The following is a 70,134-nucleotide window of genomic DNA, read 5'->3' as shown; positions in this document are numbered from 1 at the left end:
GAGACAATAATACATATTATAATATGGTTGTTGTCAATGATGACGATGAAACTGAGCTTGGCTGTTACCAGATATCACAAGTCACAGATGACCAAGGTTTGCAAACTTCAGAATGTCATTCGAGTATTGAGCACAAGTTTTATTTGCTAATAAATGCTCACTCAGGCTACCAAGAGGGATACAACTTCAATATAGAGGAAACAGGTTTCAAGGTCAAAGACCATTAACCTAAAATTTCTTTCTATCTGAGTTTTACCCTGGCATGTATCGCCCATCCTTAACTTTTATTTTTCCTCAACAGGTATTCCAAACTAGATTAGCAAAAATTGGGGTTGGTAAGATTTTTTTTCCAAGGTCAAAAATTTGTTGCGCCAATTTTTTCATCTTTTAAATGGAAGCTAAATATGATTCCACCTTATTTTTCAGGAATTTGTTGGTATCAGTGGTATCCAGAAGCAGCTCGAGTAGGGATGACAATGAGTCGTGTTTGGGTATGATTTCATACCTCCGTCCTTATCCCCATTTTATTATATATACCCCATACATATCTTCATCCCCTTCGATTTTCAACTTTCATCTCATCCCCATGCCTATCGTAGGATGAATACTCATACCCTACCCATATTATCACATACAATTGGATTTTTTTTTTCAAATTTGATCGTTTATATAAACTAGGGGTAAGCAAAAATTCGGTTAAACCGAAACAATCATATCAAACTGATACAATTCAAAATTTTGGTTTGATTAATTCAAACTTTTGGTTTTTATTTTTAAAAATTTGTCTAAACTAGTTTATTCGGTTTGTTCCATAAAAAATTGATTAAACTGAATAAACCGATTTTGAATTTTAAATAAAAATCAATTTGTTATAAGGGCCAATGAATTTAGTTGTTGGGATTTATCTTGTTTAAGCTATTTCTTTCCACACGTCGTCTTTGTTTTTCCTAATTTTTCGGTCATTTCAGTTTCACCATCTCCTTTTGCCACTCTTGTTTGATTCAATGTGTTAGCGATTTTAGTCAATTTGTATAAATGCAATATTGTTTTTTCTTATCTCTTTTGAATATTGAGTGAAAGATGAGAGTTTTTTGTACTTTGGATTAATTATATTTCCCAATTTATGAAGAAAGCAACAACAGTAAATTCCATTTCTAGTGATGTGTGTTATAAGAATTGGAAACACGGACTTAAAATTTGTAACACTGATTAATAAGCATTAAAGAAAATTTTTAGCATTGAGGATGAACTGCTCACAAATAGTGGTGTCAGTCTGGACCGCCTATCCTTAAAATATTTATTTTCTCAATAGGTATTCCAAACTAGATTTGAAAAAATTTGGGTTGGTAAGATTTTTTTTCCCAAGTCAAAAAACTTTTTTGCGCCTATTTTTCATCTTTCAACTGGAAGCTAAAGATGATTCCTCCTTCTTCGTCAAGAATTTGTTGGTATCAGTGGTTTCCAGAGGCAGCTTGAGTAGAGATGACAATGGGTAGGGTTCGGGTAGGATTTCATATCTCCGTACACATCCCCATTAATTATAACTACATCATACCCAACTCCATTCCCCGAGTTTCAACTCCCATCCCCATACCCATCATAGGATGAATACTCATACCTTATCCAAATATCTTATTATCACATAGAATTCGATTTTTTTTTTCAAATTTGATTGTTTAGATAAAACTATGTTTATTCACCATGGATTTAGCGTAAAAGAGAGGGGCGTGGAGGAGTTAATGTGAATATGCAAGGTGATGAGAGAAGGTGAATTGGTGTTTGATGGGTGAATTTTTGGGCCCAATTTTCGTTTAAAAAAAAAAGAAATAAAAAATAATGTGGCGCCAAATGGGCCGATACCCATTGTTTCCCATCACCCTGGTATGGGGTAACATTTCTATATATCTTAATCCTTGATTTTAGCTCGTAATAGAATTGTACTTATTATCGAAAAGAAAATGTTTAATTTGTGAAGAGAGAGACAGGAAAAAAATATTTAATAATATCTATAATAAAAAAATAATGAATAGCGTTATTTTCTATTAAAAAAAACCAAATAAGGAAAAGTGTAATTCTAAAAAATCCAAATAACAAAAAGGGTAATTTAGAAACGGTTTATTTGATTGACTTTTTTTTAAGAATAAAAGCACTTTAATAGCGTTCAAAACAGAGTAACTTGAAGACAAAGAAAGATGTTGGAGCAATGAAGAAGAGTCGTAGTCTTAGCATTACAGTTCGCTTGCACTGATGATAATTTGTCAATGCCAATGCTTCTAATGGTACAAAACGATAGAAACATTGTTTTATGTTTTTTTTAATAAAAAGAGAGAAAATGAGGTCACTCAATTTGTTTTTCGGTGCAAATTGGCCAGAGAAGCTCAGCAGAATGGTGCAAATATAATCCTTTGTCAGGTCATGTATCATCTCTAATGGACACACTCGAAAGTAATGAATAACCTTTTCTTATTTATGTTTTGATCTTTGATTTATGGGTTTAACATCAAATTTTTATTTTTAGTGTTTTTCTTGTCAAAGTTGTCATTATGGGGAAGGATTTAAGTTGAAGTTTTTTGGTCACAAATGTTAGCGTGCCTCTGATACTTTTCTTCTTGGATCGTTCATTTACCTTCTTTTCTAAATACTATTTATTTTACGATTCTACAGTTACGATTTAAAAAAGATGGTACATCGAAATTATTTTTATAAATATTATAAATCTAATCTTAATAATATAGATCCAATCTCTTAGATATCAACGTATTAGATACATTTGTCAAGCACCAAGAGAAAGTTTCTCTATGCCTTGTAAGTCTTATGGGCCGCACCCCACATTACATAGCTAAGAATGATGTACTTCAAGTTTCTGGTGTCGTGTATTAACTTTTTCATGAATATTATGCTCCCTCGAGAGATCTAGAGTTTATGTGTAGGCTTCATAATTTGGTTGAAGAACTAGGAGTCCTGATACTAGTTGGCCTCTTTGAGGAGACAAATAATATATTTTATAATATGATTGTTGTCATTGATGCCGATGGAACTGAGCTTGCTGTTACCAGAACTTGTAAGTCACAAATGACCCAGGTTTTCAAACTTCAGAATGCCAACCGATTATTTAGCACAAGTTTTATTTGCTAAGAATATGCTCACTCAGGCTACCGAGAGGGATACTACTTCAATCTAGAGGGCACCGGTTTCAAGGTTAATGACAATGAATCTAAAGTTTCTTTCTCTCCGAGTTTTACCAATGCCTTGATCGCCTATCCTTAACTTTTGATTTTCCTCAACAGATATTCCAAACTAGATTTGTAAAATTTGGAGTTGGTAATATTTTTTTTCCAAGATCAAAAATTTGTTACGCCTCTTTTTTCATCTTTCAACTGGAATATAAAGATGATTCCTCTTTATTCTTCAAGAATTTGTTGGTATCAATGGATTTCGGAGGTAGTTTGAGTAGGAACGGCAATGGTTCGGGTTCGGTTAGGATTTCATACCTCTGTCCACATCCCCATCCCCCTAAGGTATTCAACTTTCATCCTATACTCAAACCCATCGGAAGATGGATACCTATACCCTATCTAAATATCCTATTATCACATAAAATTGAATTTTCTCAAATATGATTGTTTAGATAATAATATGCTTATTCACCATGGGTTGTAGCATAAAATAGAGGGAGTAGGAGAATTAGGAGTTAATGTGAACGTGCATATGTGATGATGGAACGTGAATGAGTGATGATTGGAGAATTTTTGGGCGCAATTTTTGTTTAAAAAAAAAAAAAAAATGAGGTCAGTTGGTGCCCATTATTCCCTCGCACTTGGGGGTACGATGTAGCATTTCTATATATCTTAAACCCTGATTTTAGCTCGTAATAGGATTGCACTTACTATCAAAAAGGAAAATGTTTAATTTGTAAAAACAAAGAAAAAATGTTTAATTATAATAATGACCAAATAATGAAAGCTTTTTTTTTATTAAAAAAATAATGAAAATAGTCATTCTAAAACTTCCAAATAACAAAAATCGTGATTTAGAAACGGTTTATTTGATTGATTTTTTTTAAGAAGAGCAATTTAGTAGCGTTAAAACCCAAAGTAACTTGAAGACAAAGCAAGATGGAGCAAAGAAGAACAGTCGCAGTCTCAGCAGTTCAGTTTGCTTGCACTAAAGATAATTTCACCAATGTCAATGCTGCTGAAAGGTGCAAATAGATAGAAACATTGTTTTATCTTTTAAAAAAATAAAGTGAAGTAACTCGATTGTTTTCGGTGCAGATTGGTCAGAGAAGCTCGGCAGAAGAGGGCAAATGTAATCTTTTTTTAGGTCATGTATCATCTCTAATGGGTACTATAGAAAGCATTTAGTAACTTTTTTTTTTAATTTCTTGTTCTTTGATATATTGGTTTAACATCAAATTTTTTGTAGTGTTATTTTTCTTAGTTATCATTATGGGGAATGAGTTAGTATTAGTTTTCCTATCACAAATGTTAGCACACCTCTCATATTTTTTCTTCGCGGATCGTTCATTTACTTTCTTTTATATCTGCTATTTATTTTAAGATTATGCAGTTATGATTTAAAAAGGATGGTACGTAGAAATTTTTTCTACAAATATGATAGATCTAATCTTATTAATATAGATCCAATCTCTTAGATATCAACTTATTGGACACATTTTCCAAGCACGAAGAGAAGGTTTCTGTGGGGACCTTGGGTTGCTAATCTCGTTTTAGGGCAACTAATGATTAATTAAACAATTAATCAAACAATTAAAGAATAATACATCAAGAGTAGAAAAAAAAAATTTTAAAATCCAGAGCCTCGCTCGATCGGTTAAAATCATCCGATCGAGCGAGCATCAAAACAAAAGTCTCGGGTCTGTACATATATTGGCCTCGCTCGATCGGTCAAAAGCAGCCGATCGAGCGAGCAAGAAAAATCATCTATTTTGCCCAACAAAGCAAGCCTCGCTCGATCGGTGATAATCACCCGATCGAGCGAGCTATCTTCTTCAGAAAATTGCAGAATTCTGTTTGCTGATCTATTGCTGTCAAAACTTTAATACAAGGTATATATCATCATCCAAATCAATTCTAAGCATGTTATAAAATCTGAGAACATGCCTACATTCATATACCCAGTTCCTATTATCAACTCATACAATTTAATACATCCAATGAATAGCATAAAATACATAAATCAACAAGCTACACTAACTCTCAATAGTGAGCTTCTAAACAAGATTTCAATGTCAAGTTCAATGCTATTTACTACCATTCTTCAACTTAACCCGAGTCCACACTTGCTACATCTCTCTCCCGAGCTATCAATGTTCTCTCAACCAAGCTCCTGCCCCACCTGTTGCAATGCACACATACAAAACAAAGCAACAGCCGGATAAACTCCGGTGAGAAATCATTCTCAGTACAATCGACATATAAATGCATTAAATAAATTCATATCAACTCTAAACATATCAACTCAAGAATAGAGTAAAAATAACGCATAAATCGACTCAACTTCAAATCAAAATTTAAATTTATATAGCACACTTATCTCAAGAATTGATTCTTATCACTTCATTGCCATCAAGATTCGTAAACGATCTTGACATGGATATCCATCTAACGAGTTCATAAACGACTCGCAAATAAGGTTAACCGCAACCTTGGCATAGAATCAACTCAATATACAATCATATCAAAAGCAATAAAGATCCACTACCTGTGATGGATCAACAATAACATAAGTTCTACCTCAAGAACAAGTACTTAAACAAGTATGTGATTTGTTCGGGATAACTCAAGAATAGTCGTTCTTGAGTTTCACAGTCCCTGACTCGCGATGTCGTCATTATACCTTTCATTCTCGAGTTGAAGATGTTCCACATCTGAATAGGAAGTACAACAACAACGCCTACAAGAATCTGATCATTCAAACATCAATCATCTTCACTCACATTCGCTTCCATCTTGATCACTTCTTCTTCGGTTTCAAGTTGAGGTTCTTGAGTCAATAGTCTCCTATTAAACTCTGAAACATATCATCAAAAACATGCAAATCAAACCTCATTCTATTCAATCATTTCAGAATTGAATCAAACTCATCAATATAGATTCAATCAACATCATTTCAAACTTCAACTTTTTCTTATTCGATATAACTTGGAGTCTTGCATCGTTCATCTTTCAAACGTGACTGAAACTGAGAAATAAAAATGCTATATCATCGCTAACATTTCACTCACATCTCAATTCAATCTTTGGTTATCAAAACTGATCCTAAAACATCAACCGGTATTGTAGCGATTGAAAATCGGGAACCGACTCGGTACCAAATTCATTTCTAATCAATTCAATCATTCGTATCACTTATATTAGCTGAATTCATCATTCAATTCATCATATCAGCAGCTAAATATATCAAATGTAAGCTGGACATCATAACAAGTTCATTCCTTAGTTCATTTTCAATCCAGCTTCGATATATAACGGCATACGAATTCAAGAACACAAACATCAAGTCATACGAATTCAAGAACCAAACCATCACTCTCGTCTCCCTCGCGCAGCTGCAGTATTTGTGAAATGCCTACTACTAATAAATGCGGAAAACTTTTTTTTTTTTATAAATATACATTTACGCCCATACATATATGTATAAACATTAAATACTGCTAATAAATAAAATTCTTAAAATAAAAGCTTAAGTAAATAATAGCATTAAGCCACTGAAAATCTCACGTCGTGCTGAATAAAATGATAATAATAATATCTAAGTAAAAATACACAAATCTCGAATGCGAAAACTGAAAATAAGAAACATGTTTTAAAAATTCTTGAAAGTATTCAAACATGCAAAAACTCAATGCGACGGTCACGGGGCCACTGTCATGCTCACTCATACGTCCTCGCCACCAGTAGGAGCAACATAAGAATCATCGTACTCACCTGCACCATATAAGTGTAGTGAGTCTAGGGGCTCAACATGTCTAAACCTTTGTAACAAGGGTTAAAATAATGCATCACATAATCATACTAGTACATATAATCATCATGAGTATGCATGCATGCTCGTAAAATAATGCACCATGAATTCTTGCTAGCCCTAACTATGATCATCATACATACATCATAACTAATCATACATAACACAATTGAGCATGTCATAATCATAAAAACTGAGTATGGTCATATCCATGAATGTGACTACTAACTGTGCCGACTGATCAGTCTAGGAACCATCGTACGTGGCGGTGATTAATCACCTCTATGCTGGTAGTAAACTATCTCTGTGCCAGTGGTAAAACCACTTCTATGCCGGTAGTAAAACTACCTCTGTGTCGGTGGTAAACCACCTCTGTGCTGTCACACCACTTCAATTTCCATAAAAATATTTTTCATGCCCAATTCTTAATCATTAATTCATCATAAAGTATTTCATGTATGCATGCACTAAAAAATATGTCCGTAATATATATTTAATTAATTTTCATAATAAATATACTTATACTTAAAATAAAATTCATGCATAAAAATAATTAAATATATATTTCGGACTTAATTAATTTTCATGGGTTGGTGCAGACTGCTGATCACTCACTCTAAGCCCATTAAACTTAAATAAAAGCCCAATAGCAAATAAATTCTTAATTAAAAGCCATTAATCATAAATGGGCCTAAATAAAAATATTTAAGCCCATTAACTTAAGCTAAGCCCAAAAATCATATTTTAGCCCAAATAACTTAATTAAACTTAACTGGGCCTAAATAAAAATATTTAAGCCCCTTAACTTAATTAAACTCAATAAATCTCTGGACTGGCCCAAAAATTTTCATGGGCTCCCAAGCCCATAAAAATCATTGGGCTAACTTAAATAAATTATTTAAGACCCAAATAAAATTATTTGGGGGCCCAAATAATTTTCTAAACATTAAATTGGCCCAAAAATCACTTAAACTCTTAATTACTTAAAAATTAAAATACCTGAGCCCGGCCCACCGAACCCAAACCCAAACCCTAATGGCCCGACCCATGATACCCCAGACCCGACCCGGACCACCCAGCCCTGGCCCAGCCCATCCCCCAGCTCAAAACCCGAACCCCCTTCCCTTACCTCTTCTTGGCCGCGAGCAGCAGCCATTCCATGGCTGCTGCCACCCTGCTCCGGCCGCCCCTGGCCGGAGCAACACCGCCCAAACGTTTCCCACGTCTAGGCGGTTCTAACCTGCCATGGTTCAGACCCAGCCATGACCCCTAGCCCCTGACCGATCCATCCTTCCAAAGAACCCTAAACTGTGCACCATCGAGTCCCTTGCTGCACCAGCCCTGAATCCGATCGAGCCAGCCTCAAACCGGCCAACCCACTAGCCTCTTAGGACCCTCACACACCCATGAAGCTTGAACCAGCAGCCATGCACAACCCATGTTGAAGAAAACGTGAGACAATGACATACAACATGGAAAACGTGAGGTTACTCTTCAATAAAAATCCAACAATCTCTTATGAAATCACAAAGATCAGTGCAAAACATAACGAAACTGACAGAAAAAGTGTACATAGCTTATATGGTGTTGAAAGGAAGAATTAAACATGCCTTGTTAATTATAACGAAGATTTATGCGTATACGGGGCTCCGGGAGGACGAACGGGCCAAGAACTTGAATAATCCTTGAAGAACTCGGCTATGGAGGCTGCTATCTGCTGAAAAATGTGAGGGAGGAGGTGGAGGAGATGGGGTTGGCAACTGATGGGGTTTGAGCGTAGGGTAGGGAGAGATTTTGGGTGTATTTTTGGGTAGATTAGGATAATAACTAATATAATTTATTTAGGAAGATAATATACCATAAACTTAAAATTTTAAACTCTTAAAATACCTACCAATCTGATAAATAGACCAAAATCCCGAAATAAATAAATAGGCAAATTTTAAAAATTAATAAAAATCATTAAAATGACTTATTTTGGCTAAAAAAATCAACCCTTAAATAACTATATAATTAAATACTAAAATTTTCTTGACAAAATAACATAAAATATTATTTTTAAGTCTCATAAAATCTCATAAAATATTTTTGGCTCAAAAGTTGGTATCTCGTCCGTCCACGGTTCCGTCTACGCGATAAAATAAATCATTTACTCAAAAATTCCTAAATTCAAATATTATGGGTTAAATACTAAAATAACTTTAAATTATGCACATAATACACATAATAACACAAAAATAATATTTAACCCATATTTCTAAAATTCAAATAATTAAAATTCCTAATTATGCATGCAAATTTACGTATCAAAAATACCGGGTTCTACAATTTGGGCTCATATCTCTTTCATCCGCGGTCGAAACTTCGATCCTATTTTCTTCCTTACATCCGTAGATTCGATTTGAGCCATGGATCGGTGGTTTTGATGGTTTTTTCTGCCCAAATCGCGTTCTGTTCGCGGCGAGATCTGATTCTTCGAGTTGTTGAGATGTAATCAATTAATTCGAGGTATTTTAGATTGGATTCGAGTTAAGGAACTAGACTGAACCAGTACCTGCGTTTCAGCTATGTTTGGAGCTTCTCCGCCATGCCACCGCTGCGATATAGTTTCTGTTTGGTTCCATATCATCTAAACTTCAAGTATTGAATCTTTTAAACTCGTTTTCAGGCTTACTTTCGATTATCTTGCACCGTTATTTATATATTATGGATTTAAATTTTAGGTCTCTCCTTCCGTTGTCACTGGATTTGAAGCCCTGGATTTAAGCTTCAATTTGACACCATTTGCAAGGGGTAAGCCTCGTGTTCGAGCTTTTTTGATCCTGAATTTTTACTGGTCTATCTATAAATCTTTAGAATACACTTACATTTTGCTGTAACATTTTTTTGTGTTCATATCTTCTTGGTTTTACAGCTTCAAGAGTAATCATTTCGTTTTGAATGAAATATTAATATGTTATAAATTTTGGTGTCTTGTTTATTTTTCTTTACCCTTTTCACACTCGAGCTGCATTTAGGCATGGACCCGCTTCTCTTCACCTGGATTAATAAATATTTTGGAAGAAATGGTAAAGAGTAAATTTCGATATTCATCAAAATGACAAGTTCTTTTAAGGGGTACATTTATTCTAAGATAGTAAAAATATATCATTAAACCAATGATCTAAGTGAGGATAATAAATGATTACACAAAACAACATATGAACAAACTGGATGCTAAAAAAACATCAATTACTTTCTTAAATTTTTATGTCCGATTATTGCTAGTGATGAATGATTTGAATCAAATATGAGTAATATTTTATTGATGTGGGATGATCACATTTTGAGAGGACATTGAATGCACGAAACCTTAGCCTTAGTTTGATTGTTATTAGCCTCAAATCAGAATAGATTATTTGTTTATTGGATGTTTATTCACAATCTCTTTATTTAATGTGAGCGGTCTAAACTTCGATCCTTATTTAATGTTGAACTTAAATTGAATTGAGAAACCCTTAATTTTTTTTTGTATGGACTTTGCTTTTGCAATTCTTTTTCTAATGACTTTTCTAACTTTACATTGTCTCTGATCTCTGGACTTATTAAGAAGTTGAAGTATTAGGATTGATTGATTTCGAGAGTGAAATTATTGTCATGAAGAAAGCAACAACTGCAAATTTAAGAATTTGAAGTATTAGGATTGATTGGAGAGCAACAACTGAAAATTTAATTATAGTTATGTTTGTTTTCAGAAATGGAAACACAAGTTTAATGTTGTAAGTTCTGTCACATTCTCGTTCTTCCTTCGATTCTTGTGTGTGTATTTGCAATATTGATTTTGCCAGCATGAAAGGAATTTTTCAGCAGTTAGAATGAACTGCTCACAAATTGAGGTGCGGTATATCTTAGATTAAATAATAATATTAATAAATGTATGAAATTGCAATTGTTTTGAGAAATGATGGTTTACTATTTGATTGGATTGAGGAAGATGATGCGTTGTACGCATCTTTCTCTTGTTAGAAACGGTTTTACTTTTTGATTGGATTGAGGAAGTTAGAAACAGTTTACTTGATTAGTTGATTTTACCTTTTTGAATTTTACCTTTTTTGAAGGAGAAAAGTCTAGTACCTTTCTAATTCCAAGTAAACTGAAGTAAAGCAAAGATGATGGAGAATAGAAGAACAATCGCAGTCTCAGCAGTTCAGTTCGCTTGCACTGATAATAATTTCATCAATGTCAATGCTGCCAAAAGGTGCAAATCCATAGACACATTCTTTTATCTATAAAAAAAATAGAAAGTGAATTCACTCCATTATTTTCGGTACAGATTTTTCAGAGACGCTCAGCAGAAGGGGGTAGATATAATCCTTTTCCAGGTCATGTATCATCTCTAATATTTGGATGCCTTTTTTTATATAAGTTTAACATCAGTTTTCTTGTTAGTGCTTTTATTTTCTGATATTTATTTTATTATTCAGCTGAAAAATCTGATGTATCTAATCTTATTAATATAGATCCAATCTCTTAGATGTACTAGACACATTTCTAAAGCACGAAGGGAAGGAGAAAGTTTCCCTATGCCTTATACGCCTTATAGGCCGCACCCCACATTACTGAGGTGAGAATGATATACTTTCAGTTTCAGATTTCGTGTTAACTTCATGAATATTGAGCTTTTGAGTGATCTAGAGTTTATGTGTAGTAGGGATGGAAATTTTTCTCGCGGGTTCGAATACCCGCGGGGAAAACCCGAAACGGGGAGGGTTTGGGGGAGTATTTTCGGATATGGGTTCAGGTTCGGGGATTTTTTTAAAATCCCCGAAACATATTGGGGCGGGTATGGGGATGTTATCCCCATCCCCGAACCCGCCCCGATAATAATAATAATAATAATAATAATAATAATAATAATAATAATAATAATAATAATAATAATAATAATAATAATAATAATAATAATAATAATAATAATAATAATAATATTTCAATTATCAAATTTTATTAAATCTAAAATATTATTAAAAAATAAAAATTAAAAGTATTATTATTATTTCGTTTATATATATTTATACATTATATAATACATCCGTTTATGATAGCGTAGTTTTTTAGATATTTTATTATAAAATTGAATAATAATTTTTATATTCTTATATAATAAAATTTACTAATTTATATATATTATAATAAAATTTATTTATAATATAGATAAATATATATATATATATATATATATATATATATATATATATATATATTCGGGTATGTGTGTGGGAATGGGGACTTGATCCCCGCAGGGATGGGTATGGGGAATCCTCGATAAGAATTAATGGGGATCGGGGCGGGTATGCGGATCAGATTTGAATTCGGGGACGGGGATGGGGAAGAGATCCCCGTCCCCGACCCTCCCCATTGCCATCCCTATGTGTAGGATGCAGAATTTGGCGAAAGAACTGGGAGTTGTGATACTAGTCGGCATCTTTGACGAGACAAATAATACATATTATAATATGATTGTTGTCATTGATGCCGATGGAACTGAGCTAGGCTGTTACCATAAATTTCAAACCCCAAACGACCCAGGTTTGTAAACTTGAGAATTTCAATATGATTATATAGCACAAGTTTTATTTGCTAACAATACGCTCACTCAAACTACCAAGAGGGATACTATTCCAATCTATAAGACATCGGTTTCAAGGTTAATGACCATGAATTTAAACTTTCTTTATCTCTGAGTTTCACCTTGCATATCCTTAACTTTTGATTTTCCTCAACAAGTCTTCCAAACTAGATATGCAAAAATTGGAGTTGGTAAGATTTCTTTTTTTTTTTCAGATCAAAAACTTGATGTGCCTATTTTTTAATGAATGAATCCTTCCTCGTCAGGAATTTTCTGGGATCATTGGTTTCCAGAGGCAGCTCAAGATATGGTGCTTCATGGTGCAGAAATATTGTTCTATCCCACAGTTATTGGTCCTGAATCTGAAGATGTGGGCCTGTATTCTCAAGATCACTGGAAGCGGGTAATGCGTGGTCATTCTTGGGTTAATGGGGTAAGTTTCAAACACAAATTTAAGAATGTAGTTAGACGAATCGATCGTGTTTCCTATTTAATATATTCTACCTCAAAACGGGGTAAATCGAGATGAGATAGAAGCAAGAGATGCACTTGTTTATTGAAGGACTGATCTTTCTGAACCTTGAATTAGTATTCTCATTTTTATGTCACATGGTTTTAATAAAAATCTAACATTATAAGAATTACACCTATATTTACTCTAGTTCAGTAGTTAAATCTTTGCTTTAGTAATTTACTCATGATTTTGAAAATTCCATTTATTCGGGTACCTTTAGTAGGAACTCGTATTGGGAAGGAGATTATCCATTCTGAATATGAAATGAGCGAAAATTCTTTAACAGTTGTGTCTGTTTTGCTTGGTATTTTCAGTTTCTCGTTCTTTTGCTATATGTATAATGTTGCACTGTTAAAATAGATATTTCTCTGTTAAATAGTACACACTGGAGAAATAGTTGAGAGTGCTGATGATGAGAAGGAAGCTATTCTTATTGCACAATTCGATCTAGATGAACTTAAATCCAGGGGAGATTGTTGGGGCGCTTTTCGGTATCAATGACTAGAACATAAGGTGTTTTCGACATTAGATGATAGTAATGTTTCAAATGATTATCTTGTTTGTTTTTTAGAAATTATTTTTATTCTTTCCAAAGTTGTCTATGGTTCCATTGTTGGGTTCGATATCGTGTGGTTAACTTTTTTCTCAATTGGGACATTGCATTTCTAGACTTGATTATCGATAATCATTCACCTAGTATCATATTTTGCTGTAAATAATAAATTCTCTAGATTTTTAGGTGTATTCTATTAAAATTCCACCATCTGCGTGCGAGATCCTCACCATTTTTTTTAATAAATAATCGTTGAGAACGATCATAGAATTCAACTTTTTTTAATTTTTTTTAAAGAAACAATTGGTGGACTTCACTGCAATGAAAGTCTCTGCACGACCTACCACAATCTGCGTGCGAGATCCTCGCCACTTTCTGGCCCTTGGACATGCTCTAAATCTTCAACACTTGTTTTAACATCCTATAATTACTAATATAGCACTTTATTAATTGACTAAAGCATAAAATCTAGAGAACAAAACAAGGATGCTACAATTTACACCCCTGTTTCGAGCCGAAACAAGTACTTTACACTCTTCTTAATACAAGGAATCAAATAGCTTGTGCAAACCTCGAAAAACTTAAATCTATTGAGAAAACACAACAAAGCCTACATTTGATGATGGATTGGACTTGGACTCAAACAAATTAAAGAGAATTCATGATCATACTATGTTTATGGTTGAAAAGACTAATGAGTTGGTTGCCGATACCAATGGCAAACTCGAATCAAGAAAACTTGGTCCACGATGCTTATATTGTTGTTACTGAAGAAACTTCTGATCGGGTACTTACCAATGAACACGTTGAAGGTGGCCAAGGATTAAACTGCGCCGAAGCTAGTGTTGCAGTGGTTCAAGAAAATGCTCGAACTCTGCTAGTCCAGCAAAATATGTCTGCCCACCTGATTTCAGAGACTTGGAAGGATTGAAATCAAATGAAATTTTTTTGAAATTCTATGGTGCTAATATTTGCTTAAGTACTAAAATGAAAATCATCACATGCCCCTTTCTTCTTCCGCTCTTTGATTGATTCGAGGTCCTTCGTTAGCAGCCTTGTTGAGATAGACATAGCCATGAGTTCTTGAATTAGAAGCTTACAAGCATAAGGAACGTATACCTGTCAGTAAACAAAACTTCAGTCAGGAGTTGAAGAACATGAAGTAAAATATGGACTCTTGAAAAATGAAACCAACCTGAACTATATCATTTTTGTTCTTGCAGCTCTTACACTCGAAACAGAGTTTCTTTAAATTGGAAATGGCTATCAATCCACACCTCTCGCATACGTGAACTCTATATGCATCACTCCGATCAAACAAATGCTCCTTCAAGAAGTACGTTGCACCGTGTGCTATCATGCAATCACATTTATGACAAGCCTTGCTGATGTTATCCACCTGATCAGGAAACATGGATCATCTTGTAGAAGTATTGGAAATCAGGAGCAAAATGAACAGAAAAACATATTATTGCAATTGATCTGGAAAGTTGAGTTATACATCGAAAGATGGAAGTATTTATATTCAGATAGCTTAACTAAGCTTACTAATCTAACTTGCTGACTAAGTTAACTTTACTGACTAAGTTTGACTTATACATATACACGTGAGCACCAATTATAAGACTCCCACTCAAGAGGCGAGTGGATATTATGCACTCCCATCTTGTCCAAAAGAACCCTGAAGCGAGACGGCAACAAGGACTTCGTGAAAAGATCAGCAAGTTGTAAATCAGAAGAGACATGCATTAGTTTGATAACTCCAGCTTGTACTTGTTCTCTCACAATATGACAATCAATGTCTATATGTTTAGTTCGTTCATGAAAGACAGGATTAGACCCAATGTGAATAGCAGCTTGACTATCACAAAACAACACTGCTGGTGTATCACTTTGCACACCCAAATACTTAAGTAAAGATCAAATCCACATGACCTCACAAGTAGCCGCAGTCATGGATCTATACTCTTCTTCAGCATAAGATCGAGAAACAGTTGGTTGTTTCTTTGATCGCCAAGAAACCATTGGTTCACCAAGAAAAACACAAAAACCAGTAACGGATCGTCGTGTATCCAGACACTCCCCCAATCTGCATCAGAAAAGAATTGAAGTTTAAGATCAGATGTATGCTTATATAACAAGCCCTGACCAATTGTACTCTTGAGGTATCGGAGAACATTCAAAGTTGCCTCCATGTGAGTAGACCGAGGATGTGAAACAAATTGACTTAATGAGTTTACGACATAAGTAATATCTGGGCAAGTGATGGTGAGATATAGCAAACGACCTATCAATCTTCGGTAGACAAAAGGATCAGGAAGTAAGTCTCATACATCATGAGTAAGTTTTGTGTTGGCATCCATTTGAGTAGATCGAGGTTTACATCCCAATAACCCAACATCAGTAAGCAACTTCAAAGCATAATTCCTTTGGCATATATAGATGCCAGTTGCTGATCTTACAACTTCAATGCCCAAGAAGTACTTTAACTTTCCCAAATCTTTCAAACAAAACTTGTTATTAAGAAACAACTTTAAATCATTTGCTTCAGCTTCATTGTTGGTGGCAATCACTATGTCATCAACATAGACTAAAAGAGCAACAAAAACAGAACCCCGTGTTCGTAGAAACAAGGAGTGATCAGCAGGGGACTGAGAAAAACCAATGCTCAACAGGGTATTAGAGAATTTGGCAAACCATTGTCGAGACGCTTGCTTCAAACCATAAATGGATTTATGTAGCTTACATACAACATTTGATGGTAAAATTTCCCCTGTCGACAGTATCCGGGAGGTAGAGACATATATACTTCCTCCGATAAGTCCCCATGAAGAAAAGCATTGTTAACATCAAGTTGTATAAAAACCAACCCTTAGCAGCAGCCATATCAAGTAAGATTTTAACAGTAACTAGCTTAGCCACTGGAGAAAAGGTTTCAAGATAATCAATACCCTATTGTTGAGTGTAACCTTTCGCAACTAAACGAGCTTTATAGCGTTGTAAAGAACCATCAGCATAAAATTTTTCTTTATAGACCCAACGACATCCAACCACAGATTTTCCAGAGGGCATTGAGACAACAAACCAGGTACCATTTAGTTCTAAAGCTCTAATTTCCTTAGTCATAGCTTCTATCCATTCCGGATGCACAACAGCTTGAGAATAGTGCTCCGGTTCAATGATAGAGGAAATATTGTGCACATAAGCACGATAAGGAGAAGACAATTTAGAGGAAGGGAGATGAGAGCTTAAGGGATGCACAGTAGACGAAGGAAAAGGAGAAGTAGCTAAATAACAATGATATTCTTGGAAATGAGCAGGTGGAATAACAGGACGTTGAGAACGAGTATATAATTGTGGTGTTTTGGAGGTAGATGGCAGTAAGGTATCAGGAAAGAAGTCCAGAGATGAAGAAGAAATACCCTGGAAAGGAAATGAGTCTTCATGAAAGATCACATCCCTGGAAATAAAGATTTCATTTGTCTCGAAATTCAAAAATTTAAAACCTTTATAGCCAGGAGGATAGCCGATGAAGATAAATTTAATGGCTCGAGGGGAAAACTTGTCTCGAGAAGATGGAAAAGTGGAGGCATAACATAAACAACCAAAGACCCTGAGGTGAGAATAGGAAGGACACCGTTTATATAGCAACTCAAAAGGTGATTTTTGTTTAAGTAGAAGTGAAGGGGTGCGATTGATCAAGTAAACAGCAGTAAGAGCACAATCTCCCCAATAAACAAGAGGTAAATGTGATTGAAGGAGAAGTGCTCATGAAACATTGAGAATGTGTTGATGTTTTCTTTGAACTACTGAGTTTTGTTGAGGTCTTTCAACACAAGAATAAAAATGTAGAATACCCTTCTGTTGAAAAAAACTCAGTAAAGGTAAGCTCAGGTGCATTATCACTTCGGACACCCTTAATGCGAGTGCTAAATTGTGTATGCACCATTTGATAAAAGGTAGGAAAAATTTGCTGCACATCAAATTTTGCCTTCATCAGATAAATCCAGGTATAACGATTATGATCATCAACAATGGTAAGAAAATATTTATAGCCTTCAACTGTAATAGTATGGGAAGGGCCCCAAATATCAATATGGATAAGCTCAAAAGGGGTTTGGCAAACATTATTATTTGATGTAAAAGGTAAACATTTCTGCTTGGACAAATGACAAATGGAACAATGTGTATCAAAATCTTTATGAGTAAAATGAAAATTGTTATCAACAACAAAAAGTTTAACATAAATGGGATGTCCCATACGAAAATGCCACAAATTTTTCGCAGGGCTGACCGTTGTACAAGTTATTTGAGAAGTTTCCTTTGGTGTGTTGAGTATATAAAGATTTCCAACTCTCTTACCCATCCCAATCTTATTGGTCTTCTGGATGTCCTAAATTTGACAAAAATCAGAGACAAAGAAGACTGAGCAAGGAAGAAGTTTAGTAAGACAGGTGATGGAAAGAAGATTAAATTGAAATTGGGGAACATACAAAACATCATGAAGAATAAGGTCGTTGGACAAATGAATAATACCAATGTGTGTAACATGGATAGAAAAATTATTAGGAAGAACTAATTTGGATGCAAAAGGTCGGGATGAAGTGAATAGAGACATAGAACAACATATATGACGAGTAGCTCCAGTATCAATCACCCAATCCGATCGCTTAATGGCAGAAAAACAATGAGACAAGGAATAGATACCATTGAAACAGGACAATGTTGGCTCTTGCAGTTGCTGGTTCATGATGGGGCCATTCTTGACAGGGAACTTGGAACTCAGAAATTCAATAATCTATTGACAAAAATTATCAATGGATGTGTTCGAATAAGTGGTAGTGACATCAGAGGCTTGACAAGCCTTAGCATTTGATGGCCAGGAGGAAAACCATGAAGTTTGTAACATCTATCAACTGTGTGATTTGTAAATCAACAATGAGAACAAATAAGTCCACCAATCCTTCCTTTTGGATTCTGAAATTTTCTCACACTACGAACTGCATTAGACGTATCTGAAGTAACTAAGGAATCTACCAATTTAGTAGCAGTAGGATGTATTGAACCCTGTCGTTCCTCTTGTATAACCAGATAAAACACCTTTGAGATGACTGGAAGTGGATCAATCATCAATATTTGTGCACGTATAGGAGCATAGGAATCATTCAACCCCATTAAAAATTGCATTACGCATTCTTGATTATGATAATTGTTCCAGTCTTTCATAGAACCACACTGACAATTCGAGGTCGGTTGATAATCTTTCAATTCATCCCAAAGTGTTCTCAACTTCGTATAATACACACTAATATTCATAGATCCTTGATGCAAATTGCTTAATAGCTTTTTAATCTGATAGATCTGTGGTGCATTGCTCTGATGAAACCTATCAAACAAATCAATCCAAACTTCCCGACAAGTAGGCATATACAAAAGACTGTCTGCAATTTCTCGGGCTACTGAATTGAGAATCCAGGAAGTAACCATGCTATTACATCTCGTCCATGCTCCATACATCATATCATCAGGCATTGTACGAGGAATCGTATTATCAATAAATCCTAGCTTATTTTTGGATGTCAAAGCCATAACCATAGCTCGATTCCAAGCATTATAATTTGATCATGATCCAACAAGTTTATGAGGAACAAGAATAAGACCTGGATTATCTCTATTGTGCAAGAAAAAAGGACTACTCGAATCTTCTGCACATATGCAATTCATCTGAACGGGATTTTTGTTGTTATTCGCAATCGAACCTCCCCTCGTGTCATAATCAAAGAACTCAGATGATCTAGATGAAATCGATTGAAGACGATAAAAAATAAATCTCGATCGAATGATTCAGAAGAATTCAACCGAGAACATAAAAGTGCGGAAGTTTTTGCTTTGATACCATATTGGAAATCAAGAGCAAAATGAACAGAAAAACATATTATTGCAATTGATCTGAAAAGTTGAGTTATACATCGAAAGAGGGAAGTATTTATATTCAGATAGCTTGACTAAGCTTACTAATCTAACTTGCTGACTAAGCTAACTTTACTGACTAAGTTTGAATTATACATATACACGTGAGCACCAATTCTAAGAGAAATCATCCTCAACCGAATATCCTGCCTATCTGAAGCCTTCAACGGCAGGATAACCTTATCCCAACTCGTTACAACAACTGCATCAATTTTGAATTATTTAGCAAATCATTTTTCCTTGTATATAGTATTATTTCTACATTTGTAGTTATCTGTAAATTTTTATTTTAAATTTCTCCCAAAATTTTAATTTTCTCACCTATCAGAATAGAAGGTAACCCTTAATTTCAACAAATTCCTAAAATTTCCTTGGATTTCAAAATATATCAAAAAATTTCAAATAACACAAATTTGCATAATTTTGCATGTATATTATTGTATGTTCGTCCATAAGTAGGGACGTAAATGAACCGAACTGTTCGCGAGCTATTCGGAGCTTGGCTCGTGAAAAAACTCGTTTGGGCTCGTTCGTTAAGCTTATTGAGCCGAGCTCAAGATTAATTTTGAGCTCAAAAATTTTAACGAGCCGAGCCCGAGCTTAAGGATGTTCGGCTCGTTAGCTCGCGAACATGTTCGTTAATAGGCTCGGAAGCTCGAGCTCGAGCTCGGCTCGTTTAGGTGGCTCGTTAGCTCGGGCTTGGGCTCGGCTCGTTTAATGGCTCGTTAGCTCGGCTCGTTTAATGGCTTGTTAGCTCGGCTCGTTTAGTGGCTCGTTAGATCGGGCTCGAGCTCGGCTCGTTTAGTGGCTTGCGAGCTTGGGCTTGGGATTGGATCGTTTAGTGGCTCGTCAGCTTGAGCTCAGGTTCTGGATCGGGCTCGACTCATTTTTTTGGCTTGTGAAAATATATTAATTTATATAGTTTCTCGAACTCGGCTGGTTTATTTATATGCTCATTGAGTAAATTTAAATCTATAATATTTTAAAAATTAAATTAAATATTCCTAAAAAAAACTTGTTTTTTTTAAATAATAAAATTTTGATTTGTATTTGAAATTTATATCAAAGTATTGATATGATATAATAAATTTATTTGTTTTTAAAATATTATTGTAAAAATTATTAATATTATTTTTACATATATATGCACACGAAACATTTGTTTGAAATTATAAAATTGTGATAACATCATATCAAATTTTTAATTTTAAAACAAAAATTAGTATATTGTAATAAATAGAAAATTGCTGATAAGTGATAGCATCTAATCAAATATAAAATAAAATTTTTATATTAGCATATATTTCATTTATATAAATGTTCACGATATGGAGACACAAAATTAACTGAAATAAAAAATTAGTTATAATATTCGATCAAATTTCAAATTGTGAAACCAAATTCATAATTTTATTACAGATAGAATTTATGGATATTTTCACATATATATGGATACAAAAAAGTTAAGTGTAATTAAAAAATAATGATAACATTTAATCAAATTTAAAAATTTTATAGAAAAAATAGATACATTATTATGCATCTATATCGTTTGTGAATATTTTTGCACACAAAAACTAGTTAAAATAAAAAATAGTGAAAATATTATATCAAATTTTGAACCAAAAAACATATATTTGATTATGTTTATTTCTTTTATTGGTAATTACGTTTTAGTAATAATTATATATATATATATATATATATATATATATATATATATATTTTTATATATAAATTTGGTATCGTATGGACAACAATCTTAAGCACTTACATGGACAACAACTGACGTAACACTTTGTACATTCAATCAGTTATTGTTACATGAGTTGTTAACCAACTAGGTGTCTATGATTGTCAAGTAAAATTTAAGGTAGAACACAAAATATCTTAAATTTTAATATTAAATAATATTTTTTTATTTTAGATTATAATTTTATGACATACTTCGGGTTATATTAACAAAATAATACAACCCTAATCAAATGGAATGTATATAGGTTTATAATTTATATTGTATTTAGTAATTTTGTTTACAAAAATACATGCATGTATATAGCCATGAAAATACAAGAACACTTTTTTCATTCATTTTATACATTTTCTTTTAATGATATTATTATCTATATGAAGAAAAAATTAGGTATATATAATTGAGATGAAAAGATTATGATATAAATCATATCACACATTGGTATAATTAAATCATTATATATAATTAAAAGAATTTGTGGAATAATAATATCATTTCATTGGTATAGGTAATAAAAATAAGCTTATCAATTATCAAACAAATTATAAAACCAAATTTTATTATGATTAAAACTTAAAAGTTAAAACTATGAATTCACTCTTGTTAAATAATATGATGTTTATATGTGATCATTAGAATTATTATGTAGAATGATGTTTTAAAACTATGTCACCATATAGGTGTCTATAAATTTGTGATAGGCTGAAGTTTTTGTTAAAATATTTTCAAAACTTAATTTAATATTTTCAAAAATTTAGTTGCAGACAACGACTTAATACATCATTTGCGAATGGAATAACTCTTCAAAAATAACAACTTATTTTCAGAAATTGTTTTTCATAATTATAATAATTACCGATACGTTAGATACATACAAAATTATAAATGTGTCGTAATTTAAAATTACCGATAATTATAACAACTAATTAAAATTACCGATATTTATAACAACTAATTAAAATTACAAACGTATTTTAAAAAATGGTCGTCGCATTCAATTTTCTGCTTGCTTATATTACTTTGTGATACTAACTTTATTTTTTATATTGCATGATGACTTTTAATTTTTATTAGAGATGATGTTGCGAAGAATGTTGGTTGCAGGATGTATTTAATTTTTATTAGAGATGCAGTTTGCACTTTTCTAATGGTTTTTCTAATTTGGGTTTTTTATGTACAATGTAATGATGTTATATTGTTATTGTGTATGTTGTAGTGGACTGTTGCATATGATATACATTTGATAATTAATTTTATAGTTTTATTTATGTTTGTCATTTTTATTTTTTTAAGAAAAATTTAATTTTAGTTTATATAGAGATTTATATTTTGTATTTAAGCTTCACGAGCTCGAAAACGAGCTCGAGCCCGAGCCCAAGCCCACTTAACGAGCCAAAATACGAGCTTGCTCAACGAGCCGGTTAAACGAGCCAACGAGCTTGAAAACGAGCTCGTTTAACGAGCCAAACTCGAACCATAATACGAGCTTGCTTAACGAGCCAACGAGCTCGTTTAACGAGCCAAACTCGAGCCAGGCTCGTTTCATATGATAAATGAGCTGAGCCCGAGCCGAGCCCGAGCTTACAAATTCAATAAACGAGCCGAGCCGAGCTTTATTACAAAAGCTCGGCTGGAGCTCGAGCCGAGCCCGAGCCTCCACATATACCAAACGAGCCGAGCCCGAGCCTGATACTGTTCGGCTCAGCTCGGCTCGTTTACATCCATATCCATAAGAAATCGACAAGATAGTTCATTATTTGAAATTTCAATAATTTACGCATGTTTAAATGTTCCAAATTTGTAGTGAAAAATAAACATAAAAAAGTAATATATTTTCTTGAGTCAAGTCGAGCTCATTATAAAACGGTCTTGAAACTTTATTTTTCATGTTGGCTTTTAAATTAAAATTTACTTTCGAGAAATTTTTCCAACATCCAAAATAAAATAATTCCACCATGACAGTCTGAAAGCATGGACATTGTGTCCTCGTTTCAAGATACAATCACAGCAGGTAGCCACATATGAACGAAGATTGTGATTTCTTAATCATAACTGGATCGACCCAAAAAGAAGTTTTAAAAAATAAAACTCAACATGCTAGCATTTCCCACATCGTCTTCTTGAACCAGAAAGAATCGAAACTAAGCAAAAATTAACATTCTTGAACAAAGAAATATTTAAGCAATGAACCGGCGCCAAATTCCACCTGATTAATTGGAAAGCATGTACTGATATATCGAAAGGGATTGTGATTTGTGCCTTGATCTTCAAATATAGTAATGGTTATTATCACGCCGGGGAGAGGGTCGTTGAAAATTGTCCAAATCAAAACATCCCCACAGTTTTGGCACTTTTTTTGCAATTATTTTGGAGTTCTCTTCATCTCGTCGACTATGGCTTTCACCAGCTCATCTGGGCTATACTCAACCCCGAAGGACCTCACAACTAGCATGTCCGGGTTCACCAAATACCTGTTTTGTATAAGTTATACGATGATCAGAACATTTGTTTCAATCGGGTAAAACTCCATTGCTGGGGAGAGGGAAACGTCGTAACAAAGGGATGTAGGGAGATAGAAATGGTGAGTTACATACATGTTATGAGAAGACTCGACAAGGTAATCATCTCCTTCTTCGTCAACTTTTCTAAAGAATACTCTGTATTCTTGTGCCATCTGCCTTATTGAAGCTACTGGTCCGGTTAATCCCACTATTCTCGAGTCAAATTCTGTCGTTTACAAAAGCAAAGCAGTGGTGTTAGAGTTTTACTTTAAGACAATGAAATCTTACATCAACATGTTGATTGAGGTTAACATTAGATTTCTCAACTTGCCATTGCAGAAAACACCTTCCTACTGTTGATAGATACGCTTCCAACATAAACAGGGGCAAAAACCAAATACAAAAGACATATACAGATCAATCTGTTAGGACTTAGGAAGATTTTGGAATGACATGCTACAAGTATTAAGACATGTGCTTGTTTGTGCGTGTATCTTGAACTTCTAGCTCACAATTTGAAATCTAATGTTGTTACATTTGATGATTTGAAGAGAAGTGATAAAAATCAGCATGCTAGTGAGACAGCATTAAAAATAAACGTAAATCATGTAGTATGACTGTATGAATCAGGAAAAAAGAAATGACTCAATAACACAATCAGATACGGGAAACGCCATGGAAGCCAAGTCATTTCCGGAAGAAGAATCATGTCAAGATTCAAGGATTTCAACATTAAAAATACAAATATTACAGACTCAACTACTGTGCATACACAAATATATTAGCCAAAGCAGCATGGGACAATCCAAGCTCGGTTATGCAGCAATGGGATAAAGGTTGAAATCATGGTTGTTTGGGGCCTTTTGGGCTAAAATTAAATTTGGCTCAGGCATAATAAAATAAAATTGGTCGATTACAAAGTCAAGCCCAGGAGCACATTAAATAATCTAATTAATTTGAATTGATTAGGGCGCGACAAGAGCAAGACGGGATCTGCGAAAGAGAGTGCGGAGCTGAGGAAGACAGGGAGAAACCGTCCAAGTGTTGAACAAAAACAGAAAGAAATTAACAGAAAACAGACAACTCGTCACTCTTAAACGCTTGCAACAACTCTGCAAAAAAATATTATCACTTTAGTTCTTATTTTCAAGCATTTTCCAGATTTTCAGTCCAATTGCTATCAATTTCATTGTGATTTTATGTTATGTAGACTCCTTGTGATGTTTGCAAATATATTATCATAGTAGGAGTTCGTTCTTCACTTTCCAAGCATCGTTTTCAACTTAAATCCTTTGTTTTCAGATTGTATATTGACTTAGGAGATCGTAACTTAATCAAATTTTGTTCCTATATCGTTTGATTTTCTAGGTGCATTTGCACCTGGCATGCCCGCATTTACAAATTTGGAGCAAACAATGGCCATATTCCATAATATTGAAAGTACATGTTGTAAATTCTTTTGTAAGGTTGGACTAACGAATCAGATCTTAGCACCCTCATTGCTAACACTGAACATCTAAGGATTGATGTGCTCTATCAGCCTTTAATCAAATTCATAGATCAACTAATTTCATGAGGATAACAAAGAGTTAGTCATGAATAACTCACCTCTGATGTAAGCACGAAGTTGTGATGGGGTGTCCCGCCGAGGATCAATGGTTACAAATATAGGCAAGACCTTAAGATTCTGTTTGGACTCTTATATCCATCAAATAACAAAATGTCAATGATCTGCTGAATATGAAAAATAGATGAAACAATCAAAAAGTAATAGTATGCGACCTAATATATCAATCGACTTCGCCATCTTCTGAACTTCAGCTGGTCCAACATCAGGAGATGAAGTATAACCAAAGTATAGAAGAACCCAATTACCCAAAAGATTCTGCTCAGTAACAAGCTGACTTTCTGTATTAATCAGACTGAAAGGGCCACCAATAATGGGCCCATTGATGGCACTTCTTTCAAACTTTTCACCTTCGCCTATTCCCAGTTTATAAAAAGGAACAGAGTTTAGAAAGCACATAACAAAATTGCAGAGAATGTGTTTGTTATTAAAATGTCGTCACAGAAATAACAGTCACATAGATAACAAGATATGAATAATATGACTTCAGTCCAAACACTTTATTAATGTAAAACACAAGTAAAGATGAATAATTAAGAGTTATAACAGTAAATTTGGTAGATGCAAACACATAAATGATTCACATGCAAATTCAACTCATATAACTTGAAAGCTCTGTCATTTGAATTCAAGGTACCATAGATGTTATAGCTTTTCACAGTATTATTATTGGATCTCCCCGTAATCAATTTTCATTGTTGTGTAGTCACGTCAAACAAATCCTACAATAGAGCACTGATATCCATAAAAGTAGAATATTCAGGGCAATCTCCTTGATTATTCGTTCTATTTTTGAGAGATGTCAGAGACCTAACCTCATCCTCGAGGTCATAGTCAGTGATGTAGTTTACTATGTTTGGCAAGGAAAATATGAAGAGGTGTATAAACACATGCATGAATGTTACACTCTTCACATAAATGAATTTTGAATATTGGTTTCTTTATTTATGCATTGCATAGAGTTGTTCAGCTTCGTCATTGGTAGTGTATACATCCCTCCATGGGTTTTAACAAAAATTATATTACTGAAGCAAAATTAATACTTGGCTGCATCCCTTAAAGGCCATCCATGAATTTAAGCATTCCAACTATAATAGACTTTTGCCAACATAAATTCCACAATTTAAATGCATTAACCAAAAAAAGATCTGACCACAGAAATCGATGATATACTAATCCTGTTGCCTCCTGGCTCCAAACAATCACAAGTTTTAGGCAAATCCTAATGAATTTCTTTCGAACAGAGAAAACTTAGAGGACAAACAATTAAAGTACATAAAGCACGAGGGCAAGTTAAATGAAAATGAGGGTCAACTTCTCCTTCGAGTGCCACAGTCTTACCTATTAATAATTTAGCACTATACAGCATATTACATATAGAACATGAATTAACAGCAACTCTAAACCTTTATAACCCACTTTAACCACAAACTTTTAGGGATTTAGATAGGTAGCAAACAAAGACAATGCATGCTTTCAAAAGCCATATCAATCAACACAAGTAACTGTGAGATCACCTTTAGGTACTGCTCTCTTTTCATCGTTATTGTGAATGAAGAAAATTAACCCACCAATTCCAGCCAGAACAGGAACAAACTGCAAGGATAAATGTGAGATGAGACGAATTAACTGCCCAAATAAATTGCATACAGAATGAAATTTCGAAGAATCATGATCATACAACAAAAGGTATCCGAGAGGTGCGGGAGACAGTCTGTTCACTCTGTTCATGTAATGGAAGAGGAGACCTAGTCCTGCTGGTGGATCTTGTGCTGGAAGAGCAATATCTTCTAGATGGACCAAACCTATGCAAATGGTACAAAAATGTATCTATATTGTAGTCGCAAGACATCAAGATTCATACAAAATAATTTGAACAATAAAATTCGGCTTTGATGAGATGAGTATAGGTTACAGTGTTCATTGCTTACAGAAAACAGATGGTAATTAAGATCAATGAAGCTCGCAAATTCCAACTACTTCAAAATTCTAAGTTGTCTTCATATGTATCCAGCTGTGTTTGACTGACATAACAGGTTTAACCTATTTCCGCTCCTATTCAGCAGACAGAAACCTTGCAATTTTGTCTAACAAATTTTATCTCACTCAACTGATATTTACTAATGGTAAATTGTTCCGCATAACATTTTATTGATTACAGTGCACCGTGCTATCAGACACAACCCACAGTAAAAATGTAATTTACACATCCCATACTTGTTGAAAATTTGAGAGGATGAAAAATACTTCTTGAAGCAACCCAGAATCTCAGAATCCCTGGTTATTGTCTGCTTGGTCAATGAATGAAGAGATAAATTGCTCTGTCCAAACCTTTAACAGAATCAAGAAGAGAAACACTTAGATGCACCAAAACTACAAGATGAACACTGCAATAAGATATGAATCATTAAAAAGCAAAAGAGGGAGAGATTTCACTGAGAAATACTCCATCAAAACACTTTTTGGAAATGAAATTACATTCAGAGATTACGCGCTTAAACCACTTTTTATTTAGAAAGCAGCACATTGCCAAATCTTTCCTCATGTCCTCCCTAATCAACTTATGCTTAGCCACCCCTCTACCCAAACCCTAAAGAGACATAACTCCAGTTGATTTGCAAAAAGGTCGTTTCAACTAAAGATTCAGCACAAGCATATCAAATAGGGCCAGAATACCAGATAAAAAAAATACAAAAAACAAAACCATTTTGTAGAAACTTGAAAGGGGAACTGCAACGAGATCACAGTTTATTTTCTTTTCTTGAATGTTCTTTCAAAGAAAAAGCATTACATCAATAGCTGTAAAAATTTCATTTCACCACTTCTCTCTATATACAAATCTCATACTTCTTTAAACAAGTCATGTCCAGTCAACTGATATCAATCCACAACCATACACTAGAAAGTGTCCTCAGAAAATAACACCCTCTAACTCCCAAAATACAATAGCGCCCGCCCTCCTTGCAAATGCAGCTCCATCCCATTATCACATACAGAGCCCACCAACTTCGTTCACTCTAACCTAACACAGATGACACCGAACATGCAATAATCGCAGAAGATGAAACAGAATTTAACAATTTATACAAATTCAAATATCAAAAGAAATGAAACATTACCGGCTGAGATTCCGGAGTGATGCTCCCGGATAATTTCTCAACGAGGAGAACAAAAGTTTCGACAATGGCATTTTCAAAGTTTCATTTATATTTTCTCGAATATATCAAATAGTTGTCTTCGGATGAAAATTAAGCAACTGAAACGAACAAGATGTTTAGCAAAAGAGTCATTACTTTTCTTAATCTTTAGCAGTCTGGGGTTTTCTTTTTCCCCAAGAATTTTTTGTCTGGGCGGATCTTTGGGTATGTGGGCGGGCTATCCTGACCCGAATGAGTTGTTTTCATGAAAATATATTTATTAAATTGCAAAAGTTGATTTTATCCTCTGAAAATAATATTTTAAATTAGTCAATAACATATGGTAATATACTTAAATATCGTTTGGTGTACGTGATAATATAAGTAATATATAGATAAATAATATAATGTAATAAAAAATAAATAAAAAATGATAGTTAAAATAGTATTGGATTTGATTGATAGATTATAGTTTATTTGATTTGATTTATTAAATTTTATATAAAATGTTAAATGACTATTTTGTCCTTTTAACAATAAATAAAATAAAAATTATATTATTTATAATGAGTAATATAGTAATTTAAATTCAATGATATGATTGATATAAGATAAATAATTAATAATTTGATTGATTTAAAATAAATAGTTAATATATGGATAAATAATATGGTGAGAAGAACATAAGATGAGATGAGATGAAATGAAATATACATATATTAGTAATATATGTACAGAACATTGTCTTAGCAAATGTATCACACGCGTAATATAATGAATTATGTTTTAATTATTTGTTGGCTTTTTATTAAATCAAATTTTTTGTTGGCTAAAAACTATAATTTTGTGACACTAATAAATTTGAGTAAATCTTTTGTAAGACGGTCTTACGAATCTTTATTTGTGAGATGAGTCAATCATATTGATATTTGCAACTAAGACATCATTTTGTTCACCTTATTACTAATATGAGTAACACTCCTGTGAGACGGTCTTATATGTGAGACGGTCTCATCTGTGAGACGGTCTCATCTGTGAGACGGGTCAACTCTACTCATATTTGTAATAATAAGTAATACTTTTGACATAAAATGTAATACTTTTTAATGGATAGTTCATATAAGAGACCCGTCTAAAAAAAATGACTCTTGAGACCGTCTCATACGAGTTTTTGTTTACTAATATATGTATAACTCATCACATCTCATCTCATGTTCTTCTCATCATATTATTTATCCATATATTAACTATTTATTTTATATCAATAAAATCATTAATTATTTATAATACATCAATCAAATCATTGAATTTAAATTACTATATTACACCTTATAAATAATATAATTTTTATTTTATTTATTGTTAAAATGACAAAATAGTCATTTAATATTTTTATATAAGATTTAATCAATAAAATCAAATAAACTATAATCTATCAATCAAATCCAATACTATTTTAACTATCATTTTTTATTTATTTTTTATTACATTATATTACTTATATGTGTATTACTTATAGCATCACTCAAACCAAACAGTAAAAATAATACTTTTAAGATAAAAATAATATTTTTTTCATGGGTAACCTAAATAGGAGAATCGCTCACAAAATTGACACGTAATACCCAATGGCGGAGCCAGTAATTTCAATTTACCCGAGCTAGAATTTGTATATCTTGAATCATTCAATATTCTGAATTTAATTACCTGGGCTAATACCAAATTATTCAAATTTTTTTTAATACATATAAAATTTAAGAAAAAAATATCACACCTGGGCTAAAGCCTGGGTGAAGATAAGTGTGGCTCCGTCACTGATGATACCGTCTCATAAGAGTTTTGTCAATAAATAAATACAGTTCGGGTTCAATATAAAAAATAAAATATATAATTAATTTTAAAATTTGACTAATATATTTTTTATGAATATTTCTCGTGAGATGGTCTCATTAATCTTTATCCGTAAGACAAATCAACTCAACCCACATTTTTGACATGTAAAGTAATTTTTTTCATGAGAGACCCGAATTAAAGATCTGTCTCATGGAATTGACCCGTAAGACTATCTCACAATAGTTTTTGTGATTTTTTTTTGTAAAGGACAACTGATCACGATCAAAAGTACGAGATTAGTTATTATGCAAATTTGAATATAAGAGAGCATTTTCAAAATATTATGTTTTTGTAAAAGTGATTAAATTTATGAATTATAAAAAAAAGTTAAGAAAAATAAAAAATTGATAGTATTTGGAAATAAATGTGAAAATCTAAAAATCAAAATTGGGTAGTGTTTGATAAATAAGTGATTAAAGTGATTTTAAAATTGATCTTTTTATTAGAATCACTTCGGAGAATCGTAATAACCATATGACTAGCTTTTAAATTTCAATTAAGTTAAACATAAACTAACAAATAATTTGAGTTTAAGATACACAAAAGTGATTTTTTTAAGCTTATAATTTGTGAACATGGTTAATTTTGTTCGACATAGCATAATTAACTATTATGTTTTGATTAGCAAATTAAGCAGCATTTGAGTTTGCTTAAGAAAAAATTTTGATTTTTTTTTCACAAAATTTCAAATAATATCTCAGTCGGCACCTGACAATCGGGCTACTTTGACACATAATAAGTAGAATTTCTTCATCTTCATCTTCATCTTCTTTCTAATTTTTTATTTATGCCCATCCCAAATGAATTCAATTCTCATTTCTATCATCATCCTTAGTCCTTACCTCTACCGATGGTAAAAGGCAATTGTATTATGTATAGGAGAAAAAAAAAAAGAAGAAAAATTAACGTGCTTTATTGTCATGTTGTGCACGTGCGTGAAACAAACATATTAATTATTACATGACCATATCCAATCCTTCCCATGAATATAACGTTTTCACGCTGCATTATTATTACAGCAATCCGTTTAAAGATAGAATTCATCCCATTTAATTTCTCAATGCAAACGTTGATCCCGATGCTTACCTTATTTATCTTGGACCGTTTTCATCAATTTTACGCGTCAAAATTTTGTCTGAAAACGTCCTCACGACAAGAAATGACATGACAACCACTCTATATTTATGTACATTCATTCTTTCATCCATCAGAGTTGCGTTTACTCTTGGAGACTGACCAGTTCAGCTATGGCCACCATCAAAATCCCTTCAAGCGTCCCTTCCCCCGCCGAGGATTCCGAGCAACTCCGAAAAGCATTTGCAGGTTTTTTTTTGTATTCACGTGATTTTGATTCGTTTGTTGGTTCTATTTCCTTTTTTCTTGATCGGATTGGATATGTGTGAAATGTCTTTATCCTCGGCGAAAAGGTGCAGTCTTTAACATTTCAATGGATCCCTTCATTTGATTCTGTATCGTATGTTCCGATTTTGAACAGATCAGGAGATCTCATGATCTCGGATCCTCCGACTACATGAAACTGGGAGTGATAGATAATGTGTAGAGGATTTCACTTCTGTTGACTTTCTTTAAAATGGAATTCTGTGTCGCAGGTGGGATACATTCTATTTGAAAGCTTAATCAGACAATGTTTGAAACCAAGTTTCAGTTTAAGGTCTTATGTTGGCTACTGTTGTTAATTCCCAGTTTCCTTACTTCTTTATGTACAGTGAGTGGTAGTATTGAATAGGGAATTCATGGCATAAGCTAGAATGTGATCTTGTTATAATTACAAGACGCTCGCTAATAAGGTATTGTTTGCAACTTCTGAAAATAATTGATTACGAAGAGAATCTCCATAATCATTTATTTTTAGAGGTAGCAAACGCTGCCTAAGTATTCAAATTCTTCAAATTCTTTTGATCTTGTCATGATGCTGTAAAGAGACAGATTGTTCTGAACTTGAGTTTTTGCAGGATGGGGAACAAATGAGGCACTGATAATCCAGATCCTTGCACATAGGAATGCAGCACAGCGCAAATTGATTCGCGAAACCTATGCAGCGACTTACGGAGAGGATCTTCTCAAGGACTTGGACGAAGAACTTTCAAGTGATTTTCAGGTTAATTTGAAGATAATGCTTGTTATTTTGATGTTCTCAAACCAATAGTTATTAGAGATTTAGTGATTTTCCTCGTGGCAAATTGAGAAAGTTAGTGAAGACGTAGCAATTATATGTATTTGTCTGCACCCTTAGAGTTCGTCCATTCTTGGATGATCCCTGGCTATCACGTTCATTTACTAGCCTGAGACAATGTCCGAGAATCTAGATTCTCCTTCCTAGTTCTCCTTCATGAGTTGTCATTTACGTAGCAAAATTTGAGCTTATTCTTACCGTCTTCCCGGAAATAATTGTGTAGATCAAAAGCTTGTTGCTTATTTGATATCGGTCTGTTGCAGCGTGCAGTGCTGCTCTGGACGCTGGACCCATCTGAACGAGATGCATACTTGGCTAACGAGGCTACGAAACGATTAACCGCTAGCAATTGGGTTATAATGGAAATTGCTTGCACCAGATCATCATTTGATCTTTTTAAGGCAAGACAGGCCTATCATGAGCGGTACAAGAAATCCCTTGAAGAAGATGTGGCATATCACACTACTGGAGATATTCGGAAGGCAAGCTTCACACGAAATTTCACCAATGTTTTGAGAAAACAGATTGATTAGGTCTAATCATTAATCTTACTTGCCTCGTACATTTTGATCAACAGATAACTTTTTGATTTTGTCAACAGCTTCTGGTTCCTCTAGTGAGCGCCTTTCGATATGAAGGAGATGAGGTGCACATGACTTTGGCAAAATCAGAGGCTAAGATACTGCATGAGAAGATACATGACAAGGCTTATAATGATGAAGAGCTTATCAGAATCCTTACTACAAGAAGCAAAGCACAACTTAATGCAACACTTAATCACTACAATGATCAGTTTGGAAACGCAATCAACAAGGTACGTCTAATGTCATACTACAATAATCGCCATTGTTACATACCCCAAATTTGCACCAGAACTGAAGACTGGTATATCAACGTTTTGGAGGTCCTAGCACCCGAAAAATACATTAGTCTTTGGGTTGAACTCCTCTGTTATACTCGACTCTTAATATTGGTGTTTTTTGTTGGAATAGAAGAAGTGAAATTTTATGATTTGTGAATGGATTGCATCATATCAGCATCAATAGTATGACCATTGTCTAGATCATATATTGGATTGAGCTGCATTTATACATTAAATACTTAACAAGTGAGTGAAAAAAGCCTTCCATTGTAGTAAGTGGTTGGTAGGTGGAAGGTGGAGGGTGCATGTACCAGACTGTATCCGCAAGTATATAATGGATGACACCGAAACACTAATATTTGTGTTCTAGTCTCGCATTCAGGCCAACGCATATCACTTGTTCATTAGTTGTTCAACAGTTGTGACAATTACAAATTTTCATTCGTGTAGGACTTGAAGACGGACCCAAATGACGAATATCTCAAACTCCTCAGGGCGACCATCAAATGTTTGACATGTCCTGAGAAATACTACGAGAAAAGCCTTCGTTTGGCTATCAACAGGGTTGGCACCGACGAATGGGCTCTCACTCGTGTTGTTGTCACACAGGCGGAGAGAAACATGGTGCGTATCAAAGAAGAATACCATAAACGAAACAGTGTCACCCTTGAACGTGCAATTGCTGGGGACACTTCCGGTGACTATGAGAAAATGCTTCTGGCCTTAATAGGCCATGGAGATGTTTAGTAATCCTTGTATTAATAAGGATATCTTGCGGTGTGTTCTATGCTGTCTGGCCTCGTGTTTTGTGGACTTGTGTTTCTAATAATTGATGGATTTAAAATTGATGTGGTGTTTTGTTATTTGAAAGTGTGTTTCTGAGTTATTTTTCAAGTTAATTGTGTATTTCGTTGTGGCTTATTAATGGCATGCAGTGAAATGGGAGAAAGTTTAATCTGAAACTACTAAAATAATAAATCAAAACAGATGGAAACCATAGTCACTGTCATCTAACCCGAGAGTTTAGCTCGAAGGTTAGTAGACCATGTGTAGAGAATAGGAGCTTAGATACATGATCAAGTTATTACCTAATGTAGAGTCCTCAAAACGAACTAGCAGAAGATCTGGTGGACTTAGCCAATTTTATTAGTTATATTAGACGGATCAAGACAAGTTGATCCGCATCACACAATTTGAGAGGACATAATTAGGGGAAATTGCAGGTCAATCTAACTATTTGGCGGGGTGGGTTGGAGCAAGCCGACTAGATAAATCAACCTTTTAAAAAAAATAAAATAAGTACAAATAATTTGTTTTTAACCATGTAATTCGTACTTGTACATGATATTTTCTTAATTGAGATAATTTTTTTTACAGATAGATTTATTTTAATTTTTTTTCTTATAGTTTGTAAGTATTGTTTGGATAATATATGGTTTTTTAATAAAAATAATAATGCAACTATACGTTACTAGATGTATTTGGGGTTTTAACATGTTACAGAATTATTCTATGCTACACCTGAAGTACTTTTCTCTCATGACGTGGTCAAATGTCAATTATTGGATCATCAACACACATGTCAATTTCTATAAAATTATAAGGGTCTCAAATGATCTAATGATATTGAAGTAGGAGGAGAAACACTCACAGTATAGATAAACTAACCCCATGTTACACCCGACAGTTAGATTTATAAAAGTTTCCATTTAATGATAAGAACACATTTTTTAAAAAATAAATAATAAATCGTTTGTACAAATACAGTATACATAATATCTCTTTTTTTAAAAAAAAAAATTACATAATATCTCCGATTGTAATTCCGATCGGCCGCTTGTTCCTTCTGACCTTCTCATAATTTTTCTTTCTCTTCGTATTCATTCTACTGATTAAGGTTTGATTTGAATTGAAATCGGGCCGTCGATTTGTACCTGCATGTCAATTACACTTGGTTCAAATTACTACGAAATTTAAAGGCTCTATTTTCATCCACAGATGCCCAATATTCCAATATATATGTGAAAAAATTTTCCATGTTGATCAAGTGTTTGAATTTCGGTTAACATACTTTTTTTCCTTTAATTTTTTGTTTGTTCTTTTACGGATTGCACTCAGACCCAAAAGCTATGTTTTTTTTGGTTAGGTGATTGGTGAGTATTGCAGGAGGATCGAAATCTTTAATGGGAGTGACATCTGGGAGTAATTCCAATGAATCGATTAAATTGTGTGTTTTTGATTTGAGAAGGGGCCAAAATGAAGGGCAGGAGTTGGAGAAGATTCTCTTCTTTTATCCCTCGGATGTTCCATTTTCGACTCAGCTCTCTGTCATTGGTCTCAGTGAAGGACTCATCAGTTTTACTAGGTTTTTATTGTGATTTTCGTATATACATTTTGACATCCGCATTTACTTTTATATAAGCTTTCGCTTTTAAGGTTCATCTTGAAATATGTCAGTATGTGTTGCATTGTAAGAATGATATCAAGCTATATGCTATCAGAAGGGCAGTGGCGACACAGACCCTTACTTGCTTATCTGGTTTTCCCATTTATTTTGTTCCGCTCAGGGCCTAATGCCTGATTGTTAAGCTAATTCTCTCTTTGTTTTCGTTTCCCTTTATTGGAATTATTGTTAACATCAAGCAAACAGTATTTGTGAAATCAACTAATTTGATAATTATGGCTTATTGTCTATGGTTCATTCTGTATGGAGTTTGATCAATTTTTTGCCATATATGTTTAATATCTTCAATTTCCCTTGAATGAGATAAAATAACTAAATATTCTTTCTAAATAGAATTAAGGAGCCTTAAAAGAGAATTTTTTTTTCCTTTTTGGTTGAACAAGTTATGTTGTATAGTTGGCTTGGACCACATATTACATCATTCACTGAACTTCATTCAGTTATCTTAGTGATTGCAATTGAATAAGTCCTACGGTTCTTTGCCTATAGCTATCTTTTCCCAGTTTTAAGAATGATATATTTCCATGCTCTGAATCTCTCTTCACATGTCAACCAATGGCTTATCTGTGTATGTTGTAAAGGCATAGGAAATTTCAAAGATATGATACGGGATTCTCTGTGTGTATTTCCTCAGTCTTTTATGCTATTTATGACAGGGCTTATCTATTACCTTCTTCAAGCTCTAGATTCATTTGTTTTAGATCTATAACTATGAAAATAACATTCTAGAAAGTTTTATCTTCAGTTTGTGATAAGCATGATGATTGCTTGTGTCTTTATGATGATTGGTTCATCGCACGAGTTTTCTGCAGAATTTTCTCCCCAGAGGCGGCGTGTGAGGTCATTGAAGCTGAGATGCATTCTCATGTTTTTTATGAACCAGAGCCAGATATATGGATGGTGATGGTGCGATAACCTTTTTTTAAGAAGACTGTCTCATTTTCTTCTATTGGAAAAGATTATATATTTGGCTACTGTAATGATGATCAAGCAGTGATATTACTTTATTTTGCACTGTTTCAAACTATATTAAAGCAGTTATGGTTCTGACATTAGTCATTTTAATTGGTTTGGCGTTAATTGGTTTTAGAAATTTGATCTTATTTAATGTTTGACATTATTTAATTGCATTGCCCACCACATAACTTCACCTCACATCATGTTCAATTTCTAAAAGATGATTGGTTTGGTATAAAAAAGCCTCTTACTCTTGCCTTCTAATTGATTGTCAGACCTTGCATTAAACAAAGTAAGATGATCTGCAATCATCATATGAGGTTGAAGTAAATTTGGATGTGATTTATTTCGATGATTCGACCTCTGCGCAAGTGTGAAACAAGAGCTCTATACAACACAGTGTTTTGATATATTAAAATCTGCTTTAATTTATGAAATTAAATCCTTAGAATTAATGTTGGACAAAGATGAATTTCTTGTATCCATAAGAATATGAAAGCATATTCTATCCACGGAAACTTTATTTTTGTATGCATTATTTGCAACCACAGCATTTTTGTTCATCAAGATTAAGTCAGGTCAGTGTATGGGCCATAACTTTGCATCGTTTCCTGACATAGTTTCCCCCTAATTATCTTATCTTTCATTAGGTAGTTGAAAAAAGTAAGGATTCAGAATCCATATGGCGAATTGATGCGTTACGAAGCATTCTCAAAGAAGTACATTCCCTTTTTATGTTGTTTCATGGATCTGTGAGAGCATTGGTTGATAAAGAACCATCTGGTGGGCTTGTCCGAACCCATTTGTATTATTTCATCATGGACTTTCTGAGCGGTGAGTGGTCTTCATATTAGTTTTGTGTTACGTATACTTGATTTTTCCTCTTAATAGTTTCTTTTGTTTGCAATTTTTCAACTTGAGTGACTAATTGTCAGCATATGAAAAGCGGTCTCCATTGGATTATTGCTGCTGGGGTAATGCTGCAGTTGCTGTATCAAATGATTCCGATTTCATGTGTCTTTTGGAACAATCCGATGCTGCCATTTTGACACGCGTTTTCTTTTTGGGCCAGATTTTTTGGTTGGGAAGAAACTTCAGTTGCCAAATTTTCGCGACTCTCTAAAAGAAATTGGAACAGTAAAAATGTTAACTGTGGGGCGCGAAGCTGCTATTGAAGTTCAGGTTAGTTTCTATGTGTTCACTCATGTATTGAAATTCAACAGTTTCCCATCCATTAGATTGTATAATACTTCATGGACAAATTTTCTGCTTATTTTTTTTATATATAAACTGCAAATAGCAATTGTCTCACAATCTTAACAGTAAAAGCTTTTAGTTGTAGTTGCTATTCACTGATTAGTTAGCTGGTTAAGCCTACCGTGAGACTTTATTGGGCTTCAACTGATCTTTCAAAAGTTAAAAGAAATCAACTAGACCTTCAGTTGATGTTTAATATCAAATGTTAAGTGGGTTGGAAACACGTCGCTATTTATTAATTTTATGACATTTTCTTTGGGGGTAGGTCATGTGAGGAATGCTATAACTGCTGTTATATTGTCCATATCATTTGCATAATTTTTATATGAGTACGAAATGTTTTAATTATTTATCAACTTTTTTAGAGAGAATCCATTTGTCCAAATATTGAAGCTTTTATGAACCTAACGCTTACACCATTATGCATACACGCACCTGATGTGGCACTGGTTCCAGTAACTTGCAGGCCTTCCCTCATCTGGGTAATCATTTTAAAATATAGATGCTCATACTAGTAATCTTTAAGTTTGCATTATTGTTTTAAATCTTGAATTTTAAAGTGGTTCAGAAAGTGTTGCATTATGTTTTGGTCACAGTTGGACTGTTTGGATGGTGAAGTCATGGAGAAATGTGAGTTTTAGGAAGTTTGGAGAGTTGGGAGTGTATGGGAACTTTTTGGTACCAGGCGTAAAGCAGTAACTTTATACTCTGGCTTCAACCCCTCTATTTTCTTGTCAGTTCGATTATTACTTGGTCAGCATGACATCATTTAATCATCGAGGGCAGATAGATAATGTGCATTTATGAGAAATGGATACTTTCTTTTTTTTGTTTTGAGGAAGGATACTTTCTTATTTGACTACTCAGCAAAATTTGATTCGTCTCTCCATGCTAATTGCCGTGCATATTAAAATTGCTTCTTTACATGTGCTTTCTTGCAGTCTCTCGTTCAAGTGTTAGAGTCATGTGCGGGGAATGCACGTTGTTACTCAATGACGATGTTCCATGATCTGATGGTCTCAACAACTCTTTCTCCTGTACGGGTTGATTGTTTTCTGTTTTGGCACACCTCTTGCTTATAACTGGGGTTTAGTAAAGAACAAGAGTAGCAAAGGAGTTTTTGCTCCTCATGATTCACTGATTTTGCCAATATTATGCTGTACAGATTTTATTTAATTTTAAAGCTCTAGCGTCTTCCTTTCAGTTACCATTATGTACCCTTTTCTTTTCAGATCGACACAGTTAGCATTTTTACCTATTCCGTGTCAAGGTTAACTGCTCTTGCTCTGTCCTCTGGAGCAAGATCATGGTCCTATTCACATAAAGGAAACACTGTGTGCAATACTTCTGCTGGAGCAATTTTAGCGGATCCTGGTCAAGTTGTGGATCAATATTGTAATTCCTGTGATACATCTCCAGCTGGAAATCGTGGTTATCATGTCGTGAGGCCCTTGCAGCATGCCAAATGGTCAAAGGGGAAGGATGGTTTTCTTGTCACTGATATTTGGGGCGTAGAGGCTGGTAGTTCGGTGTCTAAGAGCCCAACAGTTTGGCTTCGTCATACAGAGGAAGAGATGTATCTTATTCCTTATCAGCACCGTGGCTTAACTGTAATACTTCTTATTCCTGTCTCATCTGTAGTCAATGGTGAACAAGGAATGGCTCTGGTGAAGCAGCAAATTGCTGAAATTGTGAGTTATTCTATTATTTTAATTTTCGATATGGACAGCTTTATCAGCATCAGTAATTAACTGGATGATTTTTTCATTAGCAGCTATATACTTCTATTTTTGGCTCTCAGTTGGACATTTCTGAAGAATGTGATGATTGTTTGGTTTTGTTTTCTGATGTGTAAGTAGTAAGTATTTTAAAATTTATCATGTATGATATTGCCTGAAAATAGGATATAATAGAAGAGTATTTCTGAGAAGTGTTGAAAAAATCAATAAAGTGTATTGATTATATTGGAAGATATGAAATCAGTGGGAATGTGTTTTGGGGAAAAATGAAATGCTATTGTAACATTTAGTTTCATTTTCCGGAATGATGAGGAGAGCAACAAATTAAACCAACCGTGCTCTTCAAATTTTGGTTGATCATAATATGTACATGTCTTCCATTTTTCTTTTGATGCGCATGTATGATATAGTAATAAACGCCGTAACACGTCATAGATTTCAAACCATGGGTTGGGGTGGTGGGGCTCCTTTATACGATCGATTAGGCCGATCGATTAATATACTCCATATATTGGTTGTTCTCAACCTTTTACTCCATGAAATTGGGTCTTGCAGCTTGTTCATGGAATATTCTTAGTGATCATCTCTATGGTGTTGCTAATTCAGTATGCCTGTTTTCATGAGTCTTGTTATTAGTGGTAATCTTTATGGTGTTGCTAATTAAGCATGCCCATTTTCATGAGTCACAAATCTTTTGAATTTAATTTTGGATGTTACACGGTATATTTTTATGCTTTCTGATGGTGTTCTTTCTCTAACTGAACTTTATAACTTTATAGATGAGTGAATAGTGTTTTTGTGCAATTGCATCAATAAATTGCATTTTGTTTGGTGGTTGTCTCAGGCATCACTCAAGATGTCCAAAGTTGAAGAGAAACTATCTAGAGGGTGGGGAGGTGAGAACGCATATCATGTGAGTGGATATCGGTATTTGCTGGTGGATGGTGATACATGTGTATCTAGGGCTTCTCCTCCTGGAAAAGTAACAACTCTGACAAAGGTTAGATTTGCTCTATGAGTAGTATTCTTTCCCAATTGTGAAATCTGAACCACTAGATTGGTGTAGAGCTTAACCTCTCAATATTGTGCTTTGCTATGCTTCTATATGTTACTTGAGTAACCACCAGTCATATCAATGTTTTGTTCTAATCTTTGATGGTGTCTGTTAGTCAATATTATTCTTATCTATGAATGTCTCTAAATCACTAATTAGATGCTCATGATGCCTACTGAGATGTCTGGGTGATTTTGACTTGATAAAATGGCTAGAATCTCAGTGTCTTGGAGACGTTTCAGTACAAACTGACTGTTGATCTCTATGGTTGGTGGTGGGCTTCATGTTATCACACTTTTTTCCAATTGCTTGAGAACTGACAAGACAGTGAAATCTTGGATGGAGTTTTAGCCCATTCTGTCTCATGTTCTAGCGGTTGAACTGGATCATGTAACTGTTCCATTGTTCTTGAAAGTCGTGTTCCCAGTTACCTTATCAAGGGGGTCTGAGGAAGGTGAGTAAAAAGTGCAGGGAAGGATATCTTAAATATGCATGTTGGGAAAACAATATACTTTGCATCTGTTGTGATTATTTCTATTATCCGCTTCATCAATTCCCAGTTACCTTAATTGTTTATTTCTATTATCAGCTTCAATAGAATAACTATTATGCAAGGACCAAAATTCAAACTTGCGTGAATTACTTTATCTAAATTCTAGTTGCAGGAAATAAAAAAAGCACCATATAGCATTATTATTCAACTTTGAATTGCGAGAAGAGAGTAAAGGCAAAAAGGAGCATCAAAAAGAAATTATATGATTCAACTTTAAGTTAATATCCATGGACTATTGAGTTGGCTATAACTCCATTATATCTTCCCTGTTTTTTACTGCAGCTATTTTTTTATATTGTTTTTACTTTTTAGTTGCTTACAGGAGAGAGGCACGTTGATATTTTTCTGGGTAATCAGTGCTATTATATCGATCATGTCCATGTAAGTGAATACGTTCGTGTAATAACGTGAAACAGGAATCCTTGATCGAACTGAGTAAGCTTCGAGAGGAGGTTGATTTAGAAAAGAGTAGAGCTAAATGGGATATGTCAGGCTTTGAGAAGGATTTTGAAGTATGCATTAGAGCAAAAAACAAAGCTTGGCTCATCGCTCGTCTTACTCGGGGAAAGGAGCTTTATATGGTCCTCGAGAAAGCAAATGAAACCCTTCTATATGCCTCTGGAGCTGTTGAAAAGTTCAGTGATAGGTAACATTCTCTTCTGTCTAGCTCATAGAAAACTGGTAAACACTGCACGTTAGAAATTTCGTTTTTGAAGAAAGAATGGATTGATGTTGTTTTTGTGCTTGACTTACACTGGAGCGCACTAATTTTGTTGAACTTGAGGTTATACATCATCGCCCAAAAGCTCATTAGCTCACTTGTGGTGTTTTTCTGTCATTGTTTACTTGTATATTTAAAATATAGCCGAATATTAATAATTCAAAAATCAACGTTATTATCACGGAAAGGGTCCATTTTTCTGAATGATACATGGCATGACTCGGAACAATGCCAAAGATAAATCAGCTTAATTTGTCTGGTTGAGCTGGAGAGCGAGTCTGTTACGTTTGAGTACTGTGTGTGATTTGAGTGTCAGTTTTTTTGTGGGTTTAGTTCTAACAATCTTTGGTTATTTGATCAGGTACTGTGATGGTGCTTTTTCCTTGGATTAAGAACATGGTACATCGTATGCGTAGGCTCTTTATTACTCCCTTGTTGCATTTGTACTAATTCATTGCCTAAAAAAACATGTCAGGCTGCTGCAGATGCCTCTATGCCTCACAGATGTATTTATATAACAAACCCGATATTGTTGGTCCGATCCCTACATGCGATTTTTACCTTGTCTCGATTGGGTCGGATTAATTTTCATACTCCATTTTTTTTGTTGATCACATCACGTTAATTTATATGTACTAGCGAGCATTTCTGTATGCTAAATGGTCAGAATATCTTTCTAAGAAGTAAATACAAATGATGAAATGAAACATAACCGGTGACCTAAAACTTTAATCTTTTTTGTTATTGGTTGATTTTTTTTTTTTGTTGATCACATCACGTTAATTTATATGTACTAGCGAGCATTTCTGTATGCTAAATGGTCAGAATATCTTTCTAAGAAGTAAATACAAATGATGAAATGAAACATAACCGGTGACCTAAAACTTTAATCTTTTTTGTTATTGGTTGATTTTGATGGTTCGTATTCATTTTACGACTCTATCAAAGTCGAAGGTCAATGCGAGTAGTTAAAAATTGGTCCATTTTTATTATTTCATGTCTCAATAAAACATATTTGAGCAGCATAAAAATTAAAAATATTCTTCGTTTTCCAAAGTTAAAATATGTAGAACAAGCATACACTTGGCTTTATAAGCTTTTGTTTTGCATTCTTGATTTAATCAAGGAATTTTATTTCATAATCTATGATTTCTAAAACCTATATGTCGCAGCTCTTTGCGATTGGGTGGTGTGCCCTCTTTTATATTTCTCGCCATATATAGAATAACTACAATTATTTCATCACAAATTTATTCAAATAAAACCTATTAATTGAAGTCCTCCAAATTCCAATACACTAATCTAGCCACAAAAATGTAAAATCACCTCGAAAGTGAGAGAATAAAGATGAACTCGAAAGAGAACAAGACTGTTTCTTTGATGAAGTACGATATGGATCGGTATCGTTTCAAGATTCATATGTATGTCATGTCGTGTGATTTAACGTAAAATTATCAAGACCAAGATCATTGGATGGGCCAACAAATCGGCAAGAATATAGGAACCGAAGAATGGCTTCACAATTTGTGTGTATCGGAGAGAGTCAGATCACGAGACAACAACCTCTGCTCATCATTCTCGCTTAAATCAACACTCCCGTCTGCTTCATATTCCATGTCAATCACGGTTCTGTCCTTCCCGTTTGATTGATTGGATTCAGAAACATGACGATAATCATATTCTTGAATCAAAGCAGAATCATCTGTATCAATCTGCTGCAGCTCCGACTCGATTAAAGCATCCATTTTCGCCCGATCCCTGTCCCTTGGATAGGTGCAGTAGAGAAATGAATAGATCACACAGCATATTGCCATCGGGATTCCTATTGCAGTGTAAAGGGCTTTGCCAAGTGACGCGGCGTTTTCTCTATCAGTTTCAATGATTTTTGAGTCTGTTGATCCTTCTGGAAGAGGTTTATAGCCGTAAACTTGCTGAGCCAAAATCCCGACAACTGGTGGAGCAAATGAAGATAGTATAGACTCAAAAGATCTATCCAGAGCATAGATGCTTGTCCGAGCTCTCTCCGGAACTATTTCTGCAAATATCGGACTGCATAATAGCCATGAATGAAAATTTTAGTGGAAATAAGCAAAATATTCGAATTGCTTTAAAAATCATATGCAGTAAATAACCACATCTCAAATAAGCATAGTCGTCACAATGAAAGACGCGGTTGAAAGCTGCCTCATCGTTAGGAAAAAAAGGAGGAATAATGTGGCATTAATCACATTCACAGGAATAAACAAGAACTAAAAGCCCTCTGTCCCACACTTCTAACAATCTCAATACTGCCACAAAAATTTCCAGAAAACAAAGCAGTTTGCATGGTAAATCAAGACAACACACAAGCTTTCTTAGCAAAAGATGTGACTTCAACTCGGAATTTATTGAGCAGGAACTCTACTAAAAAAAATTGAGGAAACAATCATCAGAATAATGAGTCATATCAATGTAGCCTGTGAAAGAAGGGTTAATTACATATATCTCCCGTAAGGTTTAATAAAAACCCAAGCTGACTTAAAAAATTACATTTACCTCAACAACGTACTGGTAAGTTTCGTATCCCCCGAGGTTTTTATCTACCTTACAACTACCATTTCATATTCAAGGGGATAATGGTAAGATAGTCATATACCTGGAGGGAGGTATAGCCAGTTTTAAAAATAATGAATATAAATGTAAGATTGGTACAAACTTCAGAGGAGACGTCATTTTCAAAGTTAGCTCAAAAAATGTATGCAAGGGCCTTCAAGATTTCTTCTGTTGCTTTAGTCAACAATCAAATACGAATTAAGTAAACTCAGTTTGCTTAAACAACCACGTCAGAGGAAAACCAACTGAAACTCGGAATGATTTCTGCTCCATAAATTAGTTAGTAAACATTCCACATACCCCTAAGATTTTCCAGTCGTTGGATCAGTATCTCCAATCCAAATCTACACATCTTGTGTATAAATTGGCACATTTGCATGCGTGTGTAGTTGTAATTTGGAAAGTTATAGTTAGTTTCACATAGGATTAAATACTAACCACAAAAACAAGATTAAATGTTCAATTTGCTGGCATAAGACTTTCAAATGGACATCATTCTCAATGAGAACGATGAGTGCATGTAAAAGAGACGATGAGAAGTTCTCATCATCTCTTTTACATGCACTCAAAAATTAGTTGGTTCCATTTATTAAGGAAAGAGAGAATTTATCCAACAAAATGAGACATAGTTACAAGCTACCTACTTGTTAGTTGCAGGAGCATTCCAACTGACTAACAAACCCATGATAACCATCACTAAACCATGCATTACCGCGGTGGATGGATCGTCAGGCAACCCCAATATAAGAATAGCAGCTAAAGGAATAGCAGAACCAGAGCTTATCTGTGAAAGAATAATTCTACCAGAATTTGGTAGACGTTTGGCAAGAGTATCACCCATCATTCCTCCGAACAATCCCCCGATAGATCCAGAAATATTAAAAAGAGTCAAGATTACTGCTGTTGTTTTATGGGAGAAGCCAATAAGTTCCAACCACATCGGAGCAAAGGACAGAGCCGACCAAGGGAACGATCCTGATACACCTTGAGCAATTAGTATTTGGAAGGAGGGAATTTTTATAATGGCTTTTGCTTCTTTAATCAGGTCCTTAACTTCTGCTCGGAATGTTTTGTGTGGAGCTTGATCCTTCATTTTACCATCGGCATCAAAAAACCGAGGATCGTAGGCAAAGAGGCCCACTAAAATGCCAATAAGAACACTTAAGAATCCGACTAGGTGGAAAGCAATTCTCCAACCAGGGATACCCATGAAGGATGATGAGGCTATAAGTACGGAAAGAAGTCCACCAATAATCGAACCTAGGTTTCCAGTCAACTGTAACCACCCAAAAGCAGTGCCACGATTGCTTTCATCGGTTGAGTCAGCAACAAGGGACTGAATTGCCGGAGTAACGATGGCAAGTCCAATCCCGTTCAGACCTCTTGAAATTGCAACCTATTAAACAAGATAAATCAGCTAAACATCCTACGAGGCAAATTAGGCTATGGAATAAAATATAGTGACATTTGTTACATGATTTCAAAATATAAATTATACTTCATCTTGCAACTATAGTAGTTGTTGATTTGCATGACTCATGGAGCTGATTCGGTTTAAATTACCACTACATTTAGTATTATGGAAATCATTTCATATTACAGGAACCTAGTTATATTAGAATTAGGATTCTTTGGATCCTAGTTTTAGTATGACCAAGTTTGAGTCTCTATGAATAGTGACTAGGTGAGTCATTATAGTGCAGAGGGAACAGATGAAAAACAAAGACGAAATAAAATAATATCAGGACTTCTCCGATAAATTCTACACTTTTCATATATTCTTTGCAGTCTCAGACTCTCAAATTTGTTTTTCTCGTTATTCTTTTACTTTTCCTTCCAGAATATCCAATAAATTGGCACCAAGAACCACGTTATTGATAGATATGTGAGATTTAAAAATTTTTAGAGTGAATTCTGAAAGTGTTTTCACTGCAATTGCACATCCCGTGTTTGATGGAACAAATTATGAAACGTGGGTTGTTAGAATGGAAGCATATCTAGATGCTAATTATTGGAGGGAAGCTGTTGAAGAAGAATATGAAATTCCAGACCTGTCAGACAATCCAACCATTTCATAAATAAAAAAATCAAAAGGAGAAGAAGCAAAAAAAAAAAAAATCAAAAGCAAGAGCCAACTTATTTGCAGTTTTATCCTCTGTTTTTACTAGAACAATTACACTAAAAGCAACCGAGGACATTTTAGGATTTCTTGAAGCAAGAATAAGAAGGAAAACAAAGGATCAAAGGAATGCAAGTGTTGAACTTGAATTGAGAAGTTGAGGTGTGAACAACGAAACAATAAGTAAACAATCAAGGAATGTTCCGGAAAAAATTTGAAGCCATGATTTCATCCTTGGAAAACTCAAAAGATATGTCAAATGGTACCTTGATATAATTGTTGAATGCAGGCACAAGAATAAAGGAGGCTTATGAGGCAAGAAGCATCCGTGGAAGGTACTTTCCAAGCCAAATCGCACAACAATTTTTTTGTCAAGAACAAGAAAAGACATGACAACACTCAAATCTTTCCACCTTGTCCTTGCAAAAAACCCTACCATCCACATAATAAGTGTTGGTGGAGTCTAGAAGCAAGATTCCATAAATGTGGTCAGTTAGGGCATGGGCATGTGGACAGGATATGCAAGACTCAACAAAAAGGTGAAGTAGAAGTTACTGAAGATCAACCTCCAAAGGAGTTGTTTGTGACATCATACTTTGTCACCAATAACTCGATAAAAAGTTGGCTCTTAGATGGTGGTTGCACAAACCACATGACTTATGGTCAAGAGCTCTTCAGAGAGCATGATGAGACTGCAATTTCTAAATTTAGAGTTGGAAACAGAGCACACATTGCTGCAAAAAGCAAAGGATTTGTAGCAATTGAAGGGCACTCAGGATTGAAATTAAATTCTAATGTTTTCCTTAACTTAATCAAAACCTTTTGACTTTTGAGTGTTTCTCAGTTGGAAAAGGGGTATAAGGTGATGTTGATGTTGAAGACAAAAAATGTGTGATCAAAGATGTAATGATTGAAGAGCATGATGAAGTTCATTTCACAAATAAAAAAAAATTGGTGAAAGGTTTACCTAAATTGGAGGAGGAGCTTCCTAAAAGTTTTGCTTGTCAGTATAGGAAACAAACCAAACTTCTTTTTCAACAAAACAAGGCCTGGAGGGCTACACAGAGGCTACAGTTAATTCAATCACACCAATGAATGAGAGAACAAAGAAAAAACCATCATTTAATCCTAATGTAAGTATGCTTCTCAATTATTATGCCATAATATAACTTCTCCAAAAGTAGACTAATAAAAGCTTTATGTTTTAACAATTGCTTATTTAGCGGCAGGACATCATGTTACATAAGCTCAAAATAAATCCAGTCCTGCTAATTGGACTTGGCACAACGAAGGCCGTAAATACTCAAAATAGAATAGGAAAAGAAAAATATAAACTCAAAAATAATTTTTAAGTTTATATATTAGATGCTCAATCCAAATCCCAAATCTAGTATGAGTTTTTTCAGCATTTTAACACAAGATAAATTACCATGAAACATTAAAAAAAAAAAAAAAGCTAACATTTTTTTTCCTCTGGCATGCATTTCCTTGGAATCAAAATGATTTCTTTGAGTTTTCAAAATAAATGAAAAAAATGATGTCTTTGATATTATCAGCTGATAAACACCAAATCACAAAATAATCTTAAGTTCGTATGCCACTCGAAAATAGAAAATAAAAAAAAAAATTGATGGGTTTGCGATCGACTAACCTCGGCAAAGGTAGAAGAAATGGCGACGAGGAAAGTAGCTGCGGCCCAAAGGATTGCGCCGAGAGCAATAACGTGCGTGCGGTTGTGACGCACCGCCAAGTAGGCGGCAAGCGGGTAGCAAGACGACTGAACGATGGATCTGAAGAGAGTGAGCGAGCCGAGGCGCGTGGGATCGGCGTGCAGCGCAGCGCCAACTTCTTTGTAAACCCCCGGCAGCAAGGATTCATCTGCCCTTTCCATTATACCAGCTAAATTCACAAGAATCAGGGTCACTGTTTCTGATTTCATCGCTTTCGAGGAAATCTTCACGCGTCGGCGGCGGAGCTGAGGTGGTGCATCTGAACTCTGAATTGGATAATTACGAGATTTCCGGGGGCAGATTCTTTTTTCTCTAGAGGAATCTTAATTTGGCGATTGGTCAAACAAATTCAAGATTTGCAAATGTTGCTCAAATTATGGCAAGATCGGATGCATATACATCTATAATCTTGGCTTCTTGCTCCAACTTTTTAGGAATTAATTTCGTAAACACTGTCGGGAGTAAACGTGCTTGAGCAGAGAATATATCACATTTCCATTTTCGGAATATTTAAAATTTTATCCGACACTGAAATCTCGTTATTACTTAAAAAATATAATATAATATAATATATTAACTTTCTGTATTCTTAAACTTTCCGTATTTTTAAATTTTGAGCTACACATGATCTTCCGATCTTCGCGTGTTTAAATTTTATATAAACATGCTCATTACGTTTAAAAATTGAATTTGAATAAAATCTTTATGTTGTAAAATGCTATTACTCACTAGATGATATATTACATATTTTATATAATAATAGAAAATTCTTAATTTTAATATCAAATTTAAATTATGTTATCCCAAACTTTAATAAATTTTCGGTAAATTAATTTTTTTAACCCTCGTTTTTTTTTTAGTACAAATTACATCGAATCTCGAAATTACATCACTAAAGAATGAAATTTGCCCGCACAATCGACGGAACTTGAGCATTGACTCGAGATGGCTTGTCTCGAACATAGAAAATACCTAAATCTACCTAAATAAATTAAAAAATCTATCCGCAGTCAGTTAACCATTAGGCCAAGACCTCATTGGCATTTTTTTAAGCCTCGTTACTATAATGTATATTGTATAATTAATATCGACCCACACTTTGTTTTTTTTTATGACATATAAACGAGCAGTTGCTATCTTCGATATGCATTGGATAACCCCCGGACTAGCACAATAGTCTGCAAATTATATTAGTCAAGTAAATCGCATTATACAAGTCATGTGTAACAAACTAGTCCGAAAAAATATTGATAAAAAAATCAAACTTTTGACATCTGATCAAACACTCACTTACTCAAACAACTTAAAAATCCTTGAGGTCGACCCACACTTTGTATATCTCCATTGAAGCGGTTAACTATACATTCCCTCGTGAAAGAACTAATAACTCCTGTTTAAAAAAACATGCTTAGATATTTGTCTTTTTAAAAATGCTTATAGACATTAGACATCATATAAAAAAATTAGGATTATGCTACATATACAATGATACTTATATGTTGAATTGAATTACAAAGTACATTTAAAATTACAAAACTATTCTAAATGCATTTTTGAATTTTTTTTCCCATATGCGTAAAGATAATTTTGTAATTTCAAATATAATTTATAATACAATTTGCTCTCTTTGTACACGTTTGCATTTTGCAAAATATTAATATGAGACTCGTTTTCTTGTATACAAAATAATTTTTCATCACATTTTTTGCAATAATTCAAATCTACCCAATACAAATAAATATAAATCACATTATTTTTAGTCAAACAAATCGTAATATTTTTATTTTTTAAAATTATTTTATAGTGTCATATTGTAAAAACTATTACATTTTAACTATAAAAATATTTTGTATGATTTTAATAACAATTTTTGGACGTTCAAATTTCAAACATAAAATAAGAACTGCACAATGACGTATAAGGTAGTTTTTGCAACCTCTAAAAATAAGTGATTATGAAGATTAATCACTTATTTTTAGAGGTTGCAAACACTACCTAAAAAAACATATACGTATAAAATTTTATGAAGTTGATGAAATCGAGCTGTTGAGTGTATTTAATTTGAGCTTCTTTTTATTTATTTATTTTTTTTAAAAAAAAAAGATCACAAGAGGTTAGTGTCCATTTATTTTCCATATGTGATTATCAGCTATTTTGAGATTCGAAAAGATATGCCAAATAAAACTTGTAATAAAGTAGCAATAATGTGAAATTCAAGACAGACTAAGGAAACTAGGAAAGGGAGGTTTTGTAACGAACAAATAATCTTTGGGGGACATTTTTATCGTCTCATGTATGATATATCTACTCTGATTATTGTTCGGACAAGTAGGGTGATTCTATGCCACGCCGGATGAAACACTCTTTAATTTTTTTAAGATGTTCGCGCGAACATCTCCCTACATGACAAAAAATATCATGCTAAATGACAAAAAAGTACAGACGAAATCCACATGATTTTTTTTCAGCAAGATGTTCGCGCGAACATCTTAATAAAAAACACAAAAAAAATGTAACTCACCCAATATAGTATAGAATCACCCGACAAGTAGGCAGATCTTTGGCCCCTAAGAGGATGTTCAAGTTGATATAGTAGGTGAATTCTTGACCATAGTTCAAAAGTTTGAAAAGAACTTGGACTAACCTGTTACATAGGGCTTACCTAGTGTGATTTACCTGACTAGCGTAGTTTGCAGATTATTGCATTAATTCGGGGTTTACTCAGAACACACTGAAAAATAACGGCTGCGGATTCCCACATTAAAAAAGAAAAAAAAGAAAAAAAAGTAGGCAGATATTTGGGAATGTATTTATTTTCCCATAAGACTAAAGTTTACCTCATCGTCTCATCGATTTTTTATACAATATTCAACCAATAATTGGCATTGGTTTATTTTTTTGTCAATATATAGCAATTCACAATGCTTATGTAAAGAGCATTGTTTTTGTGGATTAAGTCCTAACCGAACGCCTTTACATCTTCTTCTGTCTTTTCCATCGGTCGAGACAGTAGATGTCTGGTCTTCATCTTTTGAATGGCTTCCGCGGGATCCAAGCTTTTCGGGCACGTGGCCGTGCAATTCTTTATCGTCCTACAACGATACAAGCGTGTGTGGTCCTCCGTCAATGCTTGAAGACGTTCCTCAGTAAAATCATCACGACTGTCAGAATCGCTCGATTTTAATTTTGTTAAAGAAAAGCTGAAAATGGACTAAAGTTAGAAGTCGATTTCCCTAAGCACCTGTCGACAATCCATCGGTAGGCATGAAGCAAAGCGGCCGGTCCAAGGAACTCCTCGGGATTCCACCAATAGGATGGGCATGATGTGGTGCAGCAAGCACATAGTATGCACTCATATAGTCCATCTACTCTTTTCCTCTCTGCAATACTTTGCCTATACTCTCTCCCACCCGGTGGGGGCCTTTTCGTCTTAAGCCATGGTTCGATCGACCTATCAAAATACGTCGTTTAGTTTATGCATCACAGCTACAAATGGTACTCTTTAATTACTTACTTGTACTGTTGGTAGAAATTGGTGAGATCGACGACTAAATCTTTGATGACATACATATGAGGCAGAGGAGTGATTATCGTGGCCGAATTTGTGTTGGCATCAATCGGCTTAAGGCATGCGACCGTGTTAGTCCCATCAATGTTCATCGCACAAGAACCACATATCCCTTCTCTACACGATCTTCTATAGCTCAAACTCGAATCTTCCTCTGCTTTTATCTTTTGCAACACATCCAGAACCTTACAAAAAAAAAAGGAAAAAAAACCAAGATTAACTATAATTAAGATGAAATAATGATTCAAAATTTGAATAACTAATATATATATACCATGGGACCGCATTTGGAGAGATCGACGGAAAAGGATTGAAGAAAAGGCTTGTGATTAGGGTGATCTGGATTCCATCGGTAAATTTTGAACTCCTTGATGGTGTTGGGAACATTTGGTTTGGGGTTGTGGTGTGAGTGGAGGACTTCCCTTGCATGATGCTGTGCCGCAGGATGGCCTTTCAGAGTCGGGAAATCTCTGTTTTTGGGGTCTATTTTGCTGAAAACATCGCCAACTCTTCTGTACAAATTCCTCAACATCGATCGTTTCTTGATTAATTCACAGTCTTCAGATGGGATGATCATATATTTTAGACAATTGTTGTGTATTATATGATGATGATAAGGATAGTGGTTGCATGGCTGAAACGTGTCGAGTTACAAGGTTTTTTGAGGGGTTTTTTTTTTTTTTTTTTTTTTTTTATAAATATTTAACGGTAGCTAGACATGACATGAGTTGGAAGGGAGAAGTAGCTAGATAAAAATAAATATTTTATGACAAGATAATTTTCGTTGATATTTATTTATTTTGCGAAAATGATATAAAAGAAATTATCTCATTGAATCCGGCCGGTTACATTTTTTACATTTTTTTTATATTTTTATTGAAAAAAAATGATTAGTCTAATAAGTTTAGTACTACGATATAATAGAAGGTATAATATATACATATATACCTATATTATAGTATCTTAGTATAGTATAGTACACGTATTTATTAAACAAATTAATGGTATGGAGAAAGGTTTTTCATTTTTTTTTTGAGATAGAGAAAGGTTTTTCATTGAGAAAAGACATTCTTGTTCTTGGAATGATTTCTTAAAATTTAAGGTGGAAATAATATTTTTTATATAAAAAAGTAATTTTTTTTAATTGAATATATCAAATCAAATATCTATCTCATCAAATTAATCCAAAAAAAGCATGCGACCTAACTAAATAATGACTCTAAGAACTTTTCGGTACCCTTCCATCCAAGATTAAATATTATACTTTAAATTACATGATTATCTTATATGCATTTTTTTTTCCATGTACATCATTATCTTTATTAATATATGTTATTATTCTTCATCATAATTTTTAAAATAGATATTTTAAGCTCATGGAATTGCATTCAAAGAATTCAAAAAGAATCATACAAAAATTCTATTTTAAGCTCATGAATTGTTTTCAACACCTTTGTAAATACATACAAATGCAGAATGCGGCAAAGTATCAAAAAAAATATAAAACAATATTGTGTAAACTACTACAACCCCCTTGAATTCCTCCCATTTTCTTGTGCGTGTCACACCTGAACACCAACCCAATCTCAGTATGAAAATGTGATTGTATATCGAGAAGTGATGATAGTACTTACTGCATTAGTTTTTTTAGATTTTTGTTTCTTCAGGAAATAGACTGCCTTCTTCGAAAGCTACCTCTACGGCTAGGATTCATCTTGTTTTGGCTTTCATCAGTTTCGTCCCCGTCGATTTTTCGATTGAAAAGGCCTGACTTTCTTATCTTCCGCCATCCTAATGCCCAACTTGATGAATGCCTGTCCTTTTTGAAGTTCAGCTTTTCGTGTTCGTTTTGGAGCTCCGAGTAATCCCTTTGCATCTCAGCCATTTGCATCTTTACTCGTTCCAGTTCGACTTTGAGTGCTTTTACTTCTTTGTCCGTAGATGACCAGTTATTACCTTCCCCTTCTGAATTATCACCAGTTTCTCTTTGGCTTCTTCCTTGCATTGTCTTTCTTATTTTCACTTGCTCTGAGAATAGAACCTGCGGGTGTCATGTCTTTTGTTTCAAAACATATGTAAGCAATTTACTTTCAACTTGGTGTCATGATCAGAAAGAAAAGATTCAAAACCTCTATGAAATAATTTTATTTCAATCTAAAACTTTGGCTGAAGTCCCTCCCTCATCGCTTGTTGTAAAATTACCTGAATCATGGTTCTGAGTGGCAGCCTGTCGTTTTGTGCAGAATGCGCGCATGCGTCTATCGAAAGCTTCCCACAATCCATGACTCTACACAGCCTCCTCTGTTCGTGTTCGGATAGCGTGGGATGAGCCTACAAAAAGGAGTCGTGACAAATTGATGGAAGAAACAAAATCCAGGCTCTTTAAAGGCCAATATTAGAAGTAGTAACCTTGAGAAAGGTGTCGATGGCTCTGTACAAGCCATCATCACACGTTCGAGCATTTTCGGGCAAGCACTGAGCTATGAACTGAAACTTGGTTACTGAGAGCTTAGGGTCCCTTGCAATTTCTGCTAGGTAGCCGTCTAAAAGTTTACTGATGGTCGACAGTGCAGGTTTTTGTTGTTGTTGTTGTTCGTATAGTAAGAAATATTCCAAGATTCTTTGCACGACATCTACGTTGTGCATGGTTTGTCCTTCACTCGAACTGGAGGATGACATTAGGCAGTGTTATCTTTGTAACAAAACATATATATCTAGGCAAAACTTAATCTTTAGCCCAAATAACTACATGGATAGGATAGTATTATTTATCCACTTTACAAGTTTGAAAGATCTTACTTGGCTAGCTTCCCTTGATCTCCTACAGGACAATTGGGAATAAGCAGATCATTTACAGAAGCATTCTCCAGTACCAGCCCAACTCTTTGTTCTAGCTCAGAAACTATAGCCGGCGATGCCGAGTAAAGCATCGCCATTTTCAACATTTTCAGAAGGAATTTACAAGAAGCTGCTTCTTTCTGTGGAGGCATCACATTCACTAAGCTCTCGACTATCATACGGTGCTCCTTTACATTCCCCATATCTACTTCTTGCTTCTTGCCACTTGTAATATTCCATTGCAACTCGTTTCTTCCATAAGTAAATCTCCCTAGTCCTTCCACCTCTGATTCCATGGTAGGCAACCATTTGTCTCCGTATCTCATGATGCACGAACCTATAGTCTTCGGTGCCATTCCTTTTGATCTTATCGCGGTTATGATCCTCGTGAAATGGCCTATCTTAAGAGTAGCCATTTCCTCGAACCACCACTTCTGTTCATTAATCACCTCCTCTGTCCCTGAAGCTGAAGTTTCTCTAGAAATCTTCCATGCTATGGAATCGCAACACCTCCGCACAATTTGAAGATTCTCCGCCCACGGCGATAGAGTTTCACATGATTTGAGGACGGTTATGGAGTCTCTCCATGAAGAGAGGACTACAAAAGTGAAGAAAGCTTCAGTCTTGGCAATGAGGTTGCCATCTTCCAGCGCTTCTGTCATTTCTAAATATTCTGCAGCACATCTGAGCGTGGCCACGTTGTTTGGGTTCAAGTTTACTGGGAGACCGTAGCAGAATTTCAATATTGTCTCGAATGTTTCTGATCCGCCCGGAAAGTTTTCGAGCTTGATGTCGTAGCATAGACCTGAATTCGAGTGCTGGAACTCGATCCGGCTGAAGTAGGAGCATCTGGAGACCAGCGGAAACTGCTCCAGGAGGAACAGTACTGGTCAGATAATTTGCACTCGGACTAAGCAAATGTTAATAAATTATAATACGAGAATGTTACTCGGCAGAGAGTTATTGTTGTCATGAGTCGGACTTTAGTATTATGGTACAAAGAATGAATGAATACGTGTGGATTCTTGAAATATCAATAATGAATTACCTGGTGAACATGAAAGGTGATTTCTTGAACACGAATCGAAAGATCTGTAGGTATCTGAGACATGGCAAACCTGCACAATGTCCACGGAAAAAAAAAAAATCGTAAAATGGACAAGAAACCACAACATACATGTAGTTGTTATCTTACCATGATTGCTCTTTCTTCTCAAAACCATCTGCGGTGGCGGGATTTGCTGGGACGACTATGCTTTGGCTCTCGATCATGTATCGTCCATCCGAATCACTAGCGGGACTCAGCGGCTGATCCAGCTGAAGGGAGAACTTCATGGAGTTAGTCTCTTGATCCATGAGGTATCCGCAGCTAGCCAACGTTTCATTTCTCGTTTTTGTCTTTAATCAGAGAAGGAAAAAGGAGTGGGGCATGGATTGAGTAATTGCATTGAGAGGTGTGTTTGTGGAGGAAGTAGACTGAGAGAATGAATGCCATTAAGGGGGGTTGTTGAGTGGATTCTTGAACATCATTTTCAAGTTTAGTGTAATCGGGATAGAAAACATTGAGGGACAATGGGAATGAATGGCATTGAGAATGTTTCCCCGAGTCTTGTTCCCTTCATTCGAATCGCACCACGTATGCGCAAACTAGACCAGTGAATGGTTTTGTGGCTTGCTGAATGTGATGGTTTCAATCCGAGTTGATAAAATTTTGGTCAGCTTCCCAAATGGAAGAAAGAAGAGGAGTTTCTTTGCAATGAGCAGATTTCGGATTCAAGAGGCCAAAAGAGAAAGGTGGGTAGGTGATTAGGGGCAGCCCCCAAGTTTGGTTTTATATGGTGTAGTGTGTGACCATTTTTTGCTGGTTTTAAGTCACAAGTACCAGTTTGTTAACCTTTTTCGTTCCAAAGAGGGGTAGGGGGAATATCGACAAACGAGGGAATCTTTAAATTTTATGAATTTCAAATTTCATGACTCAATCTTAAGCCGACGGCCACACTAGATTTTTGTATATCACTTTAATAGGTCGGTGACCATTTTGGTTAGGAATTTAACAAGCGTATAAAGTCAAGTTATAATGTAATTGGATAGAGTCTAAGTCGTCTAAAATAAATTATTATCTAATTACTTAGATATGAATTATCTCATTTAACTCAAATTAAATCGAAGACGTGATGGTTATATATTTTTATACTTCAAAAATGAACTAAATTTTGCTAAATTAAATCGACAATAGTATCACGCTTGAGAGCAATATTTTTGTATAAAATCGTACCGAGTATAGGAACCTACTTTAATATGGTCTCTTTGTCGAATTTTCTTTATTGTTTTCTTTATCATTGCATATAGGTTTTTTATATTATAAAATCTTTATTTATTTTAAACACTCTAAAAATGCAACACTTTTTGTATATCAACCAAAAAATTATTTAAAAAACAACTAAAAATCTAATATTTTAAATTTTGCAATTTTTATAATGTAAAAAATAAAAAACTTTATCCCAAGCTAGTTTTAGTAGGGGCATACAAATTTTTAGTAAATTTTTTTAACAAAATATATGAAAATATTAGGTGTACAAAATTCTGATCCACCCAAGTTTATTCATCTTACACACCAATTAAAAGTAATTCAATTATATTATAATTTAAAGATGTTTATACACAACAAAGTTAGTCGTTTGCTACTAAATAATATATATATATACATATATTCAAATTTTTTATAAAAAAACATTGTAGGATTAATTTATTATTCAAAAAAAGTTTGGCATATATATATATATATATATATATGTATATTCAAATTCAAATTTATAAAGACATTGTAGGATTAATATATTATTTAAAAAAAATTCGACATAAGCTCTTGTGAAACGGTTTCACGGGTTAAATTTGTGAAATAAATATCTTATTTGAATTATCCATGAAAAAATATTATTTTTTATGTCAAAAATATTACTTCTTATTGAAAATATAGATTGGGTTGACCCGAGTCTCACAAATGACTTACTATAAAAGTTTAATTCAGTATTGTTTCGTAAGTTTTTATTTTAAAACTTTGATGGGCACATTTAAATTTTTTAATATAAAATTTAAAAAATATGTTTAACATAATTGTTAATGATAAATATATCAAAATAAACAAAATAAAATATAAAGTTAAATTACTTAATCAACTTAAATTATAGTACATGTCAATTAATTCACGGGTGAGTGGGCCCGGGTTTTTATTAGGGCCAACTAGATAGAATTTTGAGTTGGGCCTCCTGGACCACAAATCATATTATATCATACCCATCAAATATTGGCATCTGTCATCTACCATCGATTCACGCGACGGCTGATACTAACAAAGGGACATACTGTATTGGCGTTTTACGGGTTATTGGGACCATTTGCAAATCTATTAGACCATTTGTAACGTACTTTTGGGCTGAATTGAAATACAGCCGCTGCAGCTATAGTTTTTGGTCTCTTCGACCGAATTTTGGTCCTTATATACTTCCTTTTTCTAGATTACAATCATCAAACTACATGAAACGTCACCTCAATGGTGCTCATCATATTTCCTCCACAATAAACCCTCCACAATGAGAAAGAGTCGAACGAGTTTGGCATACAAGAACACAGAACATATCAAGTGAAACTTCTCATTTGGATCATCTTAAATGCAGTTCCAGAGTTTCAATATATGTACATTGACGGAAAACAGTGCAAACGAGCAAAAAATTGAAAGCCAGAAGAAAAGAGGGGGAGAAGTGACTATCCCTAAAGAGATTTCCAGGAGACATCGAGACAAAGCTGGTTTAAAAATTTCAAACGTTACCTGACCGATCACCGATCTGCCTCACTCTCAGTGTCAGGTATATGAGAATAATTGTTCCCATGCTGGACCTGATAAAAGAGTTCATCATTTAGTTGTTGAGTTTCACTCGAAGGAAGTACTAGAAACACAGAGAAGACTTGGAATATGTAGTACAACATATGTATCTTATTTTAAGGGTAAAAATAAAAGTTTGTCATCATATACTCCCTCTTTGTATTATGAAATGTGCAATACATACCCCTTTGTAATGGGAAAATATGACACTGTAGAGACAAGGAAGATACACACCGTTTAACGAGATAAATAAATATCCCTCTTTTTGTATTACAACACTACCGAGAAACATCAAAGCAATGCTGTATAATATGAGCATCTTTAAATGGCAATACTCTTGAAAAGTACGTGTGTTAACACTAATTCAATTTTTTGTGGTCATTCAGAACAAGTTTAAAATATTTGACTTAAGTATGGTAGTAATACCATTAAGATAATGAAACAACAAATATGTCCTTGATTTGACATATTTTACTCACACTAGAAGGGCGAAAAGATAGAGTGTGGGCATATCATACATTATTTTAATTCTCGCAAGATTAAGATTGATAAAGCTGGAAGAAACAAATTATAGTTTCAGATTATTTAAAACTAGTTTCTCTAAAAGAAGCTCCCTACTGAAAACTAATTTTTTTCATTTAAAGTGAACATTTGATCTGAAACATCTCTGATATTGGCAAAATTCAATTATATATACACAAGAAAACAAAATTTTCAAATGTAACACTTACAAGACTTCTTAAAAAATCGAAAAAAATTATTATAACTGTATCAATCTAATTTTTCTCGTAATTCTCATTTTATAACCTTGAAATACCATTGAAAAGTGTCCAAACTAAGACTGTAAGTAACCAAACTGCAGGATGTAATTAAGCTTACAGGACTGAGAACAGGAGAAGAACCCTTCTTGAGTTGAAAGAGGCAGATCGCTTGTATTTCCTTGCTCTATTACTAGACATATCATGGACTCTCTCTGTCAGAAATTTATCTGTCACACAATGCATAAAATGTTTGTAATCTAGTGATTTCATAAAAAAGGAGATGATAATAAGTCACAGTGAAACAGGACTTTATCTAATTGTGTTGGTTCCTACTGGTTAGGATTTAGGAAACACCTCAAACAGAGAATTTATGTAAGTTTTCATTTGTGACCTGGAGATGAAAATAAGCTATATATAACTCAAGGTCCACAAACTGGAGAATGAGCAATGTATGGCGTGACACATTTCTCAGATTTTACCATTCCAATTTTCACAGTTTTCCTTGGTTATGGCATCATTCCACTATCACCACAGGACTGCAATTATGTTCTGGATTAAAACATTCTTGACATTCAAACATGACTTCTTACGATTTTCTCACTGTACAACTTCAACAGCCCTCTAGTGAAAGACATAACATGACAACATAAATACAAGACGGACACATGGCATGTAACTTGTATGTGATACTTGAGGATGCAATGCAGTAAGGTAAAGAAATTTAAAGCCAAAACTTGCATAACAATTTGAAAAGTATTAATCCAAATAAACTTGGGAATGGAAGAGGAACCAAAACCGGAACATAAGGAGCCATAGAGTAAAAAGAAGTCATCGAGGTTGTGCTTGCTTAACTACCTCTTGATGTAAACTTTGGTAGTTCAGGCCCATGATTCACTAAGAACTGCATGAATTTCCCTCCTATTTGTAAGCAAATTTCTGTTGGCAGTATCCTCTGCATAACAATTCATTGTCAATTCCTATCTCATACTGGTGAAAAGATAACAACTTTCCAAGGACCTTGACTTCAAAATCCTAAAGAACATGATAGTAGAAACCATACTGCTAAGGGATCGTCTGATTTCAAATTGCCAGCAGTATCTTTGTTGGAGTTGGGAATTTCTGTTGTTCCTTTCTCAATATCAGCATCCAAAGTGCAAGGTGGATAATTAATCAATTTATCCTTCTTTATTCTGCTGTGGTTAAGCAAACAAGGTTCAGAATTCAAGCATATTTCGCCTTTTATCATATTAAGAGTTTCCAAGTCTGGGATATTTGGCGTCGGTTGATACTGCTGCAGGTTACTGATTCCTTCATCAGGCAACACGACAACATTGTGGATGTTTCGGCTCTTGAAAAAAAAAAAGCACAAATCATTTTAAGTGGTAAGTTAATCAAAAGTATAAGGCAGGAAAAACAACAGTTATAAATCTCTTGATAATAAAAAAATTCCAGAATCAAAAGTATAGTATTAATTAGAATGACACAAAGGATTAAATCAGGTTAGCATCAAAGGAACCGTTTCCATTTTTAATCAATACAAAACCTCATGCTTGATAATTAAGTTGGCAACCAAATCATTGTAAGCTTGCAAGTGAAACTCTAAAGGAAGATGGGACAATCGAATAGTTGTGTGTAACATATTGCAATTTTGAATTAACTTTTATGTTCGATATCACGTCACCTAAGGCTGCTCAACAGTGCAACATGATTGCACAACAGAAGTCGGGAATGCCTAGTGTAATTAGTACTGCTCGTAGAGACTCTTAATGACTAGAGCACAGTCAAAGGTCATATAACGTATCAATTACAATCAAGCCTGTCGTAGGAAAAACCGAAAAAGTATCTTAACACAAGAATTGCAGAAAAGCCAAGAACCAAAACTTCAAATTAAGCTATAAACTCTAGCTCAAACGAGATTTCCAAAACCATTAATTACTTGACAAATTATATTCAATTATATTATGAAACAATTGAAGGTCTGGTCTCTAGATAACACCCATTTCTGAGTTCAAATCCTACACTTAGGTTGAGTTTTGCAGGTGGATTCCAAAAATAGTTCTGCGCATATAATTTTCAACAGGTTATCAAACAGGAAAGCACGTTAATTATTATTGTATTGCCAACTAAGAAGAAAATGACACATCAAGTCGCGCCAGAGTAGCAGTTAGATAGATTCTCACATGCAATTTTGCGTAAAAGACCCAGATTCCAAAACTACGAGACAGAAAAAACTATGCCACGAATCAAATCAAATCACGGACGTGTTATGTAACCGAACCAATTAGGTAACGATAAATGAGACACCCCATCATTCATCAAATCTTAAAAATCTTACCAATCAACTATCTCATTGGCTTATTAAACTCCGGCCAAAAAACCAAATATTATACAGTAAGGTTTTTTCGTCCAGTATCTCAATGGCACCATTCCATATTTCACCAAAGCAAAAAAATTACCACCACGTGAATGACGTGTAGCTCGTCTGTCACCAAAGCGGGACAAGATCTCAAGTACGAAACTCAATTGTAATAAAAATCCCTCACCAACTCATGAAAAAAAAATTTACCACCCGACATAATTACCACGAAATGTCCTGTCGCACCCCGAAATTAATTGCAATTTATACAAAACGGGTGAATATTTAAAATTATCCCAATCCACAAAAAAAAAAAAAAGCAAAATATTACATCGCTACCTACCGAGCAACTGCAGACTGCAGTAATCCACGGTTAAAGTACCAGGAACTAAATATTCTTTAGAAGAATATATACAAAAAATTAATCATTAATGCCAAATTTTCAAGTAAATCAGCTAACCGTTACATTCAGAAAACTGAAAAAACTTAAGCAGATGAAATACAATTCTAGAAAAACGCAAATGTAGGTCGAATTTGCCAAAGAACAGCAATGCAAACGACGAAAACAGATAGAATCCTGACCTCTTCACCTGGATCGACCGCCATTGCAGATAGAAGAAAGAGAGATTCCTCAGGTCAGAGCTCCGTTTCTCCACCGCATTCTCTGAGAAATCACAAAAAAAAACTGCAAAGCGAATGAGATTTATATTGGTATCAGTCTAGGAAATGGTGCGGTTGGGGGCAAGGCAAGCAAGATGGATGGATCAAGACAAGTTATAAGTAGTCCAAAAGCTGACTGTAATGACATTTATGCCCTTTCTGTTCCCAATGCTTTTTTTTTATTATTATTGTTTTAAATTTTGAAAATATTTGGTTTTTGGGGAAAATATATTTTAAATTATCTACATAATTTTTTATAACTTCTCTCTAATTTATATCAACTCTCATATTTTTTTACAGTAATAATTTTTTAAATTTTCTAAAAATATAATTAAAGTATCGAGCACGTGAAAATCACGTGTCATGGTCATTAGTATTTTATAAATTCACAATAACTTTTATGATACAATTTCACGAGCCAATTTAGTAATGCGGGTCTCATATACGAATCAACTCTTAAAAAATTATTACTTTTAATATCAAAAATATTATTATTTTTAATTATAAATATAGACTGGATTGATCCACCACATAAATATAAACCGTTAGACCATGTCACCGAAGATTTGTTCAACTTAATTTGTGTCGTGTCAAATTGATTTTTTTAATAGAATTTAAAAATGTAAATATGAGTTTATGTTATATGCTAATGGAGTAGAGTAAGTAATAGAAGACGAATTTTTTATTTAGAGGTAATGAAATATGTGGAAATTTAGAATTGTGTGATCAGATTTTAGGTCAAAATGAAAAAAGAAAATTCAGTCTATTTTATTTGTTGAAAGTGTGAATCGGATGCTAGAAAATTAAATTCCAACCATTTATACTCAAAATATTTTTTAAAAAATTTTAATGGCTTGTTGTTCCTTGTAGAACAAAACTTACAAATGGCTTATTTCAATAAATTTTATTTGTGAGAATTTCAGTGATCTCTTATATATCAATTTTGTTTTGTATAATACATGTATAATTTTAGATAAATATAACGAAAGTTTTCATGAATTTATAATTTTGTGTATGAAATTATATAATTGCCCTTACATATATTTACTTATATTCTCTTTTGGCATGTTGACAATTTCCAATGTTTTTAGGTTTTCTTAAAAAAATAAGAATATGTTTATTTATTTATTTGTCAAAATATCCGAATCAAACTAATGAATTTTTTTATTTTTATTATTTACCAAAATAGCCGAATCAAATTAATGAATTAAAGGATTCATTTATCAACTTGTTCGAGTTTGTCGAACTTTCGTATTCCCAAGTTTACAAGTTTGATTCTTTTAAAAAAAAAAAGTTTAAAATTTTGACAGCTATTTCGAGCCTCAAGCGCAGCCGAATTAAATGATTCGTGGAATTTTAAGGAGTGTTTGCAATCATTAAAAAAATTGATTATTAGTTTTTGGCTTAAAAAAATCATTTTTGTGTGTTTCTTAAACCTAGATTATGTATTAGCTTATGCTTAACTTAATTGAAATCTAAAAGCTAGTTATATGGTGATTATGATTCTCCAAAAGTGATTCTAATAAGAAGGTCATTTTTAAAATCACTCTAATCACTTATTTATCAAATATCACCCAACTTTAATTTTTAGATTTTCACATTTGTTTTTATTGTTTAAAATTCTAGTTCGAATAGATTAATAATATATTAAAATTGATTTCAGTTTTAATTTGAGATCTCATGGTTCTCATTCTTGTCACTAAATCAAGAAATTCTTCGCATGAATTCTAGAATTTGGATTAGAAATCATCGAAATGTCCGGTGAGAGGACTTAACATTAAGTTAAAATGGGTTTAGTACATGTCGCCCCCCCGGACACTACCCTGCGGATGACATGTAACCTTATGATTGGTAAAAAATTAGTGGGTTTCACGTGGAACCCACTGAGCTTAACCAATCATGAGCTGCCACATCACCCGCAGAGTAGCATCGACTCAACCGTTAAAATGATGGGAGGGAACTTAAAATCCAAATTAATAACTTGAATGCATTTCAAACAAATGCAATAGATTTGAATATTAATGAACCCGAAGAATTAAAGCATTCTGTATTGCTAGTTATGATTAATTTTAAATTATCTCCATTGAAATTGATTTATAAAAAATATTTGAAACTTATACGTTAAATTACAGAGTTGAATTGAAATGTGCGTGGTATTCTAGCAAATTATAGATACCAATATAAAGAAAATTGATGTTAGACCGATGGATAAATCTCTAGCAAATTAACTTAATTAAGCCTTCAAAATTAAACCAACACCCTCCGCATTAATTATGTAAATTACTTTGTATATAAAACAGTTGAGTAGTACTACTGTTAACATGTCATTATCGATATTAAATGAATTTATTTGAGGAATGTAAATTGAAATAATAATTTGGACTTAATCTCATTTTCTTAAACAATGAGGTCGGGAAATTTTCTTTTACCAAAATTATATGGATAATGGATGTTTGGGTCTCGTACTTGCCACTAAAGCGAGAGATTCTTGGCTTAATCTCTGTGACTTTTTGAATTTTTTTTTGGCTACTTATTTCCTATTTAATCTTTTCACTTTCTTCTCTCATTTCACGTCGTTTTACATCATAAAAATGAGTGATGTCCAAATTCTTGCCCCCAAGACACAAACACGTACACCAAAACACATAATATCGTTCAAAAACTAACCTACATTCACGTCAAAACACAATATATAAGTGAAAATATGAACTGCTGGAAACAAATATATTTATTATTCATTCATTTATTATACTTTATTTTGATATAATGTATCGATTGCTATATCTATTAAATAAGATTTATTGGTCAAGTATTCGACAGTTTATGACAAAACACGTGCATATAGGTACGTTTCGCTCGTCGTTTCATGAACTGGAACCATTAATAAATATTAAAGCATATGCTAATTTATAACTAAGACTGAGATACCGAACCAAAATATTTTCGGGATATCGTACCAAAATTTTATATTGATTTTTTTTCGGTATCTATACGGTATCAACATGAATTTTTTCTATAACAAAATTTAAGAATTTCGATATCGGTACCAATGTGAATTTTTTCATAAATATTTTTTATACGATATACCAAAAACTCACCCCTATTTATAACGTATATATAACATTAACTAAAATATTTATACACTAATATCTTAGATTTTAAAAACATACCCATATTTGATAAAATTTCCATGTTCGTATAATAAAATAAAACTCAAACAAAAAATCTGATGCAGGAAATATCACTTAATAAATATATGAACATTTCGCTCGCGGGAAAATGAGGTCATGAGCTAGGTAACATATATATATATTTATTTTGATTTGCAAATCAAAGTATCAAACATTCCCCCCAAAACTTCACGGGTACCGACACACATGCATGCACATTTCAAGTCATGAAGTACATCCATAACTTTAATATATATCAACCCAAACGCACTTCAAGAATGTTAAAAATTAAATACATCAATATCTAAAGATCCCTCACCCATCGATTTCACCGATCAAATAATTACACTTATATGGTTTATTAGAATTTACTGAAGAATCATGTTTATACAATTTATGAACATGATAAACAATATGTGAAAGCAAGATTGAGCATTATTTTCGGTCATCGAATAATTTGTAAGTGTGTTGCTTCCTCTTCAATTGAAGTTTTCTAAACACTCCAACTCTCTTGTAGATAGTATATTTTTGTTGTTATGAGTTGTGTGCATGAGCGGACCCATATAGAGTCCAGGAGGCACAGGCCCCCTTCAATTTTTCATAAATTTTTTTTATTATATATTTATATTATTTATTTAATAAAATATAATACATATCAATTTTAATTCATTTTGTGTTATATATTGAAAAATAAAATTATTTAGGGACTTATCAAATAATATAATAAATTATTACATATTGATGACACTATTTTAAATTTTTTTCTTGCCATTTAATGATATAAATTATGCATTCGTGATTTTTTTTATGAATTGCAACGTTTAATATAGTTAGATTTTTATTTTTGCCTGAATTGCATTTTTTTGATATCTCAATTTTTTAATGTGTTTAGCTTGTATCTTTTTATTTTTAAAATTGTTAACACATATATTGACAAAATGAACTAAATTTAATGTATTCAAAATAGAGAAAACAAAGTGGTCACCTAAGCTACCATCCGACGGAGCAACACGTGGTTCCGCTCTTAATTACGCCCCCCCCCTCCCCCCCCTCCCCCCCAAAAAAATATTTTCTGGGTCCGCCCCTGGTTGTGTGTTTAGGAACCTCAAGAGCCTCGATATTTTTAGGCAAATCTCATACCATCAATGAGTATTCGGGAGCACGAGATTCAAAATAAATGTGTGTTGCGTGTCTCACTTTTCTGAATGTGAAACGTCATATGCACAGTTGTCAAGTATGGCGGCATCGGTCGTCACCGCTTCCGTCATCGTAGATATCTCGTTTTAATTATGTGTCATATTTTCTTACATGATATATGATCACATCCTTAAGAAAAACTCACATAAGATAAAATCGTTGATATATACTGACGTTAACATGACCAACTTCGTCTCAACACGATCGAGCTAATTAAAACGACATTTGTCTCGTGGTGACATGTGAATCGGAAGACGGGGATCACAAGATCAACGAGTTATGTTCCATATTTGTAAGCTCAAGTAGACCATGCATTATTGTGGTACTGAATTTGTCACCAACTATTCAAACCAAATATATATAAATAATTTGGGTTGCAATCGATTCTAGCTAGCTCAGAATTGTTTCTTGGATTAAGGCAAGTACAAGTCACGGGTTGCCAACTGTTACAAAACCCCAATTCTGCAATGCATTGTTTCCGCCCATTGTTTTCCACAGTGACCGCAGCAAGTGGAAAGTAAATTAAACAAAATCAATTCCTCTTTGTAAATCTTTACTAAATAGAGTTCTTAATTGGCGGTTTTTAAAACAAAAACAAAAGTACTGTATATAGATAGTTATAATAAGAGTTCAAGAGACGGGCGAGTTCACATAATAACTCGAAATTGGTTTATCGATTATAACTAAGAATCCTTATTTATATAAGCGTAGCCCGCGTAGAATCGAAAGTTTTTCTTGATAATCATTTATATTTAATAAACATGTCATAACATGGAAGGATGATGGTGTAAAAGAGCTTTTTTAAAACAAAAAAAAAAAAATTGGAATCGTTCTAGGTTATGTTTTCGACTTCTCTATTTTAATTGCATGTAGAAAAATCAAAATCACAGTGACTTTTTAAAATAAAATATCAAATTGATTTAAATAAAGAAAATATACCGAGTGAAATAGAATCGTGAAAAAAAAATTAAAAAAAATAACGAGTGAAATTACCAAAATTGTTTTTCTTTCTTTCTTTGTTGTTTGACTAATTGTGAGAATGTATTTCATTATGCAGAATACTTCAATTTATTTATATTTAATATATATAATGTTTATTAAATAAGTGATTTTAATATTAAGAGATAGAGTTTGATTATATATTATATTATAAAATATAAAATGAATGTAAATTGTAATTTTAGATTAGATAAAAGTTTCGGAAGTAAGAGCATAGAAAATATGTTCTCGTTTATTACATTGAAGAATGATTCGTGAAACCAGCTTCTAGATTTTAATTAAATTAAAGAGGAGTAGAAACAAAATTTGAGAATAAAAAACGCACAAAAAACCGATTTAAATGTAAAGCGAATAACCACTTTTTTCAAAGTTACGCATCCTAAATATTTCGATCGCCTTTGGAATGTTTTCGAAATCATGACTGATTTGTTTTGGAGAAAATTTTAATAGAAAATTCGATAGTTCTAGTCGAAAAATAGAGAGATGGCTAATGCGATTATTCCTTCCCAAATTATATTATATTATATATATATTGTTGGAAAAAGTTAATGAAATAAATGAGAATGAGCTTGTCCCGCATTGAAAGAAGTCCAATGTGTTCTCTTTCTTAACTAGATCAACTTTGACACCGTAAGTTTTGTAAATGGGCAAGATGTTAGTCGATTAACAAACATACACGCGCGCATGCGGCCGGCCGGCTCAGCTCGATGGGGTGGGGTGAGGTGGGGTCTTATGACCATATTATTTTTTTTGGACAAAATTTAATTAAAATAATATTTATTATTATTTATTAAACTTTGCATCTCGACTGCCGACCTCGACCTCACACTCGACTGCTCATCTCGATTGGTGTAAGTCGACTGCCCTGTCGACCGATGAGTTACGTTTGTTCGGCTGGATGAGTTGCGACTGTTCGACTTGATGAGTTGTGTCTCTTGGTCGCAACCATTAGCTGTTTATAAATACATCTCCATGTCCGCAGTTGAAAGATCAATATTTTGATTGCTTTGCTTTCTCATTTTAAAAGTTTCTTCCATATATTTTGTTCGCTGCTTCAAGAGATTTGTGTGCTACTATCTCTTGTGTTGTCGTTGTAATTAGTGGCGATTGTCACAACCGTTATAACACATATACGGGGCAATTTCGTCTTGCGGACAGTGAGTTTTTTTCGGCTCGACTAAACTTACTGTTGCTGTTATTGTTCGTGTTATTGTTCCAGAATCAAAAAATACTTTGAATAACATATATAAATAAATATAACAAGTAATCGTTTAAATAGAAAGGATTATGGAGTGTTTGGTAGAACTTCTACAAATTGATTTTTAGCTTTTAACTGCATAAAAGTGCTTTTGAGTATTTGAGAATGTTAAATTCTGCTTTAGCTTCTACAACTTTTACCCAAAAGCAAGAAGCTAAAATTTGATGTATTTTTTGGCTTCTGATTTTTTTTAAGGTAAAAATTACAAGTTGACATATATATCCTTAATAAACTTATCATATTACATATGATTTTATTATTATTTTTAAATATTTTTTTTAATTTTACATTATTATTACAAGTATTTTTTTTAAAAAAATATTTTTAAAATTTTACATTATTATTACAAGCATTTTTTTTTAAAAAATATTTTTTAAAATTTTACATTATTATTATAAGCATTTATTTAAATATATATATATATATTTACTGCATTTTCATACATTTTTGTACATATCTTTTATATTTATACAAATTTTTTCATTTTTTATATTTTTATTTTTATTAATCTTATATATTTTTTCAAGTATTCATCTTATAAAAAAAATTATTTTTGATACAAAATTTATAATGTAAAATAATATATAAACTCATTTTTTATAGTGTGAATATCAAAAATTAAATAATCAAATAAGGGTATGGTTGTCATTTAGTTAAAAAAT

At 33.7% G+C, this 70,134-nt stretch overlaps 8 protein-coding genes across 17 annotated transcripts; 3 read left to right on the top strand and 5 right to left on the bottom strand.

Moving 5' to 3' along the window:
* The first annotated feature begins 12,350 nt into the window (after positions 1 to 12,350).
* LOC140890247 (N-carbamoylputrescine amidase-like) lies at positions 12,351 to 13,610 on the top strand. The gene is made up of 5 exons (XM_073298007.1): positions 12,351 to 12,555; positions 12,754 to 12,786; positions 12,862 to 13,024; positions 13,316 to 13,413; positions 13,489 to 13,610. The coding sequence occupies exons 1-5, from the start codon at positions 12,351 to 12,353 to the stop codon at positions 13,608 to 13,610; spliced, it is 621 nt and encodes a 206-aa protein (XP_073154108.1).
* Positions 13,611 to 23,381: 9,771 nt separating this feature from the next.
* On the bottom strand, positions 23,382 to 28,868 carry LOC140892057 (protein SCO1 homolog 2, mitochondrial). Of its 2 annotated transcripts, none has more exons than XM_073300806.1 (8): positions 28,633 to 28,868; positions 27,761 to 27,844; positions 27,195 to 27,318; positions 27,031 to 27,109; positions 25,669 to 25,869; positions 25,495 to 25,584; positions 23,980 to 24,112; positions 23,382 to 23,856 (listed from the first exon to the last, which is right to left on the bottom strand). In XM_073300806.1, exons 1-8 carry the CDS (start codon positions 28,701 to 28,703, stop codon positions 23,748 to 23,750), a joined length of 891 nt encoding a protein of 296 aa, XP_073156907.1. In that variant the 5' UTR covers positions 28,704 to 28,868; the 3' UTR covers positions 23,382 to 23,747. The 2 variants fall into 2 exon arrangements, with proteins under 2 accessions (XP_073156907.1, XP_073156906.1); XM_073300805.1 differs by having other exon boundaries at positions 23,383 to 23,856; positions 27,731 to 27,844.
* A 2,760-nt stretch (positions 28,869 to 31,628) lies between these two features.
* On the top strand, positions 31,629 to 34,520 carry LOC140890504 (annexin D2-like). Its single transcript, XM_073298349.1, has 5 exons — positions 31,629 to 31,866; positions 32,517 to 32,662; positions 33,001 to 33,219; positions 33,339 to 33,551; positions 34,050 to 34,520. Exons 1-5 carry the CDS (start codon positions 31,728 to 31,730, stop codon positions 34,344 to 34,346), a joined length of 1,014 nt encoding a protein of 337 aa, XP_073154450.1. The 5' UTR covers positions 31,629 to 31,727; the 3' UTR covers positions 34,347 to 34,520.
* Positions 34,521 to 35,354: 834 nt separating this feature from the next.
* Positions 35,355 to 42,997, top strand: LOC140890675 (vacuolar fusion protein CCZ1 homolog B-like). Of its 6 annotated transcripts, XM_073298632.1 has the most exons (12): positions 35,355 to 35,496; positions 35,746 to 35,964; positions 36,876 to 36,969; positions 37,671 to 37,854; positions 37,956 to 37,994; positions 38,093 to 38,202; positions 39,219 to 39,314; positions 39,510 to 39,968; positions 40,861 to 41,016; positions 42,040 to 42,269; positions 42,706 to 42,743; positions 42,820 to 42,997. In XM_073298632.1, the coding sequence occupies exons 2-11, from the start codon at positions 35,783 to 35,785 to the stop codon at positions 42,734 to 42,736; spliced, it is 1,581 nt and encodes a 526-aa protein (XP_073154733.1). In that variant the 5' UTR covers positions 35,355 to 35,496; positions 35,746 to 35,782; the 3' UTR covers positions 42,737 to 42,743; positions 42,820 to 42,997. The 6 variants fall into 6 exon arrangements, 3 of the variants coding, with proteins under 3 accessions (XP_073154733.1, XP_073154732.1, XP_073154734.1); XR_012152252.1 differs by lacking the exons at positions 42,706 to 42,743; positions 42,820 to 42,997 and adding an exon at positions 41,294 to 41,524 and having other exon boundaries at positions 42,040 to 42,177; XR_012152250.1 differs by lacking the exons at positions 42,706 to 42,743; positions 42,820 to 42,997 and adding an exon at positions 41,286 to 41,524 and having other exon boundaries at positions 42,040 to 42,177.
* Positions 42,998 to 43,570: 573 nt separating this feature from the next.
* Positions 43,571 to 49,259, bottom strand: LOC140890542 (uncharacterized). Its single transcript, XM_073298408.1, has 3 exons — positions 48,707 to 49,259; positions 45,581 to 46,332; positions 43,571 to 44,393 (listed from the first exon to the last, which is right to left on the bottom strand). The coding sequence occupies exons 1-3, from the start codon at positions 48,992 to 48,994 to the stop codon at positions 43,862 to 43,864; spliced, it is 1,572 nt and encodes a 523-aa protein (XP_073154509.1). The 5' UTR covers positions 48,995 to 49,259; the 3' UTR covers positions 43,571 to 43,861.
* A 2,433-nt stretch (positions 49,260 to 51,692) lies between these two features.
* On the bottom strand, positions 51,693 to 52,899 carry LOC140892602 (succinate dehydrogenase [ubiquinone] iron-sulfur subunit 3, mitochondrial). Of its 2 annotated transcripts, none has more exons than XM_073301545.1 (4): positions 52,628 to 52,899; positions 52,300 to 52,538; positions 52,027 to 52,236; positions 51,693 to 51,946 (listed from the first exon to the last, which is right to left on the bottom strand). In XM_073301545.1, the coding sequence occupies exons 1-4, from the start codon at positions 52,883 to 52,885 to the stop codon at positions 51,745 to 51,747; spliced, it is 909 nt and encodes a 302-aa protein (XP_073157646.1). In that variant the 5' UTR covers positions 52,886 to 52,899; the 3' UTR covers positions 51,693 to 51,744. The 2 variants fall into 2 exon arrangements, with proteins under 2 accessions (XP_073157646.1, XP_073157647.1); XM_073301546.1 differs by having other exon boundaries at positions 51,746 to 51,914.
* Positions 52,900 to 53,799: 900 nt separating this feature from the next.
* On the bottom strand, positions 53,800 to 56,950 carry LOC140891536 (BTB/POZ domain-containing protein DOT3). The gene is made up of 6 exons (XM_073300064.1): positions 56,387 to 56,950; positions 56,240 to 56,309; positions 55,153 to 56,057; positions 54,763 to 55,018; positions 54,556 to 54,684; positions 53,800 to 54,394 (listed from the first exon to the last, which is right to left on the bottom strand). Exons 1-6 carry the CDS (start codon positions 56,545 to 56,547, stop codon positions 54,017 to 54,019), a joined length of 1,899 nt encoding a protein of 632 aa, XP_073156165.1. The 5' UTR covers positions 56,548 to 56,950; the 3' UTR covers positions 53,800 to 54,016.
* A 1,544-nt stretch (positions 56,951 to 58,494) lies between these two features.
* LOC140892298 (uncharacterized) lies at positions 58,495 to 62,921 on the bottom strand. 3 transcript variants are annotated; one of them, XM_073301143.1, is made up of 6 exons: positions 62,771 to 62,921; positions 61,069 to 61,180; positions 60,893 to 60,960; positions 60,688 to 60,784; positions 59,951 to 60,059; positions 58,495 to 59,085 (listed from the first exon to the last, which is right to left on the bottom strand). In XM_073301143.1, the coding sequence occupies exons 1-6, from the start codon at positions 62,792 to 62,794 to the stop codon at positions 59,007 to 59,009; spliced, it is 489 nt and encodes a 162-aa protein (XP_073157244.1). In that variant the 5' UTR covers positions 62,795 to 62,921; the 3' UTR covers positions 58,495 to 59,006. The 3 variants fall into 3 exon arrangements, with proteins under 3 accessions (XP_073157244.1, XP_073157245.1, XP_073157242.1); XM_073301144.1 differs by having other exon boundaries at positions 60,893 to 60,951; XM_073301141.1 differs by having other exon boundaries at positions 58,502 to 59,085; positions 60,893 to 61,180.
* Positions 62,922 to 70,134: the final 7,213 nt, after the last annotated feature.

Source organism: Henckelia pumila, chromosome 3 (assembly GCF_033568475.1).
Source record: "Henckelia pumila isolate YLH828 chromosome 3, ASM3356847v2, whole genome shotgun sequence".
Classification (NCBI taxonomy): Eukaryota; Viridiplantae; Streptophyta; class Magnoliopsida; order Lamiales; family Gesneriaceae; genus Henckelia; species Henckelia pumila.
This window is presented reverse-complemented; position numbering and strand designations above follow the sequence as displayed.

Bases quoted from the DNA above. Each gene is read 5' to 3' on its own strand.
- LOC140890247 (XM_073298007.1), top strand. From the start codon at position 12,351: ATGGGGAAGAGATCCCCGTCCCCGACCCTCCCCATTGCCATCCCTATG. The intron at 12,787-12,861 runs GTAAGATTTCTT...CTTCCTCGTCAG, and splicing joins ATATGCAAAAATTGGAGTTG to GAATTTTCTGGGATCATTGG. The intron at 13,025-13,315 runs TGGGGTAAGTTT...AATTCCATTTAT, and splicing joins CGTGGTCATTCTTGGGTTAA to TCGGGTACCTTTAGTAGGAA.
- LOC140892057 (XM_073300805.1), bottom strand. From the start codon at position 28,703: ATGCCATTGTCGAAACTTTTGTTCTCCTCGTTGAGAAATTATCCGGGA. The intron at 27,845-28,632 runs GTAATGTTTCAT...ATTCTGTTAAAG, and splicing joins TCACTCCGGAATCTCAGCCG to GTTTGGACAGAGCAATTTAT. The intron at 24,113-25,494 runs GTGAGTTATTCA...TGTAAACGACAG, and splicing joins ACTTCGTGCTTACATCAGAG to AATTTGACTCGAGAATAGTG.
- LOC140890504 (XM_073298349.1), top strand. From the start codon at position 31,728: ATGTACATTCATTCTTTCATCCATCAGAGTTGCGTTTACTCTTGGAGA. The intron at 32,663-33,000 runs GTTAATTTGAAG...GGTCTGTTGCAG, and splicing joins AACTTTCAAGTGATTTTCAG to CGTGCAGTGCTGCTCTGGAC. The intron at 33,220-33,338 runs GCAAGCTTCACA...TTTTGTCAACAG, and splicing joins CTACTGGAGATATTCGGAAG to CTTCTGGTTCCTCTAGTGAG.
- LOC140890675 (XM_073298632.1), top strand. From the start codon at position 35,783: ATGGGAGTGACATCTGGGAGTAATTCCAATGAATCGATTAAATTGTGT. The intron at 35,965-36,875 runs GTTTTTATTGTG...AGTTTTCTGCAG, and splicing joins GGACTCATCAGTTTTACTAG to AATTTTCTCCCCAGAGGCGG. The intron at 39,315-39,509 runs GTACGGGTTGAT...TTTTCTTTTCAG, and splicing joins TCTCAACAACTCTTTCTCCT to ATCGACACAGTTAGCATTTT.
- LOC140890542 (XM_073298408.1), bottom strand. From the start codon at position 48,994: ATGAAATCAGAAACAGTGACCCTGATTCTTGTGAATTTAGCTGGTATA. The intron at 46,333-48,706 runs GTTAGTCGATCG...CTTGTTTAATAG, and splicing joins TTTCTTCTACCTTTGCCGAG to GTTGCAATTTCAAGAGGTCT. The intron at 44,394-45,580 runs GTAGGTAGCTTG...GCTATTATGCAG, and splicing joins AATGCTCCTGCAACTAACAA to TCCGATATTTGCAGAAATAG.
- LOC140892602 (XM_073301545.1), bottom strand. From the start codon at position 52,885: ATGTTGAGGAATTTGTACAGAAGAGTTGGCGATGTTTTCAGCAAAATA. The intron at 52,237-52,299 runs GTAAGTAATTAA...GTATTTTGATAG, and splicing joins AATTTCTACCAACAGTACAA to GTCGATCGAACCATGGCTTA. The intron at 51,947-52,026 runs GTGCTTAGGGAA...CGATTCTGACAG, and splicing joins TACCGATGGATTGTCGACAG to TCGTGATGATTTTACTGAGG.
- LOC140891536 (XM_073300064.1), bottom strand. From the start codon at position 56,547: ATGGATCAAGAGACTAACTCCATGAAGTTCTCCCTTCAGCTGGATCAG. The intron at 56,058-56,239 runs GTAATTCATTAT...CTCCTGGAGCAG, and splicing joins TCACCTTTCATGTTCACCAG to TTTCCGCTGGTCTCCAGATG. The intron at 54,685-54,762 runs GTTACTACTTCT...TCCTTTTTGTAG, and splicing joins CCATCGACACCTTTCTCAAG to GCTCATCCCACGCTATCCGA.
- LOC140892298 (XM_073301141.1), bottom strand. From the start codon at position 62,794: ATGGCGGTCGATCCAGGTGAAGAG. The intron at 60,060-60,687 runs GTAGTTAAGCAA...ATTGTGTGACAG, and splicing joins ACCAAAGTTTACATCAAGAG to ATAAATTTCTGACAGAGAGA. The intron at 59,086-59,950 runs GTAAGCTTAATT...CTCTTTTATCAG, and splicing joins CTTCTCCTGTTCTCAGTCCT to GTCCAGCATGGGAACAATTA.